The sequence below is a fragment of the Bos grunniens genome, chromosome 13 (genome assembly GCF_055505025.1).
Source record: "Bos grunniens cultivar Pamir isolate PY7600 chromosome 13, Bosgru_T2T1.0, whole genome shotgun sequence".
Taxonomy (NCBI): domain Eukaryota; kingdom Metazoa; phylum Chordata; class Mammalia; order Artiodactyla; family Bovidae; genus Bos; species Bos grunniens.
This window is the reverse complement of record NC_141177.1, coordinates 66,537,698-66,594,010: the sequence shown is the minus strand read 5'-3', so window position 1 is coordinate 66,594,010 and position 56,313 is coordinate 66,537,698. Positions and strand designations below refer to the sequence as shown.

General features: G+C 46.0%; 1 protein-coding gene across 1 annotated transcript; it reads right to left on the bottom strand.

Moving 5' to 3' along the window:
• Window positions 1–24,133: 24,133 nt before the first annotated feature.
• Window positions 24,134–47,026, bottom strand: RBM17 (RNA binding motif protein 17). Its single transcript, XM_086334795.1, has 12 exons — window positions 46,893–47,026; window positions 38,115–38,252; window positions 37,463–37,579; window positions 34,814–34,980; window positions 33,901–33,998; window positions 32,550–32,606; window positions 31,230–31,371; window positions 28,638–28,789; window positions 27,506–27,579; window positions 26,916–27,014; window positions 25,645–25,717; window positions 24,134–25,516 (listed from the first exon to the last, which is right to left on the bottom strand). The coding sequence occupies exons 2-12, from the start codon at window positions 38,235–38,237 to the stop codon at window positions 25,413–25,415; spliced, it is 1,206 nt and encodes a 401-aa protein (XP_086190921.1). The 5' UTR covers window positions 38,238–38,252; window positions 46,893–47,026; the 3' UTR covers window positions 24,134–25,412.
• Window positions 47,027–56,313: the final 9,287 nt, after the last annotated feature.

Genomic DNA, 56,313 nt, shown 5'->3' with positions numbered 1-56,313 from the left:
GGAGGTGAGTGATGGGAGCGCCTGGGGAGGCATGGGGTAGGCGCATATGGCTGGCCCAGGGAACGTGGCGGCTGAGGTTCAGGGGGGTCAAGTGTAGCAAGAGGAGTCCAGCTGCCGGCGGATGAGCTCCCCTTGACTCTGCGTTTTACCAAAAGGTGAGTGTGTGTCTGTGTGTGACGATGAAAGGGTCAATGATCCACAGTATCAGAGCATGACCATTAAGTGTATTTCTATGGAAATAGCCAAGACATGCATGGAAACAACAGAAATGTCCATCAACAGATGAACAGATAAAGAAGATGTGGTACATATATAGAGTAAACTATCACTCAGCCATAAAAAGAATGAAATAATGCCATTTGCAGCTACATTGATGAACCTAGAGATTATCACACTAAGTGAAGTAAGTTAGGGAAAAAAAAGACAAATACCATGTGATATTACTTATATGTGGAATCTAAACTATGATACATATGTACAAAATAGAAACAGAATCACAGATATTGAGGACAGATTTGTGTCTGCTAAGGGGTAGAGCATTAGGGGAGGGGTGGACTGGGAGTCTGGGGTCAGCAGATGCAATTATTTATAGGATGGATAAACAGCAAGGTCCTACTGTAGAGCACAGGGAACTACATTCAGTATCCTGTGAGGAACCATAATGGAAAGAGTATGAAAAAGAATATATATGCGTATAACTGAGTCAGTTTGCTATGCAGCAAAAATTAACACAATGTTGTGAATCAACTATACTTCAATAAAATTTTAAAAATGAACAGTCCTGTGGACATGTCTACATACTCACAGATCTTGGTTTCTAAATACCAATCTCTGAATAAAGGACCCAGGAGACCTTGGAGTATTGGAGCAGGAAAGATGAGGGTGCCAGGAAATCACGAACCATTACACCGAGGTATCAACAAGTGACAGGCGTGTGTCCAGAAGACCCGGGGGCCAGCCTGCAAGGGCTCCTCTGGGGCAGTTAGGGCAACAAGATAAATCATGGTTGTAATGGGTTCTGACCCACAGAAGAAAGAAAGATTCCCTGAATCCACATTAAAATAAATAGGTAGGTGAGTAAACAAATGGGACTGGAAGGAACACTCTTCCTCACAAATTCTAGGACTTGTAGAAATTTACTGAAATTATTAGAATTCTAGCTAATAAATGTAGAAGGAAATTATAGAACCAGGAACTTTTTGGCAAATCCCACGGCAGTAATTGTTTCACAGAATCATTGGTGATTGCTAAAATCATTGAGCAAAAATACGGTGAGAAACAGGATACCAACAGGCTCACAGTGTTTCCCACAAGGTAATTATTCATGAGAAAGGGGAAGAAGGCAGCTTTACGATGGAGAAAGCAGGCAGCTGCTCTGGCCAAGGGATCAACACGAACGCCTTCCATGAGGGACCAAATGGGGCCTCTTGACACAGTGCACCGAGGACACAGCGTCACATCTTCCATGCTCTTGCCAAAAATCCGTACTCTGAATTTAATCTCCAGGAAAAAACAGGCACCTAAAATAAGGGGCATTCTACAAAATAACCAGTTGATACTTCTTCAAATACATCAAAATCACGAAGACGAAGACTGAGGAGGTGTTCCAGATGAGAGAGAGGGCTGACAGCTTCCTGCACTGCAACTGGACCACAAAGGGGACGCCAGCGGGGCGGCTGGGGGGATGTGTTCACTTCCAGACTTGAATAGCTGTGCTGTGTTTATGCAACAGTTGGGGGACTGCAGTGAAGGGTTTTTGGGAATGCTGTGTACTGTGTACAACTTTTTTGTGAGTCTGAAATTAATTAAAAATGAAATGGTTTAAAAAGTCAAAACATAATTACAGATGCTGGAGAGCTCACTAAATGAAAAGACTCCCAAACTGACTTGGCCATGTGGCCACCCGCTGCTTACCCTAGTGACTGGAACTGCCCAAGGGCCGGGTGGCCCGAGTGCTGACAAACCCAGTGCCTTATCACTGCCCATCTACTGGGCCACAGTTCTGTAGGTCAGAGGTCACGCAGCGGGACTGGGCTCTCTGCTCAGGGTCTCCCGAGGTTGAACCACGGTGTCAGCTGGGCTCAGGTCTCACCAGGAGGCTCTGGAGACAAACACGCTTCAGGGCCCTTTCTTGGAGGCAGAATTCAGTTCCCACGGCTACGATAGCAAGGTCCCCGGGTCCCGCTGGCTGTCCGCGGGCCACACTCTGCTCCCAGAAGCTGCCTGTGTTGCTGCCACATGGCCCCTCCATCTTCAAGACCACGAATCCTTATGCATTGAGCGCTGACATCTGGGACCAGCTGGAGAAAACTCTCCACCTTAAAGACTCGGTCCCACTCAGATAATCGCCCCCTCTTAAGGCCAGCTGGCTTAGGATCTTAATTCTATCTGCAGTTTCCTCCTTGGCAGTACCTAGACTCACGTTTGCCAGGATCGCTGCAGAGGTGTGTGTAGAGCAGAGCCAGGGCTCTTGGGGGCCACATGAGAATCCTGCCTACCACGGAGAGTAACCTCTTAAACTGAACACATATGTATGAACTGGCATGTGGATGGGGGAGCAGACTACCCACAATGAGGACTACTCACAAGTGAGTCTGACCCACCTTGGCCATGGCTGATTCTCAGAGGGGACTCCTTTCTCTCTGAGCACTCCTCCTGCTTCTGCTGCTTAAGCATGACGTTGATCATGTCATCCGTTATCCTCTCTTCTTCCAACTGGAGTTTCAGAAGTCAGAATTTAGTCTCTAGGGGACAGAGCCTTTTCAAACCCTTGATTAATGTCCCCAAGGCAGGCGAGCACCTTTGTATCTCTTGCTCAACTGTGCCTGCAGCTTTGGGAGCAGTTACCGCTGTGCCTGATGGGAACATGCGCCCCGAGGCCAACCTCCTCCGTTGGGGACAGTCACCCCTTTCTTCGGAAGTAAAGACTAGCTGAAGTGAGGCTCCAAAGTCGTGGTTGGCCTTTTTGAGCTGCTGAGAGTTGAACTTGGGCCTTTGAAGCCCGCGGGGCCCAGGGATGGGTTTACCTTGAGGAAGGAGCCACTGAAAACGTCAGAGTCCTAAAGGACTCGGAGCGTAACCAGTCTGCTGCTGGGAAGCCACTCCTGTGTCAGTACAACTAGGCTTTTATTTAATGTTATAAAGGGCTTTCATGTGTTTTTTTCACTGCACTGACAAGTTTCTGATTCAAGCAGCATCCAGCATTCACCCCGTTTCGTGAATGACAAAGCTAGCCCCATGGGGGAAGTGGCTTGCTTTGGTGGCTGGGCCAGACCAAGACAGACTAGAGACCAGAATCTCCAGGGAGCTGGGCTCTCTCTTGCCGTCAGTGTCCTTGGGCGGGATATCAGGATCCTCTGGGGGTTAGCTCAGCCGGGAATCGGGGGCCATTCAGTCTTGGTGTATTTTGTCTCGATAACCTATTTATGGCTGAGTAGCCAGGATGCCTCTTTCCCAGAAATTAGGCTAAACCTCTCGGGCCAAGTAGTGGCTTTCCACCCCATTACAGTTTGAGAATACACTGCTGCCTCTGAAGGGGAAAATAGGAGTCACTGTGATTTCAATTAGTCACATAATCACTTCTGGGGGAAAAGGGTACGTGTTCCTTACTAGGGGACACTTCACTTTTAATAAAGATACTCGGGTCACAAGGTAACTAGCAGCAAGAAGGGCGCTGGGCAGGCTGGCACAGGCGCAGGCAGCGGTCACACAGTAAACAGCCTAGAGGAAGTCAGGCTCTGGAGAAAACGATGCGGGCCGAGGGAAACGGCCTGGCCAGATGCAACCCTCATGCGAGGGAGGGGACTTGTGGCTCAAGTGTTGCTGGAGACCACCGGTCACCCTGCAAGGACAGCTGACCTCTCATGCTATGCCTCCAGCTGGGTCCCCTACCCCTTGTTTCATTCCTTCCTGAATCTAACTTCCGGCACCTGTGGTCCTATTCAAAAGCAGAATGACTCCGTAATCCTGTTTACTGTCCCCTCAGTTTGAGCTCTGAGCCTGCCTGGTACATAGTAGGTGCCTAATGAACATTTATTGCATGAATGATGGATGAATATTTAGAAGATTGTGCTCCTAAAGGCTTATAGCTATGACATTCATCTCTGTATCTCCAGCTCCAAGAGCCTGGTTCACTGTAGGTGCACAATCATTGTTAAAGGAATGAGTCAGCTGATCACAAAGCTGCCCTTGCTGAATATGGATTCTTATTTCTGTCTGGCTTGGACTCTAAATAACATTTTGTCCTCTGTGTCACTGGTTTTGCACAATGTATGGCATGTGGAAAATGCTCAGTAAACACGGAAAAGTGCAATTTAATAAATAATACCTCCTAAGTTCAGTTCAGTTCAGTCGCTCAGTCATGTCTGACTCTTTGAGACCTCATGGAATACAGCACCCAGGCCTCCCTGTTCATCACCAAGTCCCAGAGTTTACTCAAACTCATGTCCATTGAGTCAGTGATGCCATCCAGCCATCTCATCCTCTGTCGTCCCCTTCTTCTGCCTTCAATCTTTCCCAGCATCAGGGTCTTTTCAAATGAGTCAGTTCTTCCTATCAGGTGACCAAAGTATTGGAGTTTCAGCTTCAACATCAACATTCATTGTGATTCCAATGAATATTCAGGACTGATTTCCTTTAGGATGGACTGGTTTGATCTCCTTGCACTCCAAGGGACTTTCAAGAGTCTTCTCCAACACCACAGTTCAAAAGCATCAATTCTTTGGCGCTCAGCTGACTTTATAGTCTATATCCATACATGACTACTGGAAAAACCATAGCCTTGACTAGATGGAACTTTGTTGGCAAAGTAATGTTTCTGCTTTTCAATATGCTCTCTCAGTTCAGTTCAGTTCAGTCGCTCAGTCGTGTCCAACTCTTTGCGACCCCATGAATTGCAGCACGCCAGGCCTCCGTGTCCATCACAAACTCCTGGAGTTCACTCAAACTCATGTGCATCCAGTCGGTGATGCCATCCAGCCATCTCATCCTCTGTCGTCCCCTTCTCCTCCTGCCCCCAATCCCTCCCAGCATCAGACTCTTTTCCAATGAGTCAACTCTTCGCATTGAGGTGGCCAAAGTATTGGAGTTTCAGCTTTAGCATCATTCCTTCCAAAGAACACCCAGGACTGATCTCCTTTAATATGCTATCTAGGTTGGTCATAACTTTTCTTCCAAGGAGCAAGCATCTTTTAATTTCATGGCTGCAGTCACCATCTGCAGTGATTTTGGAGCCCCCCAAAAATAAAGTCAGCCACTGTTTCCCCATCTATTTCTCATGAAGTGATGGGACCGGATACCATGATCTTAGTTTTCTGAATGTTGAGCTCTAAGCCAACTTTTTCACTCTCCTCTTTCACTTTCATCAAGAGGCTGTTTAGCTCCTCTTCATATTCTGCCATAAGGGTGGTGTCATCTGCATATCTGAGTTTATTGATATTTCTCCCGGCAATCTTGATTCCAGCTTGTGCTTCATCCAGCCCAGTGTTTCTCATGATGTACTCTGCATATAAGTTAAATAAGCAGGGTAACAATATATAGCCTTGACGTACTCCTTTTCCTATTTGGAACCAGTCTGTTGTTCCATGTTCAGTTCTAACCTTTGCTTCCTGACCTGCATACAGGTTTCTCAAGAGGCAGGTCAGATGGTCTGGTATTCCCATCTCTTGAAGAATTTTTCACAGTTTGTGGTGATCCACACAGTCAAAGGCTTTGGCATGGTCAATAAAGCAGAAATAGATGTTTTTTCTGGAACTCTCTTGCTTTTTTGCATGATCCCCAATGAATGTTGGCAATTTGATCTCTGGTTCCTCTGCCTTTTCTAAAACCAGCTTCAACATCTGGAAGTTCACAGTTCACGTACTGTTGAAGCCTGGCTTGGAGAATTTTGAGCACTACTTTACTAGCATGTGAGGTCAGTGCAATTGTGTGGTAGTTTGAGCATTCTTTGGCACTGCCTTTTTTTGGGGATTGGAATGAAAACTGACCTTCTCCAGTCCTGTGGCCACTGCTGAGTTTTCCAAATTTGCTGGCGTATTGAGTGTAGCACTTTCACAGCATCATCTTTCAGGATTTGAAATACTCAACTGGAATTCCATCACCTCCACTAGCTTTGTTCGTAGTGATGCTTTCTAAGGCCCACTTGACTTCACATTCCAGGATGTCTGGCTCTAGGTCAGTGATCACACCATTGTGATTATCTGGGTCATGAAGATCTTTTTTGTACAGTTTCTGTGTATTCTCGCCACCTCTTCTTAATATCTTCTGCTTCTTTTAGGTCCATACCATTTCTGTCCTTTATTGAGCCCATCTTTGCATGAAATGTTCCCTTGGTCTCTCTAAATCTCTTGAAGAGATCTCTAGTCTTTGCCATGCTGTTGTTATCCTCTATTTCTTTGCACTGATCACCGAGGAAGGCTTTCTTATCTCTCCTTGCTATTCTTTGGAACTCTGCATTCAAATGGGTATATCTCTCCCTTTCTCCTTTGCTTTTCATTTCTCTTCTATTCACATCTATTTGTAAGGCCTCCTCAGACAGCCATTTTGCTTTTTTGCATTTCCTTTTCTTGGGGATGGTCTTGATCCCTGTCTCTGTATAATGTCACGAACCTCTGTCAATAGTTCATCAGGCACTCTATCAGATCTAGTCTCTTAAATCTATTTCTCACTTCCACTGTATAAGGGATTTGATTTAGGTCATACCTGAATGGTCTAGTGGTTTTCCCTACTTTCTTCAATTTAAGTCTGAATTTGGCAATATCATAATCTGAGCCACACTCAGCTCCTAGTCTTGTTTTTGCTGACTGTATAGAGCTTCTCCATATTCAGCTGCAAAGAATATAATCAATCTGATTTCTGTGTTGACCATGTGTAGAGTCTTCTCTTGTGTTGTTTGAAGAGGGTGTTTGCTATGACCAGTGCATTCTCTTGGCAAAATTCTATTAGCCTTTGCCCTGCTTCATTTTGTATTCCAAAGCCAAATTTGCCTGTTACTTCAGGTGTTTCTTGACTTCCTACTTTTGCATTCCAGTCCCCTATAATGAAAAGGACATCTTTTGGGGTGTTAGTTCTAGAAGGTCTTGTAGGTCTTCATATGCTGAGTCACTTCAGTTGTTTCCGACTCTGTGCGACCCTGTAGATGGCAGCTCACCAGGCTCCCCCATCCCTGGGATTCTCCAGGCAAGAACACTGGAGTGGGCTGCCATTTCCTTCTCCAATGCATGAAAGTGAAAAGTGAAAGTGAAGTTGCTCAGTCGTGTCCGACTCTTATCGCCCCCATGGATTGCAGCCTAACAGGCTCCTCCGTCCATGGGATTTTCCAAGCAAGAGTACTGGAGTGGGGTGCCATTGCCTTCTCCGGTAGGTCTTCAAAGAATGGTTCAACTTCAGCTTCTTCAGCATTACTGGTCAGGGCATAGACTTGGATTACCGTGATATTGAATGGTTTACCTTGGAAACGAACAGAGATCATTCTGTAGTTTTTGAGATTGCACCCAAGTACTGCATTTCAGAATCTTTTGTTGACTCCATTTGTTGCTCTCCATTTTGCTGCTCCATTTTGTTGACTCTCTTGTTGCTACTCCATTTCTTCTAAGGGATTCTTGCCCACAGTAATAGACATAATGGTTATCTGAGTTAAATTCACCATTCCAGTCCATTTTAGTTAGCTGATTCCTAAAATGTTGATGTTCACACTTGCCATCTCCTGTTTGACCACTTCCAATTTGCCTTGATTCATGGACCTAACATTCCAGGTTCTGATGCAATATTGCTCTTTACAACATTTGACTTTGCTTCCATCACCAGTCATATCCACAACTGGGTGTTGTTTTTGCTTTGGCTCCGTCTCTTTGTTCTTTCTGGAGTTACTTCTCCACTGATCTCCAGTAGCATGTTGGGCGCCTACCAACCTGGGGAGTTCATCTTTCACTGACCCATCTTTTTGCCTTTTCATACTGCTCATGGGGTTCTCAAGGCAAGAATACTGAAGTGGTTTGCCATTCCCTTCTCCAGTGGACCACATTTTGTCAGAACTCTCCACTATGACCCATCTGTCTTGGGTGGCCCTACACGGCATTACTCATAGTTCCATTGAATTAGACAAGGCTGTGGTCCATGTGATTAGATTGGTTAGTTTTCTGTGATTGTAGTTTTCATTCTGTCTGCTCTCTGATGGAGAAGGATAAGAGACTTATGGAAGCTTCCTGATGGGAGAGACTGACTGAGGGGGAAATTGGGTCTTGTTCTGATGGGCAGGGCCATGCTCAGTAAATCTTTAATCTAATTATCTGTTGATGGGTGGAGCTGTGTTCCCTCCCTGCTATTTATCTGGGGCCAAACTATGGTGGAGGTAATAAAGATAATGGAGACCTCCTTCAAAAGGTCCCATGCAGGCCCTGCTGCACTCAGTGCCCCCAACCCTACAGCAGGCCACCACCGTCCCATGTCTCGGCTGGAGACTCCTGGACACTCACGGACAAGTCCGGGTCAGTCTCTTGTGAGGTCACTGCTCCTTTCTCCTGGGTCCTGGTGCCTTCCAAGAGCCTATTTCCCAGTCTTGTGTAAGGTCAGGCAGCTCTATCCTCCAAGAGGGCTTATGCCATACCCAGGTCTACTGCACCCAGAGCCCCTGCCCCTGTGGCAGTCCACTGCTGACCTGTACCTCCACAGGAGACACTCAAACACAGTTCTGTCTGTCTCTGCGGGGTGCCTGGGTCCTGGTGTGTACAAGGTTTGTTTGAGCCCTCTGAGTATCTCTGGTGGGAATGGTGTTTGATTCCAAACGCAAACTCGCCCCTGCTACCATCTTGTTGGGGCTTCTCCTTTGCCCTTGGGTGTGGGGTGTGGGGTAGGTGCCGCTCCAGGACCTACCGTCTTACTGGAGTTTCTCTGATCTTGGACATGGGGTATCTCCTCACAGCCGCTTCAGCACCTACCGTCTTACTGGGGTTTCTCTGATCTTGGATGTGGGGTATCTCCTCACAGCTGCTCCAGCACCTACCATCTTACTGGGGTTTCTCTGATCTTGGATGTGGGGTATCTCCTCACAGCTGCTCCAGCACCTACCGTCTTACTGGGGTTTCTCTGATCTTGGATGTGGGGTATCTCCTCACAGCTGCTCCAGCACCTACCATCTTACTGGGGTTTCTCTGATCTTGGACGTGGGGTATCTCCTCACAGCTGCTCACTCCAGCAAAGCACAGCTGCTGCTCCTGTTTTGGTTTTTCAGTCCGTGCACTGACCAAGTTCTTTTCCCACTATCCACAGGCTACATTTTCCAAAGTAAAATGTATGGAAATAAAATGTATGGCCAGTGACCTTGCCTCTGGCCCAAGGGAGACAGGCCTCCTAATACCTCCTATACTCTATATTAAAAAAAAAAAAAAAATCCAGAGAGCTATTAATTTCAGATCTCTAACTCTGTACCATTCTGGGATTTTTCTAACTGCAAGTTACAAAAACCTGGGTCTGCTGGGACTTAACAAGAAAAGCTTCCTCTTTTGGCGGGAAGAAGTCCAGAGGTGAGCAGTTCAGAGCTGGTGATGAGTCCACAGGTTCTGCTCCATCAACCACGGCAAGTGAGCTTGTTGCCCACAGCACAGCCACTGCTGCACCTCCGGGCGCTGGGGCCACGTGGCACAAGCCACAACAGGGACACAGGGTTGCACCAGCTCACCTTTCCCCTTTACCAGGAAAGCAAAAGCGCTGCCTGGAGGGCCTAACATGGTCCTACTTTCATCTCGTGAGGCAGACTTAAGGCTTGCTGCTGGGGAAGCAGAAAGTGTGTCTCCTAGGGTACAGCAGGTGGAAAAAGGAAGGCCAGGGGATAGTGTGTGACCCCAGTGTGTGGGGAGGAGGGCATCTGGAGGCTTTTCAGTCTTGTTCAGGGTCGTGAGGAGAAGCAGGCTCTGAGGATATTCAAGGTTCTTCCATTCCCAGTCCTGAGAACTTACTCAAAGCAAAGATTCTAGATAAGCACCGATCGTGGACCCAGGGTTTTAAAACATCTGACTAAAATGAACTAAAATGGGCTTCCTTTGTGGCTCAGCTGGTAAACAATCTGCCTGCAATGTGGGAGACCTGGATTTGATCCCTGGGTTGGGAAGATGCCCTGGAGAAGGGAAAGGCTACCAACTCCAGTATTCTGGCCTGGAGAATTCCATGGGGTGGCCACGAGTCGGACACGACTGAGCAACTTTTACTTCACTCAAAACGAACTGATGTCCATGATCAGCTTGGAATTCATGGTTGACTTGCTGTCTCCTAGGTTAAGTCAGTGTCCTCATCTTTGCTAACAGAGGACGCTGAGCAGCCCATGTCTGGTCAATGGACTTAGAACTGAACACAGATGAGGATGTGGAACTAAAGCCCTCATCCCCCTCTGTTGGGTGGAAGGAGTCTGCCTGCCTTTCATGGAAGACCGACGAGCCAAGTAAACACTGAAGTTTGGGCATGGATGACGGCCTTTCAGTGGCTTTAGCAAAGGGTTCGTACTTTGGGATTTTTTGTTTTAATGTACTCTAATGTTTTATCAGAAGCAGAAGATATTAAGAAGAGGTGGCAAGAATACACAGAAGAACTGTACAAAAAAGATCTTCATGACCCAGATAATCACGATGGTGTGATCACTGACCTAGAGCCAGACATCCTGGAATGTGAAGTCAAGTGGGCCTTAGAAAGCATCACTATGAACAAAGCTAGTGGAGGTGATGGAATTCCAGTTGAGTATTTCAAATCCTGAAAGATGATGCTGTGAAAGTGCTGCACTCAATACGCCAGCAAATTTGGAAAACTCAGCAGTGGCCACAGGACTGGAGAAGGTCAGTTTTCATTCCAATCCCAAAGAAAGGCAATGCCAAAGAATGCTCAAACTACCACACAATTGTACTCATCTCACAGGCTAGTAAAGTAATGCTCAAAATTCTCCAAGCCAGGCTTCAGCAATACGTGAACCATGAACTTCCAGATGTTCAAGCTGGTTTTAGAAAAAGCAGAGAGCGGAACCAGAAATCAAATTGCCAATATCCGCTGGATCATGGAAAAAGCAAGAGAGTTCCAGAAAAACATCTATTTCTGCTTTATTGACTATGCCAAAGCCTTTGACTGTTGTGGATCACAATAAACTGTGGAAAATTCTGAAAGAGATGGGAATAGCAGACCACCTGACCTACCTCTTGAGAAACCTATATGCAAGTCAAGAAGCAACAGTTAGAACTGGACATGGAACAGACTGGTTCCAAATAGGTAAAGGAGTACGTCAAGGCTGTATATTGTCAGCCTGCCTGTTTAACTTATATGCAGAGTACATCATGAGAAATGCTGGGCTGGAAGAAGCACAAGCTAGAATCAAGATTTCCGGGAGAAATATCAATAACCTTAGATATGCAGATGACACCACCCTTATGGCAGAAAGTGAAGAGGAACTAAAAAGCCTCTTGATGAAAGTGAAAGAGGAGAATGAAAAAGTTGGCTTATAGCTCAACATTCAGAAAACTAAGATCATGGTATCCGGTCCCATCATTTCTTGGGAAATAGATGGGGAAACAGTGGAAACAGTGTCAGACTTTATTGTTTTGGGCTCCAAAATCACTGCAGATGGTGACTGCAGCCATGAAATTAAAAGACACTTACTCTTTGGAAGGAAAGTTATGACCAACCTAGATAGCATATTGAAAAGCAGAGATATTACTTTGCCAACAAATGTCCGTCTAGTCAAGGCTATGGTTTTTCCAGTGGTCACGTATGGATGTGAGAGTTGGACTGTGAAGAAAGCTGAGCGCCGAAGAATTGATGGTTTTGAACTGTGGTGTTGGAGAAGACTCTTGAGAGTCTCTTGGACTGCAAGGAGATCCAACCAGTCCATCCTAAAGGAGACCAGTCCTGGGTGTTCATTGGAAGGACTGAAGCTGAAGCTGAAACCCCAATACTTTGGCCACCTCAAGAGAAGAGTTGACTCACTGGAAAAGACCCTGATGCTGGGAGGGATGAGGGCAGGAAGAGAAGGGGACAACAGGATGAGATGGCTGGATGGCATCACCGACTTGATGGACATGTGTTTGGATAAACTCCGGGAGTTGGTGATGGACAGGGAGGCCTGGCATGTTGCGATTCACAGGGTCGCAAAGAGTCAGACACGACTGAGCAACTGAACTGAACTGAACTGAATGTTTTAATGGTGCTCTAAGAGCTGGAAAAGGAAAAAAAAAAACTCTTCTAAGCTCTGGGGTTTTTCAGGCTAATTATACCTTCATCTGTTTGTCAGCATTATGGTTTTCATATTTTAGAACTGTATTTGTTCCCTCATTTTCAATGTGGATTTGGGACAGCTGATAAACTTTTTAAATTTATGTTACTGCCTAACAGAATGGTAAGCAATTGACAAATACTTACTCAGAGGCTAACTGGTATAAAGATACATGATTTTCCTGAATACATTTTTAAACCTGCCCCAATAAACAAACAAATTATGCAATTTGGCTTAAATGACTCCTCTGTGCCAATAAGCAGAGAGATGGCATCTTCCAACACTGGGAAAAGCAAGTTCTATCACTCTTCCCTGCCTCGCCCAATACTTTTCAAGTTGACTTGTTTTAAAAAGAAGTTAAACATCTTACTCTAGCCTGTTCCTCCCTCTAAGCCCTGGGAAGACAAAATGTTTCAACATAAACTGGATAAGAGCCATCAAATAGTACTGTAGTGGCACCACCCAGCTGGCAATGTTATTTCAGTCTCTGGACACAACTTCTGGGTCTGTCCCCAAGGGCTGTCATTAGTAGGAAGGGACCAGCTATTCCGAACAAGAGGTGTGTGGGTGATTGGTGGGAAACCTAAAAGGACATGTGAGGAGGAAAGTTTATTTTTGTCTGAAAAATACGCATTTGTCTGATCGCCTGGAGGAAAAAGCATTGCTTTTAGTCCTGCATAGTCATTGTTATGAAACTAACACAACTGGTGAGATGTGGCACATGTGGAAATTACACACCAGCCTTCTTGAGTTTTATAAGCAACTGTCCACTCTGAAGTGCTCAGACAATCAGAGAAACTGTCAGCTCTCCTCTCGAGGAAAAGAATGGAGTCTTGGACTAGAGGGCTTCCCTGGTGGCTCAGCGGCAATGAACCTGCCTGCACTGCAGGTGACTCTGGTTCAATCCCTGGGTGGGTCAGAAGATCCCCTAGAGGAGGAAATGGCACCCCACTCCAGTATTCTTGCCTGGAAAACCTCATGGACAGAGGAGCCTGGTGGGCCACAGTCCATGGGGTCGCAAAGAGTCGGACACGGCTGTGCATGCACATACGGCCAGCTAGAAGTGCTCAGGAGGAGGCCGTCCGGCATCAGGCCCTGCTGTTGGGTTGGCAGGACTTTGTGCTGCAAGAGCAGGCATTCACCAGAAGGTGGAGGCGCAAGGGTGGGCTCAGGGCAGGAGCCTGAGGACGGCAGTGCCCTCCGGCCTGTGCACTGTCCCCATCTGTGGTCCCAGCTCCCATGTCACCCCTCTACCCACACCAAGTCCTGCATTTGAGCTGAGACGTGACCAAGCCCTTCCTCCATCTCGCTCACAAGGGGCTGTGTGTGCACGTGCATGCATGCTAAGTCGCTTCAGTCATGTTTCACCCTGCTACCCTATGGACAGTAGCCCACTGGGCTCCTCTGTCCATGGGCTTTCCCAGGTAAGAACACTGAAGTGGGTGCCATTTCCTCCTCCAGGGGATCTTCTGATCCACCCAGGGACTGAACCCACCTCTCCCACAGCTCCTGCACTGCACGAGGATTCTTTACCGCAGAGCTACTGGGGAAGTCCAATGGGGGGTGGGTGGGGGTGGGTGGGCAGTGACAGTGAAAGAGAAGACAACTGTGAGGAAAAGCTTGAGAGGACCATGACATGCACAGACAGGATGCTCCCCTCAGTGGGAACACCGGGAACAAACTGACAAGAGACCAGCAAAGTGAGTCAGAGATCTGAGTCAGCGAGAAAACGATGACTCACTGCACCAGGCACATGCGAGGCAACAGAAGTGAGAAAACTCTCCTCCTCCACCCTTCTCCCAGCCTCCCTCAGGCTTTCTATGGGACCAAGGATGTTATTCTTAGTGACCGCCATGTCTCCCCTTTATCTGATAACATCCAGACTTAAGAAATCGTTGCAAGAAACCTTAACTTTTTTCATGCTTTCAGGGGCTTAGAAAAGCCCCCAGAGGAGGGAGCATGGAGAACACATCTGGAAGAACAGCGAGGAGGAGACTGCGTGACACCCGGATACGCATGCAGGAGCAGAGGGCGCCACTCTCTGTGCACGAGGGCAGCCTGGGCAGGGATGCGGGCTTGCAAAGGGGCAGACATGAAGCACCATCACTTCCCTTAGCTTCTCAGGTAACCAACAGCCTGCATCTTGTTTATTTATTTAAGTCATCTTTGGAGTTCTTCAGTTCTTCAGATGACTGAAGAGACTATATTATCAAGACATTTAGAAAATCAAATTAAGAGACTATATTATCAAGACATTTAGAAAATCATTTAATAAGCACAGTAGGTTTTGGAGATAAACTTAAGAAACTACTTCTTACATATCATGGGGAGATAAAGACAAGCCACCCTGACTGTGGAAGATTGTTGTCTGCCTACTTAATACCCATTAACCCTCTTTTTCTCAGAAAGAGAACTTCCAAGGTTTAGCAGGACACAAAGCTGTCTGAAGAACGGTTACATCCCCAGCCTCCTTTTCAGCTGACCCTGCATCTGACAGAGTTCCATCCGATATAACACAAACCGAAATAATGAACTGTTTCTCAAAGAACAGATGGCACGTGCCTCTGTAAACTCTTCATCCCCTCTCTTTCCTGCAGGTGGGAGGCAAATGCAATGGCTGGAACTTAGGCAGTCTTCACAGACCATGTGTAGAAGGCATGTCTGAACATGGTGGGGCGATAAGATAGGCAACCCCTGGGCTCCTGATATTCTCATCTGGGCCCCTCAAACTGCTTGTCTTGGAACTCTTCTATGAGAGATGAAAACACGTCTTATTTCTAGCTTATTTAAGCTACTGTACTGGGGTGAACAGTATCCCCCAATTTATGTCTACCCAGAACCTCAGAATGTGACCTTATTTGGAAACAGGCTCTTTGCAGATGCAATTAGTCAAGATGAGAGCAAACCAGATTTGAGTGACCCTAAATCCAAGATGACTGGTGTCCTTGTAAGGAAAGAGATACCAAGACAGAGCGCCACAGGATGGAGGTCAGGAAACTACATGATTGGCCACAGCCGCCAGAAGAAAGGAAGAGGCCGTCAGAGAGAGCTCAGCCCTATTGACACCTTGACTTCAGACTTGTAGCTTCCAGAACTGTGGGAGAAAAAACGTCTGCTGTTTTCAGCCCCCCAGTTTGTTGTCATTTGCTGCGGCAGCCCCAGGAAACCAGTACAGCTCCTGTTGTATGTTTTATCTTTGTTACACAAGGCCTAGCCCAACCCTCTGTATTAACCTTGCAGAACCACGGCTTTTTTCATCTCCATGCCAACGTCACTGTTCACTCAGGGGCGGGAAATTCTGTTGGCAAATGGCTGATGGTTTCCACTGACTTACAGGAGATGAAGGTTTTATTACCAGCTCTTCTTAACTCTGCCCGAAACTTCCTCCCTGCACCTCCCACTGGGACTCAGCAGTGCTCTGTGACCAGCTTTCTGCACCACTGATAAAAAAATGCACGACGGTTGGCTCTTCGTATCCACAGGTTCCACATCTGCGGATTCAACCAGCTACAGATGAAAATATCTGAAAAAACTTCCAGAAAAAGTTCCAGTAAGCAAAACTTCAATTTGCCCCATGCTGGCAACTACACAGCACTTACATTATTAGGTGTTATAAGTAATCTGGAGATGATTTAAAGTATATGGGAGCATGTGGGTAGGTTATATGCAAATTCTATGCCATTTTATATAACAGACTTGAGTATCCTCAGACTTTGGTATTCTGGGGGTAGGAGGGGGGTGTGTTTGCCCTGGAACCAATGCCCCTTGGATACCGAAGGATGGCCTTAGAGGAAAGGAGTGCAGAGTAGGACAGCTGCTCAGTTAGGAAGGTCACTTAGAGCTTCCTCTCCAACATTCAGGTTCTCTTCCACGCTTGTGCCCTCGTCCCTCTGTGCCCTCTCCTGTCCTCCTCTCCCTGAGCCATCCCAGACCCAAGTCACAAACTGCTAACTGGGAAGTACGTTCAGACCCATCTAGAGGAGCTGTGGTAACTAAGTCTTCTATGCCCAAACTTCAGATTCATAACTGTACTAACTCCAAAAATAAAATACAATGACCAGAATCTGAGCTGGGTAACTGACATGTTAGAGGCGCTTTCTGTGCAAACTGCGAGATCCTTAATCAACTATACTCCAATAAAAAATAAAAGGTTAAAAAGTTTCCTTTGGGTTTATTGATACACATTATCAATTCCCTTAAAACACCACAAACCTTAACTTACTGATACAACGGGTGAAAAAGTCAAGAATAATTGTCCAAAAGTCACACCAAAAACGTTCAGAGCTCAAAGAAGTTGTCACTCCTTCATTAAATAGAGACTAGAGAGCCTACTCTGTGCCCACTGATGCCTGGCATGTTGGCAGTGTGGACACTTTTTGCACAGTCTGGGGCCTGTGGGGTGCAGACTGGCAGCCACACGGGCTCCATAACAAACTAGTAACAAGGTCCAGAAAGAGATCCAATTAAAGAAGGGGAGGGAATTATCAAAGCAAAATGATATGAAGAATTTCCAGGGTATTAACTCAAAGGACATGAATTCCAGACTGAGAGTCCATCTCTGACACCCAGCACATGTGTGAACACAGACACATCAGACACACAGTTATGACACTTGAGAACAGCGGCTCCAAAACCTTCCAGAGAAGGAAGACAGATCAAGAACGGCACTGCCTCTCTCAACAGCAATGCAGGAAGAGAACAGTGTGGCAATGCCTTCAAAATTCTGAGGGAAAATGGACTTTAATTAGAAGTCTATATTTAGTCAATTACCAATAAAGTATGATGACAGAAAGATATTTTCAGAGGCAAAGTTTCAAAAAAATGTATCTCCCCAGTCTCTTTTCTCAGGAAACCACTAGAGAATAAGCTCCATCTGAAATAGAGATGATATTAAGAAAAAGATCCAATACAGGAGAGACAGAGACAGAATTTTAGTAATCCACTGACTTTGTAGCAAACAAAAGAGTCCAGCCTCCAAACACCCCTTCTAACTCTCTCTGCTCATTCCTTCAAGTTAGTCATAAAACATTAAAAACAAGTCAGAAATTAGTACTTCTATTTTTAAGACATTCTGTATATTGCTCTCAGTGGAGTCAACCGTATACAGTGACTAATTTTCATTGTTATACAACTTTTCCTGGACTTAACTGAGTCAACTTTTTCCTGGAAGGGAGTCAAGTTTGTAGTAAGTCCATTCCATTTCCCCCGGGGAGACACGGGTCTGAGAGCCCTGCTCCTCCTGCTCCTGGGGGCCTGAGCTCTCCAGGCTGTCTGCACATCACGGCTCCTGGGCCAAGCCTTCCTTCCCCTCATCCCGGGGACAGCTGTCCCTCTCCTGTCAGGTCCCCTGCTTCCCTGAGGCAATGTCATCCTTTCTGGATTTACTCCTTGGGTTATAGTGGGAATTAGGGAATTGGAGACTACTGGCCTTAGATACCTGCTCAGGGAGAGAAGGATGAAGAAGGCGGGCAATGTGTGTGTGGCTGGCGGGGGAAAGCTTCATGAGGATGCATTTGGAAACACGGAGTCAGAAGCCAGAAGCAACCAGCTGAAACTGTTAAAAGTAGTGACCGCATGAGAGGTACAGAGTAGAGGATGGTGGTTTTCCATTATAAGCCTCTGGTGCATGAGTAGCAATCTGCTAGGGGCAAGATAATTGATGGAAGACTAGGGGAAAGGTCCAGTACTCCAGGTAGAGGGAAGAACGTAAGCAAAAACCCAGCCAGTGTTTCTACTGCTAGAACTGAAGGTGAAGGTGTGGCGGGGGAAGCGTAAGCATGGGGTAGGGTGAACTCCCCAGTTTAGTCGCTTATGGAGTGTAGACGTAGCTATGGAGAATGGTCACAGACTCTAATACACGGGGGTAACATGAATAGCTGGGGCACTGCTTTGGGAGATCAGGGAAGAGGATTAGAGCAGGGAGTCTAGCTGGAGACCAGGGTCTATTACAGGCAAGAGATGATGAGGGTCTGGGATCAAGGAGCTCCTCCAGGTTAACGTGAAAGATGAGAAACAGAATCCACAGGTCTCAGTGACAGACTGGGCTGGGCACAAGGGGAAGGCAGGGACCTAGGATGGTGCCTAGGCTTCTGACTTGGGCAATGCTTTCCCCAAAGTAGAGACCCTGGCCAGCCTGAAAGTGGAAAAGTGAGCAAAGTTCAGGACACGTGTTTGGGATGGAAAGGGGTCACATAACAGGTAGTTGGATACAGACCTCAAGTTTCACAATGAGGCCTGGTGGTGATAAAAATGTGTGTCAGCCACAGAAGAAACTCCAGACCAGGAGAGGAGCTAAGAACACCTAGGAAGAGGATGAAGGGTAAGAGAAAGGGAAACACTAACAGGAAGAGTGGTCACCGGCCTCAAGGAGTGGCTAACGGTGTCAGATGCCATAAAAGGTCAAGGAAGAGGACAGAGCAGATCCCGTGAGACATGGGACACGGTGATCTGCAGCAGAGTGGCCAAGAGGAAGCCTGGTGAAAACAGAGGTCTATTTTGTAATAGTCATAGCCCCCGTTCCCAGAGTGTGGGCTGAACTGAGGTGGTGATAAAAGGAAGGTGGCAGCAGCAGAGGGCAGGCGACTCTGTGAGAAGTCCGCTGTGAAAAGAAGGAAGAGGAGGGGCGCTGGGAGCAGCAGGGGGAGTTAAAATAAAGGGCTTCACATTTTCCCCCTAAAGAAGGGCGAGATTTGAGGATGCTTATTTGAGTCAGAAAAGCAGTCAGCACAAGGAGAGTGTGCAGCACAGGAGAGGCAAAACTGAACCGCCTGCCATGCAGTCCAGCTTCACACTGCCAGGCATTCCCCACACTAGTACACAAACTTATGTGCATGAAAAACCCGCACACTAACGACGTTCATGCCATTATTTAGTTATTCGTAATCGCCCAGACCTGGAAGATGTCCTTCAATAGGAGAACAGATAAACAAACTGGTACATCCAGGGGACGGAATAAAAGATGAGCTATCCAGCAACAGAAAGACACGGAGGACTCTGAAATACACCATGCTACCTGAAGGAGGGCCAGTCTGGAAAGGCTGCACACCATATGATTTCATGACTTGATCTTCTGGAAAAGGCAAAAGTAAGGGGACAAGAAATAGGGCAGTAGCTGCCAGGGACCAGGAGGGGAGAAATCTGAATAAGCGCAGCACAGGGCATGTTTTTCAGGGCAGTGAAACGTTCTGTATGACAGTGTGATGGTGAACACAAAAGATCAAGCACTTGTCAAAATCCATAAAACTTTACAGCCCAGAGAGTAAGCCTTAATGTATATACATGTTTAGTAACTCATTTAACAGGCTGGGGGATCCTAGGATGAAAAGTAGAATGTGGCAAATAAATCTATATGTATTACAAATACATAAGACAGTACTGCTGAAGACGGGGCGGGGAAACAGTGTTAAGTAACTGTGGAAACACACGGAGTCTGTAGGCCAAGGACACGGTAAACGGTGCACAGAGCACTGGACTCCAGTTGACAGGGCCGTTTCCCACAAGGGCATGGACTAACAATTCTCAAAGTGCTGCGTGTGTATACTGGAACTGCACCACTAACTAGATGGCAGAAGTGGGAGCTTCTCCCCATGGCACTGGGGGTTACAGCTGAGCAAGTGGAGGAGGCTAGAGTGACCAGATCAGACATCAGTATGAACTTGTGTTCACCTTAATACACATACAGGTGGTCACATATCCATCCACATATACTTCCTTGCTCTATTAGCTGAGAGGGCCAAGTCACAATGACATCCCAACAGCAATAAGCACGCCTGATGCCCAGATTATGGATCCTAACCCCACTCTTTAATAAAGGAACCATGGCTGATTCTAGGACTGGGGCAGGAAGTAGACAAGATGAGCCTGGAAGATCTTGCAATTCCAGAAAGTGAGGAAGTGCTAAAGAAACAAACACCATCCAGCAATGGGATGTCAAAGCCACAGGGGTACAGATGCCAACCACAAGAGCTTCCAATAGCCAGGGCTGAACCATGTGAGCAATACCACAAAGGACTACTGGATTATAACCCAAAGTGTAATCCATGTGCTCATACTGATATAAATGGCTGAATAGGTAACAGAAAATCTTCCATGCAGAGCTCAAAAAAGCTACTCCGCTCTAAGGAGGTGGAACACACTCCTACTCCTGAAGCATGGGCTGGGCACAGCGACTTTCCTCCAGAGGAGCAAAGGAGAGAAAGGAGTCACTTCACAGTGGGGAAGCCTGACAAGCACAACCTCAGCCAGGTGATGAAAACAACATCCTCAGGGCAAGTCCTGTTCACAGTGTGCACCTCGATACAAAGTGATGGGAACGCACTTCACCTCCCTTCCTCCCCCTGAAACATCGCCCCAGCCTTAACCATGAGGACACTCAACAAATCCCATTTGAGGGGTGATCTATGAAACACCTGACCAGTACTCAAAACTGTCAAGGTCATCAAAAAACAAGCAGAGTCTGAGGACCAGTCGCAACCAAGAGGAGCCTAAGGAGATAAAACTGTTAAACGTAATGAGGAATCCTGAACGGGATCCCAAAACAGAAAAAGGACTTCAGCTGAAAACTAGAGAAACGAGTAAAGTACGTAATACGCTAATACTATGTGTTCTACAAGTACACGCTAATGTGTCCGTATCAGCTCATTAGTCGTGACAAACGACCCACACTGAGGTAGGCTGCCGTTGACAGGGGAGCGAGGGGTGCAGAAGGGAACTCCACTACTGTCACAGTAAAGTGTGCATCTGAAATGAAAGCTGTACCCTAAAAACCATGGCGGGACGTGCCAGCAGAACTAGCCTTGGGTCAGCAGGCCGCAGCGAGACAGGCGGGGTCGCACTGTCCCTCCTCCGTCCCTCCCCTGCAGTTCTGCCTGGAAAGCAGCCCCCTGGCCTCTCCCCGGGGCAATGCCTCCTCTGCCTTCAGCCCCAGCACACGTCCCCTCGTGTTTATGGCCATGCTGCACCTAACCACGCCTAACAGACCTGCTCAGTCATCTGTGACCTCGGTACTCTACACGCAGGCAGCGGACTCACTGCTCATTTACTGTCTACCTTGTGCGTGCCAGACGCTGGGACTGGAGATAAAGTGCCACTGACCCCAAAGAGCTCAGTCAAGGGACATCTCTCACGTTAGCCTGTTTCACCTTTCACCTTGCTTTTGCTTCTCTCTCTAAAACAAACTATGAACTCTTTGAAAGTATTATTCCCTTGTTCATTTTTTTCATTCTCAGTGCTAAAAGCAATTAGCAATATATACATAGCAACTCACAAATGCTTGTTGAAACAAAATGAAGAACTGAATTCTCCTTTAGGTATGGATGACTAAGAAGGCAGACTATAAGTAAGTCTGCGAGGTTTTATACTCGATAGTTTTTAATTGTCTACAAAGTAATTTCCCCCAGCCTTTGAATGTATCACACATTTTGGGACACACACAGACTATGAGCAAGAGGTGAATCTGCCTGCAAGCAGCTGAGAGCCCAAGGGTCCAGGGGTTCCCTCCGTTTTCCCCGAGACCTGCACCCAGGACTGTGGCAGCCCCTCACTGCCTGTGACCAGGACTCCCCTCCCCACCACGCTTAGCATGTTGGCCTCAAGTTCACTGAATGGCTGCCCTGGTTTAACTGGAAATGTGAAAAGCATTTCTAAAACCACCTCAACTGCCACTTACAGCTCACTGGCCAAACACAGGGCCACCCCTAGCTCCACGTTAGAAGTTCAGTCTTTTGGCTTTTAAAACAGAAGCCTAAGAATGTGAGGAGGAGCTTGGGAACAGGTGCTGTGCTGGACAGTGTCTGCCACAGCCGACCTTTCTGGCTCTGCACAAAGCACACGTCCGTCCTCCCACACTGACTTAACAGCACTCACCCTGGGCTGAGGAAGATGACTCCAGTCTCTTGCAGTCGACTTCAATGCAGCTTCGGGGTGAGGCGTCTTCTTGGGGCAGACGTGGCCTCTGTGCTGCAGCTTCTGCTACAAAGCCAGCCCAGCTGCCCTGGACACAGACCCAACATGCCATGGCTGGAGAGGACCAGGAGAGACCTCACACCCCAGGCCTGCCTGAGCGACAAAGGGCTTCCCTAGACAAGCTCTCATCCAAGTGCTCTGTCTTCCAGCAGCTGATCCTGGGCTGTCCAGTTCCTCCTGGACCTCAGTGGCCAGTGTCTTGGGGCAATTCAAACCATCGCTTGAAGTGGGAAAGAATGCCTTTAACCCCAATTTGTAAGACCACACTCTCCAGTCTCAATTGCTACGGCTGCCAGCTGCTGGGCTCTTGGTTGAGGCTGTTCTGGTACGTTTTCCCAAACCAACAGGACTCTAATCATGCAACTCTCAACCGACTTGGACTGCAAGCCAGAGTCTGGGAAAGCTTCTCTTGGCAAGGCCATACTTTCTTCTTCACCCTGCTTTCAAATCAGCTCCCTTCAGTTTGACTGTCCAGCTCTTGCGCAGGGCTCTGCAGCTCCCCATGTATGGCTTGCTTCACCTTCCTGACAACCCTAAAAAGTGGGTATGATCAGTCACTTCTGTTTTGAGCAGAGCCACCTGGTCAACACACAGAGTGACCCCATGAGGCCTGGCACCACCACAACTGCCTCAACAGACGATCAGCACAGCCACACCCAGCAGATTCCCTGTCCTTCAGTCAACGCCGGTCCGGTCAGGACCTTAAAGTACAGTAACAGTTTGGCAAAATGTTTTGCTACTAAATAACTAAGTTAATCAATTTTTCACCAACTAACCTAGGACAGCAGGCCCTCCCTCTCTGTCTTTTAAGATCTGTCACTTTCAGTTCCAGGTATCGACTTATTCTTGGTTACAAGTGAGCGCACTCACTCTGACTGGTTTAAGCAGAAAAAGCATTTACGAGAAAAACAAAACCTAGACAGCAAACGCAATCTCCAGACCAGCTTCATTCACGCCTGGAGGCTTTACATAAAGAAATCACAAATCACAGCTACAAACTGCTCCAAAGACTGCCCTGACACACAAGAGGCCCTGCCTCAAGACAGATCTCTGCCCCCAAGGCTAGACAACACTGGGCCTACCCGCACCAGCTGAGGACGGCTGACGGAAAGAGCCAAGGGCCATTCTCCTGCCTCGAGGGGCTCGCAGACAGGCTGGGAGAGTGCACTCGGAGTCTCTACCTCAGGGAGGCAGGTGAACGCAGGGGACCTTCAAAGGCAGGAAGGGCTTTCAGATCAGAGGCAGGCCCACAAAGACAAATGTCTGACATTGAGGCTTTCTACTTATACTGGAGCTTCATTCATTTTCAACTTACACTGGAAACTTTCCATTGACATTGACTTGAATTTTAATTAATATTGAAAATTCATTTCACATTTCTCAAGCACTACCTTGTATAAGATTTTTAAATTATTCTAATATAGGAAATTCACTGCAAGTAATGCACTAGCTGATTACTGCAATCATGGACAGTTTAACAATTAGAGAGATCAGGGGGATATTCACTAAATTTTACCCATGCTAATAGAAATCTTAATGAAGCACTGGCATTTCTCTGGTTGATGGTGAGAATGTTGGGAAAAGCCACCTCAACAATGATGTTATTATAAAGCTCAATAGTAATGAGCTGTCAAAGGGAGTTGGAATGTATACTTCCAAGACCTCAGGGTTCACACAAATTAAACTAAGCCATCATAACGAGTGCCTAGCACGAGCACATCTCAGCCCTTGTAAGACCAACTCCATCATGGGTATCTGGAGCCAAGTGTGAGGCTGGCTGCTGACTCTCAGGTCCTACAAAATGTCTAATTATGTAGCTCTTTCACCTTTTGTTCTTAAACTCAAATTTATTTCGTAGAGTATGTGCACTTTCTTCTCAGAAGCAGTCTTAATTCACTTTAACTCAGTAAAATAATACCACAAAAGAGCAAATGTTATTCTTTTATTTTATGTTAAATAAAAACATGAGAAAATCCTTTTTTAAAAAGGGTCAAAATATTCCTTATGTCTCCAAACCAAGTCCATGGATGCAAAGAAACGCTGGCTACTTTCCTCCCCCGCAGGGTCACACACACTGTCACGTTGAAAGGACCTGAAGAGACACCATGGCGCATGGCCCCAGCCGCCGCTTCAGGTTAAGTCACATGCAATATTCGGGCAAGCAAGGAGCAAAATACAGGCAGGCAGATTCTGGAAACACTTTCTGCTCGGGCCAAATATTATTATTTGTTTTGTCTTGCAATCCTGCTAAACATTTAAGCCACATATACCACTGTACTTCGATGGTACAGGTTTTCACAATTCCAGAATTGTATTAATTGGCAGTACAGTTTAAGTAGCTGATGTGGTGGAATTTTATCCATTTAAAAATTACATATGAGAACAGGACTGCAAATTTTGCCAGTAGAAACATGACCCCAGGGAATCACCACTTCCACAACATTATCGGGCACACATTTACAATGCACCCATGAAGTTCTGAGTGAACCTGTCACTGCTGAGCTACGCTAAAGACGAGGCTTCAATCTCTGAAAACAAATGCTATATTCATGATTTCTATACCCAAATACTCCTAAATCCATCACAATCTCTAGAGTCTGACTTAGCTTAACTGAGAATGATTCATCCAAACAGGTCATGGTAGGCTCAAGATTCTTCAACCTTAGTTTAGGTTGTAAAGAGCTTTTTCTATGACTGGAGTCAATAAAAATTTCTCTGTTAGAGAAAGCAGAGGTTTTCACCTTAGGCAGACTGCCAAGATGATACTTTATTACAGAATTTATGAAGCTACAGTTTAGTAACTTGCAGGTTTTATTAAAAGAAATCAAAAAAAGAAAGAAAAGGGGAACACTACCCCACCAAAACTTTCTAGATTTTTTTTTAAGTGCAAGAAATGCTGTATCACTGAAGCACTTGAGAATTATCATGAAATCCTAGCAAAAAATGTAATCACCTCAGAAGTGGTAATAAAAAAGAGAAACAACCAGAGAGGCACACAGATTGCTTTTTGTTTGTTTTTTTAAAAGGATTTTTATACTATATTAAAAAACCACAAAATAAAAAAGGGATCAGTCAACATATATCTTAGAAGTCTTACAGAGTCTCTGCACCCATAGCCATGAAGGCCCCCTGACGCCTTGTTCTCCTCTGCTCAGTCTGCAGCTCGCTGAAGGATCGCTGGAGATGACTCAGGCTCTAGTTTTTAAAATCAAACTTGTTCTGCCAAATCCAGGACCCTGAATTTATCCAAATTGTAGAAACATGCTTTGACCACCCGTCCACCAAAATACCTCCCATTCAGATCAACAACAGCTAAAAGGCAAACAAAAAGACAGTTAGTTAAGGCAGGAATTCCATGAGACATTACAACAATATGTCTTCAAAATATTAAGATCACAAGTTCAACTTTTTAATTCTTTATCGTTAGCTGTACAACTTACCTTTAATTGCTGACTCAACCCTCTCGAATTCTAAAAATATTCGTACTGCTTCATCATCAGGGGCACCAGGAATCTGGAAAAGAAATGGAGTACAGTAAGTAAAGATATCATCAGAGATGTCACTGACTGAGTTTTCCTCCACAAATGATTTTTGTCAGAGTATTCCAACTACAGATAAGCAGTGCTCAAATGCCAAGGATCTAAGTGTAATTTGTGTTTGTGTGTGCATGTGCACGCTCAGTCATGTCCAACTCTTTGCGACCTCGTGGACTGTAGCCCACCAGGTTCCTCTGTCCATGGGATTTGCCAGGCAATAATACTGGGATGGGTTGCCATTTCCTTTTCCAGTTAAGTGTAATTTACTCGTCATCAAAATTCACTGAACGTCTGTTTTGGACAGGCCGTGTGCTAAGTGTGAGCAAAAGGCAGCTAAGCAAGACCCCTGCAGGTCCTATGCCATCAGACACATAAACAGATAATTATGCAGTCAACAGACACAACCCAGCATGGAGGAGAAGCTGAGGTGAGCAGGAACTAAAATAAAACATCTGTACGTGAACTGTCTCTCATACCAGGCTGAGTTCCTCTGTTAAGGTTTCTAGGCCCCGTTGCACTGTGTAAGCACGACTCCCGCTAATCCCCACCACACCCACCACCGTGCAGCCCTCCCCAGTCTCCAGAAGCCGTGACCCTATGGGAACGCCTGTTCCCTCTGACCCAAATCCTACCCACACAGTCCAAAGCTCCGCTCACATCTGATACTGTTCACAAAGCCTCCTCGAACTATTCCACATTGATCTAATCCTCCTCTCAAACTCCTATACTTGTAAGTCAGTCCTGATAAGTCTAGCAAATGAACATTCTCTAACTTTGTTTGTTGTTTCTTCAACTGAACGTGTCACCGAGAGCACAGGAGGCACCTCCCTGACCCCAGGGGAGTCAGCACTGGTATGTGGGAGGCACTAAATAAAGCACCTGCCAAAAGAAGGAAGCCAAGGCACATGTGACCCCCCGTCACTAAACTACTGAACCCACTGTCATCAAGTCTAAACGTCAGTCACAAAATGAAATGTTTCTTCACCAAATAAATTTGAAGTTCTTATGCTAGTATCTGAAATTGCAATAACTGAGTAAAAGTAGTGTAACTAACCAACACATGTCACCTTCTAAAGTAAGACAGTATGTTACTTACAATGCATCCTCTATTTACAGAAAATGCTTTGTAACCTATCAATCATAATTTGGGTTATAAACAAAGAAATCTCTCTTACTTCAAATATCACACATTTTCCAACTTTGCCATATTTTTCACACTCTTCCTTGGTTTCTACTTCCAAGTCTTCATCCACCTCTCCTGCACCAACCATGTTCTATAAACAAATATATAAATTCCAGTATTGAGTATAATTGACAACTATGTAAAAGAGACGTGTAAGTAACTTTTTTCCAAGATGGCAAATGTTTCCAAACCTAAATGACCCAAAAGAAAATTTTCATTCCTGAAATATCCTGAAGTAGGTTAGTTTTTTAAAAAAAATTAAAAAATATACATTAGGCTTCAATAAGTTACCAGAGCACCTGGGCAAACACCAGAATACATAAACCAAGCTGAATTTCTGATAATTTTCTGATAACATTTTAAAGTAATTTTTCACTGTAGTCTTAAATACTAATGTTTAGCAAAGAAACACTAGAGAAAAGGAATCTAAAAACCAGTCTTCCAGGGAGTCTGCCCACAAGCACCACTTTCAGTTCGCTTCAGCTATCCCATCATCAGTGGGGCTGACTGCATGCAGGGGCAGGGCCGGGGGAGGGACACGCGACCCACAAGGCAAACAGGGCTCCTCCCTCAGCTCCTTACCCTGAGTAGGACCACTTTGGTAGGACACTTAAGTATTTCAGTTAATGGATTTGAATCTGACTTCTTGGCTGCGTCTATAAGAAAAATGTCATCAGACAGAAGTGTTAGGGCACCACGTCTAAGTTACAACGAGCAATTTACTTTCAACAGCAATCCCCATTCTCTATATCCTAGAGCCAGCATCTACAGTCTCTGAGCAAAGATGCAGCCTTTCCTATCTGAAAGCATCATTTTGCTTTGGTATAATTTTTACCACAACTTCTAGAACTTTTTAACATCCTCAGGTGCATTTTTGCTTAGTTCACTTCCTAAAGGGCCGACAGGGCACGGTGATCACCACCCTCAGAAGTGAGTCTTGGCTCAGGCAGTGGTCAGTGGTCCTGAGCCCAGTGTAAACGAGCAGTCCATCAGCCAGCCGTGAGCTGACCAGTGTCAGATACCCTCCCAGAGTGGGCGGACTGCTGGTTTCTGGTTCCAGTCTGTGAGGCTTACTGCTGCTTCCTCAAGCTCTATGTCAACATGCCTGCCAGGAAAAGTTCTCTTCCTTCTTCAGGAAAAGGCATTCAGCTAAGACTGATTCAAAACTACTGAGTTCTGCTGCTTAAAGTGCTAAATCATGTTTGACTCATTCCAGTACGCCCTCACTACAGAACAGACTGTAACAATCAAATGAAAATAAAACACCAAGTAGGCATCACCTACCAGAAGACTGCAAAATAACGCTACTTTTACAGAGCAGCCAGTAAGAAAATTAGGATGAAAGCAGCCAGAAAAAAGCAAAAAGCAGAGAACCCTTACAGGATAGAGATACAGCAGAAAGAATCACTGATATACTCTGTATGGCTCTGTGTTGCTATAAAAACACAGTAACGGTTGTATCAGTATAACAAGGCTCTTTCCGGAGGAGATGCAGGCATGCCAGGATTTCTGGAGTCCTGTTCATTTCTGCCAAAGTCTCTCATCTTCTTTTCCTCCTACAGGCGTTCTCTGTCCTGAACTATTTGTAAAGATGGGCCTCAGAACTTTGTTTCCACCACCCAGAGCTGGAAGGCATCACGATGAGGAATTCTCTCATTCAGGATGGCCTGCCCCCGCCCATACCCCCAGGAGCCCTGCCCGAGGGGAAGCCCACCTTTCTCGGTGGCGTCGCCCACGATGATCTTGCCGCCCCGCTTGCTGGTCTTCTCCACCGACAGCGCTGTGCTCAGGCCCTGCTCATGCTTCCCGAGACCCTGGCCTTCCCGGAAGCCGTACTTCTGCATGATTTTATGTGCTACCGTGCCCCTGCGAGGAGGAAAAGGAGAAAGGTCCCTGCATTTGAGTCACAGCACAGATTGGATTTTACATTACAGTAATCTCCTTCTAGGAAGAGAGAATGTAGATTCCAAAATGGCGTTGATGATGCCATATACCTACTAATGGGCTATGAGATCGAAGTTGTGGGATGTTCAGGAGAAAGATTAAAAAGTGGATGCTGAAATCCTGGGTGCACTGAGATAACCTCTGAGGTAAAGGAAACACTAGTTCCTCTGTTAAGAGTTCCCCAGGGCCTGTTAGAAAATACCAGACTTCCTGTGTGCCCCTGTACCTGCTCTGCTACAAGGCTCATAACCAGTTTAAGTAATCCTCTCAAAAACTAAGTATGGTTTCATGTAATGAAGATGACTGCATTTTTCTAAATAGTACACAAGAGTTTCCAATGACTGACTTCATAAATGAAGGATGCTTAAGGACTATCTGTTTAATAGATGGAAATAAAGAAACTGGGGCCCACAGTGGCTGCCTAGCTTAAGGCTGACTGACAGCAAAGGAAGACATCCCATGTTGGTATTAACGGTAGGACTGAAATTGAAACACACAACTCTTGAATTCTTAGTCCACTGCTCTTCCTCTAATTAGTGATAGCTTTCAAACTGCACAGGGAGGAGCCTCAAGGGTACTGAACACTGCTTCTTAGGGCCTGAACCCCAAAACCCTGCTTCAAACAGAACTGTTCAGTTCAGTTCAGTCGCTCAGTCGTGTCCGATTCTTTGTGACCCCATGAATCACAGCACACCAGGCCTCCCTGTCCATAACCAACTCCCGGACTTCACTCAGACTCATGTCCATCGAGTCGGTGATGCCATCCAGCCATCTCATCCTCTGTCGTCCCCTTCTCCTCCTGCCCCCAATCCCTCCCAGCATCAGACTCTTTTCTAATGAGTCAACTCTTCGCATGAGGTGGCCAAGGTATTGGAGTTTCTGCTTCAGCATCAGTCCTTCCAATGAACACCCAGGGCTGATCTCCTTTAGAATGGACTGGTTGGATCTCCTTGCAGTCCAAGGGACTCTCAAGAGTCTTCTCCAACACCACAGTTCAAAATCATCAATTCTTCAGCGCTCAGCCTTCTTCACAGTCCAACTCTCACATCCATACATGACCACAGGAAAAACCATAGCCTTGACTAGACGGACCTTACCTACAGTATCTCACATACGTAATTTCCTTAAATATTTCATTTGAACAAGTTGTTCCAGGGCTAAAAAGACTGAAGACTGATAACTGTACTATATTGTACCTTCTTTTGGCATAAAGATTTAATACCTTTTTCTTGCCAGCAATAAGGCAATTTTTTTCACTAGCAGGAAAAAACAAAATCGGCCCCCAGTGATGTCATGCCTGTGCCCCTTCAGTACACTCCCGGGCAGCCCCACAAGCTTCTCTCCAATGGGGAACATCCTCTGTGTGCACCGCCCAGGGCAGTAGCTATGAGCTTTGTGTGGCTACTGAGCACTCAAGACTAGCGTGAGGAAAGAAATACATGCTGAATTCTATTCACATTCAATTAATTCAAGAGCCCTGAGTGGCCAGGAGGCCCCAGAGAACAGCACAGGTCGAGAAGACAGGTATCAAGGTGAGAACTCCAAATCCTCTCACAGCGTGCAAACCCTGGCCTGCTCCTCAGCTCTGGCCAGCCTGGCCCCGAAGGAGCGAAGGCAGAATCAAAGCGCTCACATAGGCGAAGGCAGACCAGAGAGGCCTCTGCAGGCACAGCCTCTCCACCAGAGGCGCTGTCCTTCTAGAGGACAGAGAGCAAAGGCCTCAGCGCAATGCTGCTCCACTGCCACTCCCGGAGCACTAGAGGACTAAACAATACACAACACTCTCTTAACCACAACACATGCCAAATCCAGCGAGTCCTAAAAAAAACCCACAAGCCCCACCTGAAGTCAACCTTAAAACTGGTTTTCAAACACTGGCAAACAAATTTCTAATTATAGGTAGAATGACTAAAAGTTTTTAGACCAAAGGTATAGACTTATAACCTTAAAGCAAACGTCATTTTATCAAGAAAAAAAAGGATGTCATTCATCTTTTGGACATAGTGTAAGTCAAGTCTAATTAGTATGAGCTATTTACAAATGTTCTGAAAACAAATATAAGTAACAATCAGAAACTGTTCCTACCTAGAGAATATAATGTTCAGCATCCCAATCACTCAACACTTCCGATAAAAAGCTTTACGTTTTGTACAAAACGGTAACAGGGTCATGCTGCAATACCCTCCCAGTGACTCAAGTCCTGATCCTGCGTGACTGAGCGCACCAAGCACTCCTTGTAAACCCGCTAAAGCCCTCATCTCCAAACACGCTGCATCCACTGGAAAGTCTGACCACACCACCCCCGGCCCCCTAGAGTCCCACCCTCCCTGCACCCGCCGAGGCGCAAGTGCCCGACCATTACCCCATGTTGGCGAGGAAGGAGTTGCCAGGGCCGGTTGGGGATCTGGGTCTGTCTTGTTCCTCGTACACTGGGGGAGGAATAGCAGCTTTGGAAGACTGTGAGCGAGGTCGTGAATCCTCTTCATAAGGGAAGTCTCGGGGTACTGTTGGATGACAGCAAACAGGATTTTATTTTTTGTGCCTCCTTACGCCAGCATACAACAAAGGTCTCTGAGGTCAGGGACCACATGCCAGTTCAGTGAAGTGCAACCCCAGCTGTGCAACAGAATTAGCAAGGAAGCTCAGAGAGCTCCAGATGCTTGGGCTCCACTCCCAGAGACTGGTTTCAGTTGGGGTTTATGGTTTGTCAGGTATTTTCATTATTATTTAACTTTTTTTGTCTGTATTATCTTCTTTATAAAAAGGTAACATTCATAGGTATTTAAAAACTCTGGGGATGGTTACATTTTCTCGGGATAGTTTAGGTATGCTCCAACACAGAGAGTAGGAAAATGAACTAGAAGGTTCATCAAAGTCCAGTTCCAACCCCCAATTTGAGAACAGATCCCTGGAGACTTCTGGGACTCTGAGTTAAGGCACACACCCTGTGACTGAGGGACCTCACTCGGGAATGTGCTGCCACCTTGTGGAGGGTCACAAGTGTAACAGCTCCTAGATCACAGAGCTGTGGAAAGTCCCTTGGACTGCAAGGAGATCCAACCAGTCCATCCTAAAGGAGGTCAGTCCTGAGTGTTCATTGGAAGGACCGATGTTGAAGCTCAAACTCCAATACTATGGCCACCTGATGCGAAGAGCTGACTCACTGGAAAAGACCCTGACGCTGGGAAAGAATGAAGGTGGGAGGAGAAGGGGACGACAGAGGATGAGATGGTTGGATGGCATCGCTGACTCAATGGACATACTTTGAGTAAACTCCGGGAGTTGGTGAGGGACAGGGAGGCCTGGTGTGCTGCAGTCCATGGGGTCACAGAGTCGGACACGACTGAGCGACTGAACTGAACTGAGATCACTGAGCACAGAACTTGCCAACTGAGCTACTATTTGTTTTAACCTAAATCCAAATATGAAATGTTAGAGAAAACAAAATGAATTATTTTTAACAGCAAACAAAAAAGCATCTTGCTGCAGAAAAACCCTAGAAACTGGCATAAAAACTCCTGAAGCATAAGGGGTGGAAGGTGCTCTTGGCCGAGGGCTAGAGTGAAGAGGGTTTGGGGGCCTTTTCCCTGCACCCAGGTGCCTGACTGATTCCAGCTAAGGCTTCCCAAGACTGGGTTAAAGACATGTATCTGAACAGAAGAGGGAAGAAACAGGTACTTACATTCTTTGTCCTTCTCCACAAGAGATGTGGGAGGTGCAATGGCAGCTCCGCCCATACCTGCAAAACACACATTCCGCTGAGCAAGGGCTGAGTGAGGAGGAAGGAGTCAGCCCGGGGCCACTGAATCGCACCCCCAGCCCAAAGGAAGAGGCAGGAAGGCACACTACTCCACCCTCTCGCTAACACTTGCAGAGTTCAGTGTTTGAAACCAGGGTTAAAAGTACACAAGTAGGTATCACTGCTTGGGTGTGTGGGTACTTCTGGTCACAGTCTGCTTTGTGCTGTCCTCATTCTTGTTCACATTTCCTAGACAGAGAACAGTGGACACAAACAAACCAAAGCAGACTCCACTTGCTATCAGAAAACCAGAGGGAAAACATGAACAGAGAACATAGGGATTTTTCATCAGAGAAAACCCCTAACATATGTATTATAACTTAATCACCAATGCTGCTGCTGCTAAGTCACTTCAGTCGTGTCCGACTCTGTGCGACCCCATAGACGGCAGCCCACCAGGCTCCCCCGTCCCTGGGATTCTCCAGGCAAGAACACTGGAGTGGGTTGCCATTTCCTTCTCCAATGCATGAAAGTGAAAAGGGAAAGTGAAGTTGCTCAGTCGTGTCCGACTCTAGCGACCCCATGGACTGCAGCCTACCAGGCTCCTCCATCCATGGGAAATCACCAGTGAGACACTCCAAAAAATGATAAAATGTAAATTAAAGAAACCAATTACAAAACCATGCTGCACCAGCATGAAATGTTTCAAAGAAATTTCCCACAATCAGTGTACAGGCAGGCGGCAACCACACGTGATGAAGCCGTTCTCTCAGAATGGACAGGGCCTAGCTATCTAGCGGTCACCAAGCACCTGGCTCTCACACAACGACGATGCTGCCTGTGAGGCTTCAGAGATGGAGGCGGTCTGACAGAGCACGAGCTCAGACCGAATCCCTACCCCGCTTGTGACACTGCCAGAAGCCAGCATTCAGGGAAGCCCAGCCATGCATGGGGGTGGCAAGGACTCTGGACACGAGTGCAGACTCTCCACTCAGTGCTGTTCTTAATCAAAGTGCAGATGGACAGACAACAGGTGGGCATGACTGTGCTACAGACAGAGACGAGCACAGGCATGTAGTTTAAGGTGTGCTCAAAGGTCCAAAAAGTAAATGTTAGAAAGACCATCTGTGAAAACACGACGAAAAGTTAAACCCCATACAAATGTGGGTTTTTGCTGAGATGCCAGACAGCAAACTACCCAAATCAATGTCAGCTGAACTAGTTATCAAACTGAATATAGAAGGAAAGGGTAGAATTGCACATCTAAAACATGACATTTATGTTCAGGCATTACTTCTTTTCCTCCTCTCTCGCTCATAATCTTCATCTTCATCAGAATCTGGATCAGGTCGCCTGGAAAACCCACTAGCTTCATGTCTGTCTTTACGCCGCCTGTGATAACAGATGGAACAATTCAGAGATGTGAACCCAAGGAAGTCACCTTGACTTTAGGGGGCGTGAGGGGTAGGGGATATGCAAACAACTGATTAAACACCAAAGCAGCAAACATACGACAAGTGAGAAAAATCCAGAAGATAAACTGAAAAATTTAACAGGTATACGCATATAAATAGCAAGAAAAGTTTCCTTGATATTTACCTCTTTCAACACTAAAGCGAATCAACACAGGTAACAGTTAATGAAATAATTTCGATTGTCTAGAACATGCTTTCACTTCATGAAATGAGTCAATAAATAACGAGAAATAGTATATTAATGTTTTATATAATCATTTAAAAATTAATACTCGGCATTTTTAAAAGAAGAAATGCAAATAAATCTTTGTTACCCATACTTTCGAAAAACATAAAAGATGTTATGAGTTCTTAAAAACTCTATCTGGCTCAAAAATAGTAAAAGGTGAAAAAACATTTTAAGTATTTTAAGCAGTATGACTCTAGTAGAGTCAGAACACAGGGAAAACAAAAAGCAAAACCTATTATTCAACATCAGTTTGTAAGCTATTTTTCTAAAAACTCACTCAAAATGTATGTTCTAAGTTTTCTGCATCTATATGCGAACTTGCTCTGGACTTTGTTTCCATGATGGGATGTAACAACCACACACTCTAAACAACAATCTGACTCCTGAGAACTGTTCAGACCAACCACAAAACCCACTCAGTCCACAGACAGCACTGAAGTTCTCATAACATCTGAGTGAACATTTCAAACATAACCCCATCCCACACTTGCATGAGGCCTTACTTTTCTCTCTCTTCTATTTCCTTCTGTCTTTCCAGCTCCCGCTGCCTCTGTCGCTCCTCTCTTTGGCGCTTCACTACTTTCTCATAATCGTTAGGAAACATGGGATCATATTCATCAGCTAAGGGGATCAAAACTTCTCCTGCAGAAAACCCGCTGGGAACAGGGTCCTGAGGAAGGGAAAATGCCAAAGTAAGTATCACCCTCTGTCTTGGAGTTTTAGTCACAAAATTAAGGTCAAGGACCATGCAGGGCCCCGAGGATCACCTGTCCGCCTCTGTTCTACAGATGAGGGAGCAGATGCCCGAGGAGGCTCGGAGACTTGGCCTGTTCAGGCGCCCAGCCCAGGAGCAGCAGAGCATGGCAAAGTTCACCTCTCAGTTCAGGATCAATTCCATAAACACCCTACAGCATTTTCTTAAAAAAAGCTGCCATTACCCAAAATTTTAAGCAATAAATTTGATTTTTTAGAGTAAATATAGAATACTTCTATTTTTATATACATAAAAACTTAAAATACAAAACAACTTATGAATAACATATTCTTGCAGTCATTTAATATAATAATCCCAGATTTTGATTACATGGAGACATGACATATTAAAACTCTCAAAAAAAAGAGGAAAGAAAAGTAGAAAGCCTCGTCCTGGGCTCTGAATGCTCTGGAGTCCACAGCCTCCCGAGGCCGCTGCATCTCAGGCCCTGAGTCTGAACAGGGCACGTAACTCCCTTCACAGCACAGTTCATTTTTTAAAGTCCACTAAGTCAGGTTTTTGTGTTTCTCTTTTGTTCATTTACAAACTGCTCTTTGAGAGAAAAAGAACAAAAGGCAAACAGTGCACTAGAAACACAAGATGAAAAGGGGGCTTCGCCCTAGGCTGGGGGTCTTGAGATCCGTGGTTCTCATAAGCCCTGACCCACTGCATGGACTCACGCTCCTACATCTTCGTACTTTCTTCTGTTTGTTTCTCTAGCATGACACCCTCTTACTGTCTGTAAAAATAAGATGCCTTTCCTGGTCCCCCCAAATGAGTGCAGGTCAAGGTCCCTAAGCTCCCACTCTGCAACTGTCAGAAGCGTGCCCAGCACTGCCAAAGGCAGGACGGCTGTTTGTAAAATGTATTTTACATATGAACACAAAACAGGCATGATACAGAGAGCTTATGCTCAGTATCAATGGATCTAAATCTAACAATTCCTGGATTATACTGGGCACTGAATTACAATGTGGATGACATTTTCTCATCATATTAATAAAACAAACACTTCATGGTCTCCTTACAATTAAAAATCAAAAATCCCTTTGATTTGTTGAATAAACAAAATTAGAAAAATAACTGTAATCACCTCCCAGACCCTATCACTGGAAATCTGACACAAATCTATTTACCACAAGGCTCCCAAAGGGAAAGTATTCATTTGTATGCACATAAAAGACATTTCTAAAACACAAAAGCACCTGAACAACATTTCCATTCAGTTATTATTAAAACAGGAGAAGCTAACAATCAGCAACTCAATTTATTTAACACTGCCATCACAAAGTTCCAACTCAGAACAAACTGTCAGCACGAAGGATAATTCTCTGTTGTTAAATCTGACAGCAAACAACTTTTACTGTGTGAACCCTGCTAAGTTCAACAATGAGCCATCCTGCTCTAAATGCCATGAAGAATACAGGGGCTTGCTTCATTTTAACAGATTGACAGTTAATACCCAACACTGCAGAGGGTGGGAAAAACTCAAACGCTCACACGCTGCAGGTGATACAACTCTGCCAGAGACAACTTGGCAACAAATAAACTGTCCAGGAAAGGGAATCATCTCCTGAAGTCACCTCAGGAAGTCTATCCTAAGAAAATTTTAAATGCACAGAAAGCTCTCTGAAAAGGTGTCCCTAAAAGGTTTACTGGCCCTACAGTTAGGAAGTGAGTGTGTAAATCACCACACACTTACCTGATGGGAACACTTTACAACTAAAAATTGGCTATGTAGCAAGAAGAAAATGCTTACTGATTAAATCTGGGGGTGATATTATAGGTTCTGGAGTCAATATACAGGAACAGATGATTAACCAGTTCTTGATTAGATGCAGCAAGAAAAAATTAGGTGACAAATTTGTGGGAAAAAATGTTAAATGACTAAGAATCATCAGAAAAGTTCCCTTGTGGGGAACCAAGTGGTTTTCCCTCTTGACAGACTACCAGACTGCAGGAGAAGGATCAGCTCCTCTGGCCGTGAAACCCCACGGAGAGCTTCAGCGCCTGCCGCACAAGGGAGCGCAGTGAAGCCACTGGGATGAGCGCCTGGCCCTGTACTCTTTGACACAGGTGGACAGCACAGTATATTAAGTGAGAAACGCAATGAGGGGACAGAAGATGCAGGAGGCAAAGAATACCAAGTTCTTAAATTCTTAAGTCATTTCTTTTTCTTTTCGCCCACCTCCAATTTCTGATTAATTAACTACTGAGCTTTAAATAGATTAAGTGTTTTAAAGTTGATAAAACCAGAGCAAAAATTAAACTGAATGTGATACTGACTAGATTGCAAGGCCTACAGAGGAAGTGTGCTCAGAGTGACGTGTGGCAAGTGCAGCCTGGAAAGCAGGAGAGCCCACCCACGGGTGTGTGTGTGTTGGTGGCGGGGGTGTACCTTGAGGCCTGCAGCCACGTGCGGTGGAGTGTCCACGATCTGCCGCTCATCGGAAGAGCCACCTCGCTTTAGGTCGATTACTGGAGCAAGGACTGTACTTTGTTTTGTCCTCTGGCTCTAAAATCATCAAAAACCAAGAAAAGTGTACTTAGGCTTCAAATCAAAATTCAGATTACTTGTAACAAAGCTTTTTTTTTGGTCTCTGCAACAAACCTGTCAGATATGAGAGAAACAATCTTAAAACAATAGCCTTTTAATTCAATTATTACGATAACCATATACTAGTTCCTTTTCCTTACAACACAAATCTCCATTTTCAGAAAAGGTTTACAGAAAGATTGGCCACTGTTAAATTTTCAGATGAAATAATACACTGAAAAAACTCTATGCTTGGACATACTGAAGTTTGAAAACCAGCATCACTGCTGGAAATCCAAAGTACTCTTTTCCTCATCCTGATTCTCTGAAACAGTTCTATTTCCAGGAGACGTGAAATGACCTTCAGCTCCTATTCCTCCCCTCCCTACCCCAGCCTCTCCTCCGGCCACGCAGGAGCCCTACATATTCAACAAAGAGGTAGGGCAGTGGCTCTCACTCCTCAGCAGGCACCTGCCGGGCCTCTTTCCTCACAGGTGAGCTTAGCTTCTCTCACCTTGGCCTGAGTGAGAGCTGCCTTCTTCACCTGGAGCTGAGACTGCAGGAGTTTGAAGTTTTTGGACCAGCCTTCTGTTTTTGAGTCACTGGTCTCCACTCCCAGGTCATCGTACAAGGACATCTTCTCAGTTCAGTGCTGAAAGGGAAGCGGATAGGGGTTAAAGAATGTAAGAATGTAGTGAAGATTTCTAATTAAAATATGCAGTGGCATGGAATTTCAGAGGTAGGAGGTATCTGATGAGATCACCTCGTCCAGGAACATTCAGTGACAGAAGCCAAGACACCTGCTATCACCAATCAGTGCCCTTTCTAATACCCATGTGCTATTTTCAAAATAAACCTCTAGCATGAATTTTCCTGTATATAAGATCATGTGATCAAGTAATTCAGGAGTGAAATCATTCTGTTCTACAGAATGAGGGAAGGAAGTTCTACAGTCAGGGCATTCTTAACTATACATATTCATTAAAAAAATAATTCTACTTTGTGTCAGTAACAAAAAGTAGAAGCCTTACAAAAACACCTATTACCAGGTGAGTTAGCACAATTAACCACCTTTTCAGGGGGAGTGGGGGTGGAGGTTGATGGCGGGGAAGCTACCCTTTTATAAAATTTTATTATATGCCTACAAATAAGGGGAAAACCCCAGAAATGATCTTACAGATGTGACAGGAGAGTAGAAGGTTAGATTGTATAATACCCAGGCTTCCTCGTATCCCACCTGGTGATCTTTAATGACTCTGAGCACAAAGACAGAATCCACAATCTATATGTGAATGACTGACACATGCTGTCTCCGCAGACAGAGGATGAAGACAACAAAAATGACAACAGGTAACACTTGTTCAGTCCTCTCAGTCGTGTCCAGCTCTTCGGGACCCCATGGACTGCAGCACCCCAGGCTCCCCTGTCCTCCACCATCTCCCGGAATTTGCTCAAACTCATGTTCACTGAGTCAGCGATGGCATCCAACCATCCTCCGTCGTCCCCTTCTCCTCCTGCCCTCCATCTTTCCCAGCATCAGGATCTTTTCCAATGAGTGGGCTCTTTACATCAGGTGGCCAAAGGATTGCAGCTTCAGCTTCAGTCCTTCCAGCGAATACTCAGGGATGATTTCCTTTAGGATTGACTGGTTTGACCTCCTTGCAGTCCAAGGGACTCTCAAGAGTTTCTCTAACACCACAGGTCAAAAGCATCTATTCTTTGGCACCCAGTCTTCTTCATGGTCCACCTCTCACATCCATACATGACCGCTGGAAAAACCATAGTCTTGACTAGATAGATGGACTTTTGCTGCAAAGTAATGTCTCTGCTTTTTAATACACTGTCTAGGTTTGTCATAGTTTTTCTTCCAAGGAACAAGTCTTTTAATTTCATGGCTGCAGTCACCATCCACGGTGATTTTGGAGCCCAAGAAAATAAAGTCTGTCACTGTTTCCACTTTTTCCCCATCTATTTGCCATAAACTGATGGGACCAGATACTATGATCTTAGTTTTTTGAATGTTGAGTTTTAAGCCAGTTTTTTCATTCTCCTCTTTCACCTTCATCAATAGGCTCTTTAGTTCCTCTTCGCTTTCTGACATTAGGATAACAGCCTATCACACTTGCCAGGGTGGTCAACGACGTAACTGCTACAGAAGCCTAGGAGGAGGCTACCAGTAAAGCCAAGAGCAGTCCAGGAGCGGGTGGAGACTTCAGGAAATAAATCTGCTCCAGATCAAACCCAGTCAGAAGTCCACACCTCTAGCTGCTAAGTCCTTACTGCCACGTTTGAAAACCTCAACATTCTGAAACCCAAAACACGGCTCATTTCTCAAAATAAGACAGCAATCTGTTTCTTACAGTTGGAAAGAGGGAAAAAATTGACTGAAAACCCTAAACTGCAAAGAAGTGCTTAACACAGGAGTTGCTAACTTATGAACACATCCCAAAAGTCTGTCAGTTCCCAGGCTCAGACAGCATTTCGCCACTGAAACTGTGTCACACAAATCCTGTTTTGCCTGTGTTATGTCTCAGAAAGAGAAGGTGATACATACAGGAAGGGAAATATCTAATTTTCCCCCAGAGTCACATCTGACCTGGGGCAAAACTTCTGTGTCTGCTCACTTCTCCACCCTTCTGTGCATGGATCTTAAGACCCCAACACCCCAACACCTCGGCTGACCTGGTTCCACGGTGCATGGGGCGGGGGTGAGGGGTTGGATGCTGCCTCCCTCCCTCAGGAAAGCTGTTCGGCTCCTGAGCTGAAGTCAGCCCTGGTCACCTATGGGTGCCTTTCAGAGTTCCTTCCCTACTTTATACCTGAACGCTGTGATGACCTGAGAGCTCTCAGTGCTGAGTGCTAAATGAAAGGCCCCAAGGCAGTGCAGAAGCAGGGTGAATAAGAGCAGAGCCCAGGGTACTGGTGGCTGAGTGCTCCAAGTGACACACAAAACAACGGAGACACGCCTAACGGTTCTCTCCTCACGGCTTCTGGGACAATTCACTGGCTCAGCAGGGACGAAGAATTCCCTGAAGAGTGTATCCCGCAGGGGCATGCCCGCTGCCTTCAGCGCCAGACAAAGCGGACTTGGCAACACCTTGTCACAGTATTAAGCTTGAGACAAGCGCCAGACAAGCGTAAGACACTGAGGCTAAACGTAGAAAAGTTAATGAATTCCATTTCTCATCTAAGCATGCCTGAAATCTGATCAGGTCTCCAAAGTTTTGCAGGTAATACCGCTGGGGTCCACTTCAGAACCTACTATTTTAATCCACAATCTTATAAACTCCACAAAAACCTATATTCAGTGTGTGGAGGTCACTGCTCTACCCTCAGACTAAGATCAGTGTCTGCCCCAGAGTCGAACAGGGAATCAGGCCAACTGCTCAGTTAACACACTAATTGCAACCTTCTCTTATCCAGGACTTCAGAAATTTCTGGCCACTGATGACTACATAAGACCACAGAGCTGCAGAGGCTGTCATGCACTTTTCTTCCAGCCTACTTGGTGTTCAAAACTAATCCTTCTTTTCCAGGTACACATCCTTAAAGTTTAAATTTAACCTAAAAAACTCAGAACAACAGCAAAGAAAAAACAATGCTGAGTGACCAGCTTGCAAAGGCCCCGTGAATGATGCCAGGTTTGAGCTGCACGAGTCCACTTACATGTGGCCTGTTTTCCACAGTAAATACTGTAGGACCACAACATCCGAGGTCGGTGGAATCCATAGATACTGAGGGCCAACTGTGAAGTTATACGATTTTTCTGCTTCCGAGGGTCGGGACCCCTGACCCCTGCCTTTTTCAAGGGTCAACTGTACTGTGGTTTTCAGAACACTGCTTCAGAAATGACCATGCATCTTTCATCTAACCTAGTCTAATGTTTTGAGACCTCATCATTCAGTTGATCACCAGACCAAAGCCTAGTAAACAAATTGTGGGTTCATTTGCTTTACCTTTCTTTATTCTTATAAAAGCAAGAGAAGACTGACACATTTTGGCAAACAAATATAAACAACACTTTCTGGGAAATTATAAAGCTAAATTATCAAACTTTGTTTATAAACCAAACTCTACTTTGTGTGTGTGTGTGTTAGTCGCTCAGTCGTGTCTGACTCTTTGCGATCCCATGGACTGCAGCCCACCAAGCTCCTCTGTCCGTGGGATTCTCCAGGCAAGAATACTGGAGTGGATTGCCATTCCCTTCTCCAGAGAAACTTCACAACCCAGGGATCAAACCCTGGTCTCCTGCATCGCAGGCAGATTCTCTACGGTTTGAGCTACAGGGGAGTCCTTTTTCACTTTACTTCTCTCAGTACTGCTTAGTAAGAAATTTGAAAACATCATCAAGAAAGGTATTTACAAATAAGATTGGTCTCTAGAGACTGGCTCAAAACGGTGGAGCAAAAGAACGTGCGCTCATCTCCTGCCAGAGCACCAAAATCACAATTAGCTGTTGAACAGCCATCAACAGGGAGATACCAGAACCCACTAAAAAAGATACCCTCCATTCAAGGACAAAGGAGAAGCTGCAGTGAAATGGTAGGAGGGGCACAATCATGACAAAATCACATCTTACACCCGCCAGGTGGGTGACCCATACTCTGGCAAATACCACCACCAGAGTTCTCACACTGCTCTGAAGGTTCTAGGCCCCACATCAGGCTCCCCAGCCAGGGGGTCTGGCCAAGGGACTGGGAATCCCCTAGAAATCTGACTTTGAAGGCCAGCGGGATTTGATTACAGGACTCGCACAGGACTGGGGGGAAACAGACTCCACTCTTAAGAGTGCAAACAAAACCTTGTGCTCACTAGAACCCAGGGTAAAGGAACATTCACCCCACAGGAGACTGATCCAGACCTACCGTGAGTGCCTGCAGGTCCCCTGCAGAGGTGTGGGTTGGCAGTGGCCCGCCAGGGACAGGGGCACTGGTAGCAGCAGTACTGGGAGATGTATCTCGGCTCAGTGTAAGTCCTCTGGGAGGTGCCAAAGCCCTATTGTAGAGCCTGTGGGCTTCCCTGGTGGCTCAGAGGGTAAAGCGTCTGTCTGCAATGTGGGAGACCGGGGTTCGACCCCTGGGTTGGGAAGATTCCCCTGGAGAAGGAAATGCCAACCCACTCCAGTACGCTTGCCTGGAAAATTCCATGGACAGAGGAGCCTGAAGGGCTACAGTCCATGGAGCTGCAAAAGAGTCAGCCATGACTGAGTGACTTCACTCGCTCACTCATAGAGCCTGTAGACTCCAGGACTGGGTCACCTCAGGCCAAACAACAGGAAGGGAGCACAGCCCCATCCATAGACAGACAACTGGAGTCAAGTTTTACTGAGCATGACCCCATCCACTTGAGCAAGACCCAGCATTCCCACAGCCAGTCCCTCCCATCAGGAAGCTTGCACAGCCTCTTATCCTCATCCACCAGAGAGCAGACAGAAGAAATAAGAACTACAATCCCAGAAGCCTCCAAAACTAATACTACAATCACAGAAAGCTAACCAAGAGGAAAAGAAATAGGATTCTGTCCCAGATGAAGGATCAAGATAAATCCCCAGAAAAACTAGAGCAAGTGGAGATAGGTAACCTCCCAGAAAAAGAATTCAGAATAATGATACTGAAGATGACCCAGGATCTCAGAAAAAGAATGGAGGGAACACAAGAAATGTTTACCAAAGACCGAGAAGAATTTAAGAACAAATAAATAGAGCTGAATAACACACTAGAAGGAATCCATAGGAGAATAACTGAGGCAGAAGAATGGATAAATGACCTGGAAGACAGAATGGTGGACATCACTGCTGCAGAACAGAATATAGAAAAAAGAAGGAAAAGAAACGAAGGCAGCCTAAGAGACCTCTGAGAAAACATTAAACAGAGCAATATTTGCCTTCTAGGCGTCCCAGAAGGAGAAGAGAGAAACAACCTGAGAGAATATCTGAAGAGATAATAGCTGAAAACTTCCCTAACATGGGAAGGGAAATAATCAACCAAGTCTAGGAAGCACAGAGTCCCATGCAGGATACAAATAATGGTCTCAATGGAAATCAAATAACCAAATGCCCACTAAACTGAAGGGAAAAGACCAACTTATTTACTTTTGCATTTCCAATTTCTGGCAAAGAGGAGGCATTCAATAAACATTTTTAAATATCAACAATTAAATAAATTCTTTTTTAGCCACATGAATCAGCAGTGAAACTACACAACGCCCACAGGCTCCACTAGGAAGTAAAGAGGAAACAAAAGCTTCTGAGGTGGATGGTAGTAATGGGCACACAACACATTTAAAAATAGTTCAAATAACAAATTTTATGTTATGTATATTTTACCACAATCAAAATTTTTAAAAAAACTAGGTAAAAGGGAGAGGAGCAGCAGCACTAGGCAAGGCAGTGTGAGCTAACAGGATGCTGGATGTCCCCCTAGGGACGGAGTGAACGTGATGGAAACATTTTCCCTATTTCAGGGCTACACGCTCAAGCAATGCAGAGGTGCTCTACCTCCAACAGAGTGCTTTCAGCCAAGAGCCCAACTCCTAAGACTTCGTCACCCAACTGGCGAGGCTCCATGCCATCACACTTCCTCCAACCCCAGTCTACCTGAAGCTGGTTGTTGACAATGGCACCTGATTCGCCTCCGTCTGCTTCCAAAGTCATTGTGCAGCAAAATCTTATGTTCATTTAAAGTTCCCCGTTTCTGTTCTCAAAACCTTCAAAAACATAGCTTAAATATCAGAAACTGATGCCCCCTTACTAGCATCTGCTAGCTTTCTGTACCTCGGAGCTTACACATCAGATATCCTCATCACAGTAAAGGCAGAAGAGCTCTCTTCAGAGATCTTCAAATTCATAGAACTGGACGGACCACAGCAACGACACGCTCTACCCACCTGCACTTGTAAGACTTGCTTTAATTAACTACTATAATGCAACAAGCACCAGTGAGACAAGAGACCACCCTCCACCCGTATGGTCCCCATCCCATCCCATCCACCCAAGTGATCTCCCTGGCCCAGCAGCAGCCTGAACCCCATTCTAATTCCTTCCTTTCCTCCTTTTATATAACCTTACCAACACAGCTTGTTGCATCCATTCCTTAAAAAGTATATGTATCTTCACTTTAGCTGCCTCGAGTACTTGTAAATATGTCACAGTTGATTCGTGCATCCTCTCTGCGGCAAACACTTAGAACAACAAGTGCACTAACAAGACTCTGTTATGACCTGAACTGCACCTCATTAACGCTCAGATGTCTTTCAGATGATACAACACATTTACTTCATGAAGTCTGGTGACAGGTAATAGAAACGGAGCACTTTCTAACATTTGGATATATCTTAGGAAGCCAGGACCAAATGGAAATACAAACAGTTGATTTTCATAACCTCTTTAAAATACCACCTCACTATTGACTTCGTTTTCACAGTAACATCAGCCTTTGATCAACACATCTTCCAGGTATGCTCCTTTTTCTTTCACTTAAAAAGAAACACGGTAAACACAGCTCTTCTGGAAGAATGATGACTTTTCAAGATTCTACCCAAGCTAAAGAAGTATTTTTTTAAAACACGTGCAACTGGCAAAAAAGAACGTGGAAGACATCTTCTCAGGAGCACCCCACGTGCTCATCTTTTAAGTACATCTCTGAAGCCTTTGCTAACAACAACCCTCACATAAAACCAGCTACCCCCTGAACACACTCACATCATGTTAGGCTCCACTGGGTGACATGTCTGTCTCTTACTATATCATAAAGCCCTCAGAGGCAACAAGGGCTGTTTCTGTCTTCATCTTTATATCTCCAACTGAGCACCTTGCTTGGGACATTGTTAAGCACTTTTAAAATATTTTCTAAATACATCAGTGAGTTGTCAGTCAGCACACAACACATTTTTTAGTATATACCATTTGCTTTATTTCTTCTAAAAATAAAACACCCACAGTTTAAGTTACTAATGTAATATCCCATATCGCCTAAATATCCTCACTATAAAAAATGCCTGTGGCCCTTAACTCACAGAACTGTGGAAACTGAATTGCATCCTTTAAAAACTCCACCTGGTGAAGAGAGACGCAGTCCGCACCTACCTGAGAATGTGCAGAATTTTGCCCTCCCCCAGAATATCCTATTTCCCACCCACTTGCCTGCTTCCCTGGTGGCTCAGACGTTAAAGCGTCTGCCTCCAATGCTGGAGACCCCGGTTCGACCCCTGGGTCGGGAAGATCCCCTGCAGAAGGAAATGGTAACCCACTCCAGTGTTCTTGCCTGGAGAATCCCATGGACGGAGAAGCCTGGTGGGCTATAGTCCACGGGGTCGCAGAGTCAGACACGACTGAGCGACTTCACTGTACACTCTACTGCCTGCCTCTAGGAATAAGCACCTCCCAGGGCCCTCCTTCATTGATTTCTCAGAGAACCGTCTTGATCCGACCTGACTACCCATGTTCACACTTCTATCTGCCTTTCCTGCAGTTTCCAGAATGCACTAAGGTGCTTCACCTTTGCTACCTTTACACTTATTTCCTCTGCAGGGAAGCTTTCCCCCATCCTGCACATCTAACAAAACACCCCCAAGACTCAGTTACACGCCTCACTCCTTTGCAAGCCTTTCCAGACCGACCGAGGCGTGGCTTTTTACACTTGTTTCTCTGGAAACTAAACTCACGGGAGCGTACACACAAAATCTTACTGATCTAACTTATCTGCTGTTCCTAAACATGACCTGGGCAAAAGGAAACGCTCAAGCAAAAAAAAAAAAAAAAAAAAAAACGCTTGGTGACTGGATATCGAAGCTAAAATATCGCTTCCGAGGCAGTGCCGGAGCCTCGTCCAGGTACAACCCCTGTCTCTGAGGGATGGCCAGAGGGAGGAAACGGATTCCTTCCTCGGCGTCCCTGGCCCCGGCCACAGACTGTTCAGACCTTCCTACCGGGTTCAAGGGACCAAGAGCTGTTCCCGGACAGACGGACAGCGAGAGGGAGGGAAAGGCGCCCTCGGGTCCAGGAGACACAAGGACAGAGCAAACAGACGAGGAAGAAAAAGAGTAGAGAAGGGGTGCGAGGGCCCGGCAAACCGAGGCACATAAAGGAAGGAGGCAGCAGGGAGCGAGAGAAGATGGGGAGGCTTACCAGCGGCCAGGCCGCCAGGCGCGGGGCAGCCAGCGGCGCGGGGCAGGTCAGGGACCTCCGCCCCTCGCGGTGCGGCCTAAAGCCGCGGCCTCACCTGCCGCGACGCCCGGCCGAGGAGGCGCGCCGGCCCCGGCCCCCGCCCGCCCACCGGCCCCAGAGACCACTTACCCGGCCCGCCCGGCCGACGCTCCCGGGCCGCGGCGGCGCACCGAGGCCGACGCGCCGCCGACACCGCGGGCTGGGCGCTCGGCGTCAGCCCCCGACGGCAGCACCGCTCCGGCGCCAACCCCTACGCAGACTCCGCGGGATGCGCGGCGGCGCGGGGTCACGGCGCGTACGGCCGGAAGAGAGGCGCCCGGCGCCTGCGTTGAGGGCGCCCCTGCTGCCGCGCGCCCCCTGCCGGCCGGAGGACCGAGCCCGCAGAGCCGAGAAATTTCCTCTGCCGCCAAGAGGGGTCGCGATGGCACAAGGTTGTGACGCTACACACCCCGGGAGCCTGGCATTGACCTCGGGCGGAGGACAACTGGTCCAGGGCTGCAAAGGTTGGCTTCATGGGGAACACATGTACACCCGTGGCGGGTTCATGTCAATGTATGGCAAAACCAATACAATATTGTAAAGTAATTAGCCTCCAATTAAAATAAATAAATTTATATTAAAAAAAAACTGTTCATCATCAGTGTGCACAAAGCTAAAGATAAATCATAGTAGGAGAGATGAATGGGCAAAAGGCTGTAAAAGACAAGACCAGGAGTGCTGAATTAACTGTGTGAAGTGAAAGTCGCTCAGTCATGTCTGACCCTTTGAGACCCCATGGACTATACAGTCCATGGAACTCTCCAGGCCAGAATACTGGAGTGGGTAGCCTTTCCCTTCTCCAGGGGATCCTCCCAACCCAGGGATCAAACCTGCGTCTCCTGCATTGTAGGCAGATTCTTTACCAGCTGAGCCACAAGGCAAGCCCAAGAATTCTGGAGTGGGTAGCCTTTCCCTTCTCCAGGAGATCTTTCCAACCCAGGGATCGAACCCAGGTCTCCCACATTGCAGGCAGATTCTTTCCCAGCTGAGTCACAAGGGAAGGGCTAAGGAAATCATGGATGTAAAGTTAGGGTTACAGAATACATGTTATATACATATACATACATGTATACATACAAGGTACATGTTATAAAGCCTCACGATTTCAAAACGATAGGACAAAATTTGGGAAGAAAGAGAAAATAGGATTCTGTGTCAATGCGATTTTCTCATCTATATTTGAAATCGTATACAACCTGTATAGGTCCCTGTCCTTTGAAGTAAAAGAATTTTACTTAGTCTCCCGGGCCTCTCCGAGTCTCAAAAGGCTGACTCAAGAGTTAATGATTGGGAAATGTGAAGATGTAAAGAAGCTATTGAGCCAGGAAACTGGTAACAATTTACACTATAAACCCGCCAGAGCAGAATCACCCACTTCCCAGGGCCCTGAACGATAAAGGTCTGACACACATTCCTAGGTTGTTTTTACAGGAAGCAGCCTCTGCCAGATGAGAACTGCTGACTGCAAGCATGTAGACTAAACTGGCTGAACCAGAAGGTTGAAGATGCTTGAAACTTCACCTTGATGCCAACCAGTCTGAGAACTGTGCAGGAGCTGATCAGGCCCCTGCAGCCCCTTCCCTCACCCTGCCTTTAAAACCTCTTCCCTCAAAGCTATCAGATTCAGGTCCTCTGAGTGTGAGCTGCCGCTTCTCCTTGCTAGATGCCTGCAATAAGTGCTAGGCTTCTCTTCGTCACGATTGGTTTCACTGCTTGTGGGCAAGTGGACTCAGCTTTGGTTCAATAACATGAAATGAAAATGAAAAGAAGTCGCTCAGTTGTGTCCGACTCTTTGCTTCCCCATGGACTGTAGCCTACCAGGTTCCTCCGTCCATGGGATTTTCCAGGCAAGAATACTGGCGTGGGTTGCCATTTCCTTCTCCAGGAGATCTTCCTGACCCAGGGATTGAACCTGGGTCTCCTGCATTGTAGGCAGATGCTTTACCATCTGAGCCACCAGGGAAGCTCATTCAATAACATATTTGGGGGTAAAAACATTTTAGTTTGATAAATCAAATAGTCTACACTTAAATATGCACTTTAGTACAAAGGGACATATGAAGAAAGAATATAATTAAAAACTGAGGGTTAAGAAAACAGAGGAGAAGGGACAAAAGAAGGAAATAGTGCAGGGAGTTGGTAGTTAACATAAAGAAATAGGTGGTTAAGGATATCGTGTGGCATTCTGATTATCATTAACCCAGAACTAAAATACAAACCTTTCAAATTCTCAAGACGCATGCACACAACAGCAGCAAGTCACATAAAATCACTCAGTGAAATATTTGAAAAAACTGAAAAACAGAAATCATAACAAAACAATAAGACAGAACTAAGACCACACATCCATGTGAATCAACATAAACTAAAAAAGAAAAATGGAAGGAAGCACAAAAATACAAAATGTGGAATAAGGGGAATAAACTCCAGATACAAAGGAAAGTAAAATTAGCTTAAGAGATGACTTTGTTCAGATTTATCATACTAAATAATATAATAATTTATTATAATATTTATTTATTTATGATTTTATTTATATATATATCAGAGCTGTATATTATCACCCTACTTATTTAACTTATATGCAGAGTACATCATGCGAAATGCCAGGCTGGATGAATCACAATCTGGTATCAAGATTGCTGGGAGAACTATCAACAATCTCGGATACACAGATGATGTCACTTTAATGGCAGAAAGTGAAAAAGAACCAAACGGACTCTTGATGAAGGCGAAAGAGGAGAGTGAAAAAGCTGGCTTAAGACTCAACATTCAGAGAACAGTAGGACCAGATGATGGCATCCGGTCCTGCCACTTCATGGCAAATAGATGGGGAAATGTGGAAACAGTGTCAGATTTCATTTGGGGGGGCTCCAAAATCAATGTGGACAGTGACTGCAGCCACGAAATTAAAAGACGCTTGTTCCTTGAAAGAAAAGCAATGACAAACCTAGACAGAATATTTAAAAAGCAGAGACATCACTGCTGACAAAGGTCTGCATAGTCAAAGCTATGGTTTTTCCAGTAGTCTTGTATGGATGTGACAGTTGGACCATAAAGCAAGGTTAGCGTGTAGAACTGATGCTTTCAAACTGTGGTGCTGGAGAAGACTCTTGAGAGTCCCTTGGACTGCAAGGGGATCAAACCAGTCAATCCTAAAGGAAATTAACCCTGAATATTCATTGGAAAAACTGAAGCTGAAGCTCCAATACTTTGGCCATTTGATGCCAAGAACTGAGTCATTGGAGAATACCCTGATGCTGGGAAAGATTGAGGGCAAGAGAAGAAGGGGGTGACAGAGGACAAGATGGTTGTATGGCATCACTGACTCCGTAGACATGAGTTTGAGCAAACTCAGGGAGATAGTGAAGGACAGCAAAGTCTGGCGTGCTGCAGTTCATGGGGTTACAAAGAGTTGGACATGACTTAGTGACTGAACAACACCAACAACAAAATCTGGATGAAATAATTTCTAGGACAATGTAATTTCTCAAAACGGACTTTAGATGAGTTATAAAATTTAAACAAACGAACTATCACAGGATAAACAGGAGGAAAGAGCAAAGAGCTACTCTCCAAAACACCAGGTGCAGATGCTTCCACAGAGAAATTTTATCAGACTTCTGTTGTTTGTCATTGTTCAGTGCTAGGTCGTATCCAACTCTTTTGCGACCCCATGGACTATAGCCTGCCAGGCTCCTCTCTAGCCCGTCCGTGGAATTTTCCTAGCAAGAATACTGGTGTAGGTTGTCATTTCCTTCTCCAGGGGATCTTCCCGACCCAGGGATCAAACCAAGTCTCCTGCATTGCAAGTGGGTTCTTTACTGCTGAGCCAGCAGGGGAGTCCTGCAATGAGACCTCCAGGGCCAATGAACTCTGTTCTGCAGTTTCAGAGTGTAGAAAAAGAAGGAAAGCTTCAAACTTCTCATACAGAGCTAGTATAGTAGTTGTACCCAAGAAATACAGCCCAAAGAGAACTGTCAGCCATTCTCACTTATGACCCTCAATGCAAAAATCCTAAATAAAATATTAGTGCAGCATTAGGACAGAAATCATCAGTCCCAAGGCTTGGGGATCAGCTCTGGGTGAGATGTGAAGCATTCTGGCAGTAAAATAATGTGTCAGGGCTGGAGTGCTCAGCTGTAGTTTTGGAGGAATCAGTTCTGACTTAAAAGCATTTATTTCTAAGGTTTCTTGGAGAACTAGGTTTGTAGGGTTAAGTTCCATTTTACTTATTTTTTATTTGATCCTTTTTTTAGTTCTTCTTCATATTTTTTTTTTGATGTGCAGTCTTTGAAGTCTTTACTAAATTTGTTACGAAACTGCTTCATGTTTTGTTTTTTTGGCCCTGAGACATGTAGTATCTTAGCTCCTTGACCAGGGACTGAACCCACGCTCCCTGCATCGGAAGTCTTAATTACTGGACCACCAGGGTAGTCCTGGGGTCAGCTCCATTTTAGAAATGAGGGTTTCCGAAGCTGGGGAGTCATTCCTGGAGGGAAACCCTGATACAGGTTCAAGTGCAATCAGACTTAGGGTCAGGGTCATAAATAGATCTGATTTAAGCTTTGGACTCAGCTGTGGACTCTGGGGGCTCCTTAAAGGGTCTTGCTGCTCTTAGGAGTCTGTAGTGGACCATGCAGCATTGCAGCCTGGGTGGAAGGAGAAGGGGGTAGGAAAAAAGGATTAGACACATTGAAGAAGTTGCTAGAGGTGACACAATTGGGAAGAGCGAGGTCATAAACCAAGGATGGGTACAACCCTAGGGAGCATGCCTGTCACAGGGAGCCAGCCGAGGGCAGGAAGTGATGTAGTGACTAGGGAGTGCTGAGGCTCAATCCTCAGGGGTAGAACTTTGTTTTAGACATGCAGGTGATGGCTCAACTAGCAGATCAGAATCCCAGTGGACAGAGACACATCCTCAAGGTAAATCCCTGGCTGCCTCTCCACCAAGTCTGTGGCAGGAAGTAAGTAGATGCCACTCCTGCACATGGTCCAAAGACCAGCAAACAGACGATACAGATGGGAGCAAATGTGTTTGTCCAGATTCTGGTTGTCTCTCAGGAAGAGAACCTGAGCCAGACCCATGATGGTCTACACATCTGGCCGTGCAGCCTACCAGCCAGCTGCTGTTTTTGCAGTCTTGTTTCCAGTCTGTTATTTATTTGAATGCAGCTGAAGGACAATGCAGGGGCCAGCTGGATAAGCAAGCATGGCCTGATGTCTCAGTCTGTCCTCAGGCATCTACAGTGGTGAGGGAGCTCTCTGGGGTCTCTCCAGTGAGGTCACTAATCCCATTTATTGGGTCCCCACCCTCATGACCTCCGCAAAGCTCCACCTCCTGACGCCATCACACTGGGAATTGGGATACAACTGTGAAAGTTGGGAAGGACACAAACATTCAGTCTATAGCACCTGGTATTTTGCAGAATATGTTAGAAGGAGCCAATCTTGTGGAAATCAAGCTCAAAGGGGAACAGGGAATGGGAGTAACGTTCAGCTTAGGGCATAAGGAAGTGAACCTTCCCACCCCACATCCTACAAGATGGGCAGGAGACAGACTATTCTCTTAGTCCCTCTGGTGAAGAAATGCTGCCAGTATTTTTTTTTAATATTTGTTTATCTATTTTCTTGGCTGTGTCAGATCTTAGCTGTGGCATATGGGATCTAGTTGCCTGACCAGGAATGCAACCCAGGCCCCGCTCTATGAGGAGCAAGGATTCTTAGCCACTGGACCACCAGGGAAGTCCCGACCGTGCCAGTCTTTTAACAAGAGCACTAAATGTGTGATTCACAGGCGAAGCTCGTCTTGGAGAGCTTACGATTTACTCTTGTTCTTGGCGTCTGACTCACATTACTGCTGCTGCTGCTGCTGCTAAGTCGCTTCACTCGTGTCCCACTCTGTGCGACCCCACAGACGGCAGCCCACCAGCCTGCCCCGTCCCTGGGATTCTCCAGGCAAGAACACTGGAGTGGGTTGCCATTCCTTCTACAATGCATGAAAGTGAAAAGTGAAAGTGAAGTCGTTCAGTCGTGTCCGACTCTTAGCAACCTCGCCTTAAATCTCATGTGATATGGTGGAGACCTACGTTCATCAGAAAATTCCCCAGAGAAACTGAGAGAAAAGCACTGAGGCCGTCTTAGTCAGCCCAGGCTGCCGTAACAAATAGCACAGACTGTGAGGCTTGGAGAAGGCAATGGCACCCTACTCCAGTACTCTTGCCTGGAAAATCCCATGGACGGAGGAGCCTGGTGGGCTGCAGTCTATGGGGTCGCTAAGACTGAGCGACTTCACTTTCACTTTTCACTTTCATGCATTGGAGAAGGAAGTGGCAACCCACTCCAGTGTTCTTGCCTGGAGGATCCCAGGGACCGGAGAGCCTGGTGGGCTGCCGTCTGTGGGGTCGCACAGAGTCGGACACAACTGAAGCGACTTAGCAGTGAGGCTTAACCAGATCTCCTCCAAGCCGAGCCCGGAGAAGCTGCTCATTACGTTCTTGGGGAGGGGGGCGCCCTCCTGGGCTGTCTGCGGCCACGCTCTCGCTGTGCGCTCCCTCGGTGGAGACAGCTAGCTCCCGTCTCCATCTTCACATCATGGGGACTGCATCCTCAAGGCCTCATCTAAGCCTAATCACCTCCCAGAGACCATCACACAGGGTTGGGGGGGTGAATTTTGGGGTGACGCAGACATACTGACGGCCAGGGAGAGAAAAGATCCGCACTTCTCGGGGGCCCTGGATGCCTCATTTCCAGGGGCTGAAGGGGGAGGAGGGAGCCCTGGCTGCCTGCACAGCTCTCCCTCAGTCCTGAAGTTTGTGGGCCCAGAATATGGGGTCTGAGAAACTTCCAGAAGGTGGACAGTGCCCAGAGGAGCACAGCAGAGAAAGAAGAAAGATTTCAGCCTTTTCTCTTCCTCTGGAAACCCTGAGGGCCAGAGAGACGTCCCTACTGGAGTCTGGGGGAACTCTCCACGAGAAACAGTACAAAGTGCTGCCTTGTGCCTTTCAAAGGAAGGTATGCTAATGACCTGCTTTTGCTCTTTCTGGGTTAAAGTTTCCAGACTGGGGTCCTCGGGCCCTGTCGCCTCAGGCAGAGGCTGGGCGGGGGAGGAAGACCATTTATTTGGGTCACACTGAACAATTCCACACAGCTGCAGTGTCGTCCCCACTTAACTGATGACGTCTCCTGAGCGGAAGTGACTTTCTCACGGGCACAGCCAGTGCTGAACACACCTGAGTTGCCAAGGCAGCTCCGCCTCCCCAGATGCCAGATAGGAAGGCGGCTGGGGCCAAGAATTCAGGCTGATTTAGTGCAAAAGGATTGAGGAGTCATTCTTGCAACAAAATGTGTCCCTTGAACATTTGAGACATGAGATGAACTTGCTGAGCACCTCCTGTCCACCAAGCTCTGGAGGAGAAACAGCCCAGAGACGAGACAGAAGGTGTCCAGTTCCGTGTCCCCACCTCCCTGATGGAGTTACAGGTGGGGGTGCAAAGACCTCCCTTCTGAGGCCAGAGCCTTCGTGGGGCAGAGCGGGCACTTCTAGGTGGAATCTTCTGTCCCCTGGGGCCTCCTTCATAGACTGGACATGTCCAGTGTGCAAGCTGTTTACCACCGGCTCCGCCTCCTTTTCCAGTTGGATTCTTTGTGTTCACAAATCGTTGTCACACACTTCTAGACAGCTTTTTGGTGAGAGTTGAACCATAAAGAAGGCTGAGCACCAAAGAATTGATACTTTCGAACTGTGGTCTTGGAGAAGACTTTTGAGAGTCCCTGGGACTGCAAGGAGATCAAACCACTCCATCCTAAAGGAAATCAACCTTGAATATTCATTGGAAGGACTGATGCTGAAGCTGAAGCTCCAATACTTTGGCCACCTGGTGAGAAGAACTGACTCACTGAAGAAGACCCTGATGCTGGGAAAGATTGAAGGCAGGAGGAGAAGTGGGCAACAGAGAATGAGATGGTTGGATGGCATCACCAACTCAATGGGCATGAATTTGAGCAAGCTCCAGGAGATGGTGAAAGACAGGGAAGCCTGGCATGCTGCAGTCCACGGGATCACAGAGTCAGACACAGCGAAACAACTGAACAACAACTGTTTGGTTTACAGACAATAGATGCAGCTCTCCATCTGAAATTTTCTAGCTTAATCCTCAGGAGGACATCTTTTTTTTTCCCTCTCGTCTCTGAGCACATTAGAAACATCCTTCTTACATTCACTTCTTGTCCATTGTAACCAGTATTCCCTTTATTTTACAAACTGAGGATCTAAGGCTTAATTAGATGGAGGGATAGAACTCAGGCTTTTTGATGAGTGGGCAGGATGACCAAATTGTGGAGACTGGGATGAGACATGAGGGGCCTGGGAGAGGGCCAGTCCAGCAAGGATGAAAAATTTACCTAGTGACACCAGCAGAACAAGCTGTGGGTTTTCTCTCCAGCAGCGCTCAGCAGCCTGGACAGAGAAGGGCAGAAAGTGGGTGGCAGAATTAATCAAAAGCTAGACATTAGCAGAGCAGATGTCCTAGAAAGAGAGGAGACTTGGGAGGAGCTTGGACTGGCAGGAGAAAGGCTGGCATGAAATGCCTTGGCTTTCGGATGATAGAGCAGGAAGGGAGCAGAGGAGAGAAATAAAAGGATGCTGAATACAGAAGAAACAAGTTTTTAAGATTATGGGTAGATCAAAATTATAATCTGACCAAAAATTAATTCCCAGGGACTCTTTGTGTAGAGATATTTCTGATATTCCACAGAGGATGATTTTTGTTTAATGTATCTCTAAACAATTTGTCCACTTTTCAGAAACTTTTTTTGACTTATTTCCCCTTAATTTCTTTCCTAAGTCATTCTATACAGTTATTCCTGTAATGTTGGTAACAGCAAACACTTAGAAACAAATTCAGAAGTCTAATAATAAAGATTTAGTGAAATTCAATGATGTTCGGTGGCAATTTATATTGAAGGATGCCAGTTTTGGTTTAAAAATATGGAAATATATACACAGACAGTATTTAATGAATAGTTACCAAAAAAAAAAAAAACCCAGATATTTACCAATAAGACTTTATCAAGATAAGTGGGATTATAGCCATTTATATATATATATTTTTGCTTTTGTATTTTTTCTCATTAAAAAAGTTATTAAAGAATGTACAATTTTCTGATTTTTTTTTAAAGTTTTAATTCATTTGCTACTAATTGGTGTCTGTCCTGCTTTTTTGACAAGGTTTTCCATAACTTTTTAATTGCTTCGATTGGTTGAAAACTAATCCTTCCAATAAGAAATGTACCTTTTTAAAAATGATTTTTGTGCATGTTTTGTGACTTGCCTGTGGATATTTTTTAGAAACTGAGTTCACACATGTTTAGTTGCTCAGTCGTGTCTGACTCATTGCAACCCCATGGATGGTAGCCCACCAGGCTCCTCTTGTCATGGGATTTCCCAGGCAAGAATACTGGAGTGGGAGGCCGTTTCCTTCTCCAGAGGATCTTCCTGTCCCAGGGATTG

Bases quoted from the DNA above. Each gene is read 5' to 3' on its own strand.
- RBM17 (XM_086334795.1), bottom strand. From the start codon at position 38,237: ATGTCCTTGTACGATGACCTGGGAGTGGAGACCAGTGACTCAAAAACA. The intron at 37,580-38,114 runs GTGAGAGAAGCT...TGATGATTTTAG, and splicing joins CAGCTCTCACTCAGGCCAAG to AGCCAGAGGACAAAACAAAG. The intron at 34,981-37,462 runs GTACACCCCCGC...TCCCTTCCTCAG, and splicing joins ACGTGGCTGCAGGCCTCAAG to GACCCTGTTCCCAGCGGGTT.